Raw genomic sequence first — 72089 nt, forward strand, 5'->3', positions numbered from 1 at the left:
TACCTGTCTGTCCAGGCCAGCTCAGCACGCTTCACTTCACTTTGCTTGCCTTGCTAAATTCATGAAAGCTTTGTTAGACCTTGTGAAATGCCTGCTTCTTGTATGTGTGTGTAGTATTTCTCTTTCACATACAGACACACACTGTTCACCTGAATTAAATGATTCTCATGAGAAATCATAATCCAGACCCATCAGGGACAATATAGACTGCTGTTCACGTTTATGACAATAGCCTGTAAGATTTTGCACACACACACACACACACACACACACACACACACACACACACATGCGCATTCAGGCTCTCTCTTTCTGATGTTAATCAAGTTTGGCCATGATTAACAAGATGCTGATAGCGAAATAAAAGAAAAGGCATCTGAAACAGAGGACGATGATGAAATCAATTCAGAGCATGAGGAATTATCCTTAGATGAGGAAACTAATGTGCAGCAAAATGCTGAAAGAGAGGCATTCATGTCATACAATGCTAAAACAGCATGACCTTCATCCCCCTGTGAAACTCAGAATGGCACCTTTGGTTTTTGGATTCAATTGTAACATAAGGGTCGATTTTGACCCATAACAGGTGTGAATTTACTGATAATGTGAGGTCATCAACACAAAATATCTGTGACATCCATAGTGCTAGAAAGAGAACACATGGCTCCTACATCCAAAATGCCAATTTAAAATGTAATTATGAACAATAAAATGCAATAAAATAAGTTCATCTCTAAGTTGTTGATGACAACCTGCAAACATAATAGGACAGTTAAATTCATTCATAATGGACAGGTACATGTAGGGTCTTGTGAGGCAAAATTGTACCCAAATATTATCCAAATTTACCACTATTTTACCATTTTCAACATTACACATAAGAACTCAGAATACACATGTAGTTTCACTAGTCATTTTGGAAAATAAATAAAGTGGCTATATTTGTGCTGTAAACATCTTGACCCCTGGTTCCTACCACCATCCGCTAAAGAAATTTGATTGGTAAGTCAATACGTTTCTCCACAATGAGGAACTTCACATGAAAACATTCTGAATGACTGTTTACATCTTGATGACAAAAATACACAGAAATTTTATGAGGTTATGAGGTTGCTGTGGAGCTTTCTTTTTAAAAAAGGCAGTAACATACAATATGATAAGATAAAATACACCAATGTTCAATAAATAAATATTTGTATTAATAATTGTAATCACAACCACTCTTCTGCTAAGCCATTTTATTTGCAGGGTACGGTTGCCAAGCACAAAATAATAAAAGATTTCTACTTGAACATGACTCAGCCAATCTGGTTCAGTTCCTGTTCTAAATGTTTTATGTTATATAAACATTGTTTAAGAATGTGCCTCAGTGACAAGTGGAATGTGCAAGGCTCTATTAGTGAGTGCCTGATTGTATTTCTGATTCTCACTTTTATTGGTCCATGGCTGTCCTTTCCTCTTTTTTGTTTCTTGTACGATGGGGAGTGAATTGGTGTTTCCTGTGGGTCCTAGACTTGTTCTGTAAATTTACTTTAAAAATCAAAGAAAGAAACGTTTAATCACAATGAAATCACATTTGCTATTACCACCTCAAAAAGAATCTTATCCGATCTAATTAGATCTCTAAGGTAGAACAGTGTGCATGTCCATCTCATCTACCATAGTGAGTCTTTCCCTCCACCACTGCTGCACGCTGTGGAATATCTTGGTGTGCTTGTTTTCCTTTTCCACATTTGGAGTTGAGTGGAGACGATGCTGCTCTAATAAAGACATGGAAAGCCACAAACAGGCATGCAGAGTTTTATACACTCTTATATAAGGCGAGACAGAAAAACTAAGCCACTGCTGCTACTGGACATGTGAGCCGAAGCTGATAGATATGTGATGTCTGTCTGTCTGTGCTGTTTCTGAGCATGGGGAACAGGAGCATGTCCTGTGGTGATGCTGGCACACCCCTGTTTTTGCCTGTGTATGTATGTGAATCACTTTTCATATTAATTTGTTTACACACATTTACATTACTTACATAGTATAGCTCATACCATGGAAAACTGATTTTTTCTTAAGATAGTATGTAACTCCCAAACAATCAGACAGAGAGAGGAAGAGAGAGAGACAGAGGAAGAGAGAAAGGAAGGGAGAGAGAGACAGACAGAGAAAGAGGAAGAGAGAGAGGGGGAGAGGAAGAGAGAGACAGAGAGAGGAAGAGAGAGAGAGAGAGAGAGGAACAGAGAGAGAGAGAGAGAGAGAGAGAGGAACAGAGAGAGGAAGACAGAGAAAGAGACAGAGACACAAATAGACAGAGAGGGGGAGGGATCAGATCAGGCCAGTCAGCTTAAACAATGACAGCACGACAGAATCACTGTCCAGAGTTTATGAAGAACCTATATTAGATTAGATTTCTTGTATCACAGCCGTTCACGACCATTTATCTCCTGAACAGCAACTAAACTAGGCTGTATTTTAAACAGGTAAACTGTAGCCTGTGGGTGACACCTGTTAACTAAAGTAACTAATAGACACTTGTAATAAAATATACGCAACAGATTTCAAGTTTAATAAACAGAAGCATTATAAAAGAAAGAAGAAAACCGTAAACACGGTACCTGTTTAGCTCGGATCAGCTAGCTTGGCTCATATGAAAATTAATTCAGATGACCGTTTGGATGCTGTCTGCTCCTCGTGTGTGCTGGTTAAGTTCTCCTCTTTCCTTCTACACTAAACTGGACATCTCTGTAGTGTTTTTCCTGCCAGAGCTGCTGTTTTTTGATTGGTGAATCTTTTAAATTTAACCTTTGTTCTTGTTGGTTAATGAGCTGATATGCTCATAATTTATTTTTACTCTGTAACGTTATGAAAATTAAAGTAGCGAAGTAAAAGTATTTCATTAAAAATGAACTCAAGTAAGAGTAAAAGTACTATGATTTAGTTCTACTCCAAAAAGTACCATTACAGGGAAAACTGTACTCAAGTACAGTAACGAGAGTAAATGTAATTTGTTACTTACACCTCTGGTAATGCATTATGTTATACACTGACTGAGCACCTTATTAGGTACGCCTACTTTGTATCTACACTCACTGTCCATTTTATCAGCTCCACTTACCATATAGATGGACTTTGTAGTTTTACAATTATAATCTGTCCGTCTGTTTTCTGTAGTCCAATTTGTTATCACACCTTTACCCAGAGTAGTTATTATTTGGGAGGTGGATCATTCTCAGCACTGCAGTAACACTCATGTGGTGGTAGTGTTTTATTGTGTCTTAGTTAGTATGGTATAAGTGGATCGGACACAGCAGTGCTGCTAAAGTTTTTAAGCACCTCAGTGTCACTGCTGGACTGAGAATAGTCCACCAACCAACAGCATCCTGTGGGCAGCGTCCTGTGACCACTGATAAAGTACTAGAGGATGACCAACACAAACTGTACTGCAACAGATGAGCTATCGTCTCTGACTTTACATCTACAATGTGGACCAACAAGGTAGGTGTGTCTAATAGAGTGGACAGTGAGTGGACAAACTGTTTAAAAACACTGAGAATGATCCACCACCCAAATAATGCCTGCACTGTGGTGGTCCTGTGAAGGGGTCCTGAACATTGAAGCACAGGGTAAAAGGGGGCTAACAAAGTATGCAAAGAAAGAGATGGACAACGGTCTGTAAATGTAGAACTACAAAGTGCACCTATGGTAAGTAGAGCTGATATATTGGACAATAGGTGTAAATACAAAGTAGGTGTGCCTAATAAAGTACTCAGTGAGCGTTAATTTGTGTAATTGAATTACGGTTACTGACTTAATACAAATGTATAGCTTGCGTTACTCATATGTCTCTAAGAGAAATAATAAATGTCCTCTATGTAAATTGTCCATGCTTATCACTGTATGTAATTTGTGCACACATGTGCTTCCTTCAATAGCTGACAGCATGACATTGATGGAGACTATGAGCAGCACAACGCAAGTGTGGGAAGTGCCGGAACTTGGCAAAGAATCTGTCAAAGCATGTTATCAGACTAATATGAAACTGATGGATAAAGATTCCTGTGCTGAGGATGAGAGGCCAAACTCATTCAGATTTTCATTCAGCAACAGCTCTGTAAGCTATATATATTTTATACATAAAAGGTAGCTGTTTTTGAACAGCCATAGTTGTAATCAAATATAACTGGCTGTGTCTCGGTCAAAAACAGGGGCACATAAATGCCTTTTAAATTATGTTTACTGATATTTTTAACCCATATGTCTATCTGCTGCCATTTCCATCCAGAACAATTCACTCTCACACTTTGGAATGCAAGCAGACAACTTCTTCCTCAATAGCTATTGTACTCTTTGTCTAAACACTTTATATCATTGCCTTACATCATGAGTTTCCTTTTTTTTTGTTTTGGCTGCGCTATAAAAAGAGCAAGGAGCGTAATTCAATTAAATTCAGACCAGTTAAACTTTATTTATTTTATTTATATACCAGAACAACATAAAGAAAGTCTTTGTTATTGTTCTTATGGGTGTAGGACAGTGAGTTTAATTCCAATCTGCGTGTAACATAGACCAAGTCTACACTGAAGGCAGTTCACACTGTAAAGTCAGTGCTGTTCAAAGCCACTTTCAGTAGAACAGTTTTTATTCCCCCGAAAGCTGTCTGCGTTCGAGAGAGCAAGTCATTCACTGGAGCTACAGTGGCGCTACAGACCATGACCGCGTGCACACAGGATTGAGCAGAATACTTTGAAAAAGTAGTGATGGCTGAATACTGAATACACTGTCCTAAATGTATTCAGCAATATATTCCATTACAATACAAAAAAAGTAACATACTTCACACTTTTCCTTGCTGTTACTGCATGTAACTTGTCACAAAACGTCCAGTACAACACCAATGCTAAGCTTATTACTCATGAATTTCTATCATCTCTCAAAAAAAGGTTAGTAATGCTGAGATGCATAACTGATCATCATCACACTATTTTATCAGTCTACTCAGGCTTTAGCAGGAACTTCATTTGCTGTACGCTGATTTGAAGTAGTCAATAAACAAGCATTGCTTGTGTTTCTTTTAAAATGGTATATATTTTTAAATTAACTTGCATTTATGGATGCAGCAACGAACTGTGTTCACAGACAATGGTTTTTGGAAGTGTTCCCGAGCCCTTGCAGTGATTTCCACTACACTGTTTTTAATGCAGTGTTTCCTGAGGGCATGAAGACCACAGCCAGCCTATGTTGGTTTTCGAGCTTGTCCCTTGTGTAAATTTCTTTGGATTCTCCAAATCTTTTAATGATATTATGTATCATAGATGATGAAATCCCCAAGTTCTTTGCTGTTTTACATTGAGAAACATAATTTTTGCACTATTTACCTGCACAGTCTTTCACAGAGTGGTGAACCCTTCCCCATCTTTACTTCTTAAAGACTCGCTGGGATGCTCTTTTATACCCAATCAAGTTACTGACTTGTTGCCAGTTAAACTAATTAATTGTAAGTTGTTCCACCAGGTGTTTTTTTAGCATTACAAACTTGACCAGTCTTTTGTTGCCCATATTCCAGCTTTTTTGAAACGTGATGCTGGCATCAAATTCAAAATGGGCATATATTTTTCAAAAAACAATTTAATATAGTGTTTAAATGCGACCAAAAACAGAAAACCAGCAAATGGAAATAGTGAACAGTCATAGTAGTCCCTATTGGGCTTTCAGAAAAATCATGTATACAACAACCAATTGCTAGTGTTGTTCTTGTTATACAAAGGATGGTGACATTATTCATTTCTTTACACTGGCTTTACATCAGTGTTTACAAGGAGGAAGCTATTTAGAATAATTAGCCTCTTGTATTAGTTTTCATGATCATGGACGGTATGCGTTAACACCTATTGTATTGTTGCAACACAGTAAATAACAATGAGGCGAAGTACAGATTAACCAACTGACACTTTATTTTAACTAGCACTGCTGGAGGCTCCTGAATCAAACTCAGAAGAGAAACTTGTGTAAAAAGAGCTAAACTGAAGCAGCTGCAACTACTCTGTTTAGTCTTGGTGGTCCAGTAGTTTTTTTTTTCCCTTATGCAGAACAGCAGGGGCAGGAATCACAGTATTGAGAAGGGTTTTGGTTGTCGAATGTGGCCTAGAGATGTATTTACACTGGTGTAGCATGTGAATAAAATGCATCTCAAATGAGCTCCTAAAGTGGTTTGGGCGATTTAAACTTGATCTGTTTTAAACAAGTCTTAGGTTCTTTTTACCTGCAATGTTATGTGGATAATCTCTTTCCGTATATAATCCTCAAGTTGCTTGTAACATCCATGTGTAAACGGGGTCATAGCAGAGAATGTGTAGTGTGGAGAACTGCCACTCAATAATGTCTTCCCACTTTGTCAAACAAAGGGCGCTCTTGAGCACATCCAAAATAAATAGGCTCATATTCCCCTCACTTTTGCCTAACAGTAACGCATGTTCCAGCCATTTAGGAGCTTCTAAAAAAGTTATACTATATACTAAAGTACATGACAATGACATACAGTTAAACAGTACACATAGAGCAGGACCAGACAGTATAAGTCAGTGAATTGTGTTGGATGGTGTAAAGTAGTATGTAGCACAGTACTGGACAGACAGTAATATAAGAACAGCTGTACAAAGACTATTATATCAAATGCTCTTCAGTATAAAAGTATTTGGTATAAGTGACACACACAGCACCTCAGCATGCCAGAAGCACAAACGTCTCTTCTTTGGAGGCCTTTACGACCATGTCTCATTTGAACAGCCAATGAAAAGCGAGCATATGGTTGTGTTACTGTTTGGAAGCCATAAACACCAAATGTTGGATCCACTGCACCATTACAGAAAGTAATTTGTCCATGAATCAGCCTACACCATTCAACTCATTCAGTGTGGTCCCTTAGTAGCCTATTAAAGATTTACAGCAGCTCAGCATTTGCTATTCATTATTCACTTTTGTTTAATGTATTAAAGTTTTATATTAATACTAAATGATGGGGAGATTTCTAATTGCCACTGAATAAACACATTCACAAAGTTCTCCAAATATGTGTGCTTCAGAATTCCCAAGGACACTATACTGAGCAGAACTTCATCTGAGAAAGATGCAGGTCCACAGATTAGCTATGCTCTTTCAAGATGCTTCAGCTTGATAAACTGTCCCCTGCTACAAGTGGCACGTCCGATGTAGCAGCAGCAGAAGGGATCCCTGTAGCCTGTTCAAATGTGTCATTGTGAATTATGAATGTCAGACAGATGTACAAGAGCTTAGTGGTAACGCAGCTGCAAACAAACTAGCAGCCCTCCTCTTCCTGACTGCAGAAGAAACACAGAGAAAAAAGAAAACCACTGGCCCCAGTCATCTGGCCCTAGTTCTGTTAATATTAGGAATCTAGTTAATTAGCCTTTACCCTATGTGGTTTTCTATCAGCATTTGCAGTAACAAAGCAGTTGAATATGAGGTGAGCAATGATGCGTTGTGTTTAAAATAAATTTTTTTTTGCGTTTCAGGACATGGTAGCTACAATGATGTAGGCTAGTTTGCTAATTGGTAGTTGTCAACCATACTACAGTGTTCTGGAGCGTGTGGGACATACAGTAATGCTTACTAAGTGCCTCCCCAGCCTGTAACTGGGTCCCTCATAATATTAAATTCTGGCTACACTACTGGGGTATCAGAATTGTTTTTAAAGTTCCTTGCTCCTTCTACAAATTAATCCTTTCTTTGTTGCTGCTGGAGAAGCTTTACAAAATGTAATGAGAAACTGCAGCACATAATAAAGTCAAAAACAGTTTTTTGGCAAAATAAACACAGAATGCATTATTCATTTCAGATAAAAATTTATTTTGTATGAAAATGAATGTAAAAGATCATACTGTTTTTATTTTTTGTGTGTGTGTGTGTAATCAAGATGATGTTCCCAAAATGTCCCAACATAGTCCAGCCCAGTGGCCTAGCATTTTAACTAAGAACTTGACAAGGTTTAGAGCAATCTAATGAAATAATATATGCATTTTTCAAAAACCGCATGCCACAATTTCTTAGGTGAGGTTAGGTCAAATGGGGTTGAACCTTGCTTGTCCGACCTTGCACCAAAAGACAGTTGCAGAGCATGAATAGGTCAATTACAACTTGACGGGACGTTCTAATGGAACTTTTGCATTGGAAACTCATTATTACACTAATTCCGATAGCACATGAAGGCAGAATCACGCTCCATCCAGTTTTCCATAAGACGGAGGAAAAACACACACATGCTCAAGGGCCGTCATGCAGAGCGCAGGGGTAATTATAGGAGGCCGTTTCATGAATAGGTGATACTGAACTGAGAGCAGGAGACGAATTTGTTGCTTAGCAGGGCTAATGTTTGCTGTATGATGGCTCTGGGCGGTGTATGTGTCGGTCATACCCTCTCTCTGGAGAATGCCAGCTGGCTGTGGGACAGCTTATGTAAAGTAGCATTTTTCTCTCTCTGAAAAAGAGAAGGAATCACACGGGTCTCAGGCGCTCTGGCCTTTTTGTTGCCTGCCTCCAGGCCACTGGTTCGGCCGTGACAGTAGCAACACAGCAAGCAAAGGGTACAGAGATACTGGAGTGACATACAAGCAGCGAAAGGGGGAATTTTATATTACATTCTAATGCCCTCTTTTCTCTTTTGTTCTCAAAAAAAGAAGTGAATCTGACTTTCTGTGAGGCAATCCCTACTTAAAATACACATGGGACTGTGTGTGAGAGAGAGAAAGAAATAGAGAGAAAGACAGACAGACAGAGAGAGAGAAAGAGAGAGAGAGAGCAATAATTATTCTTTTTCAGTGGTAATGCAAACCAGGTTTGGCTTTGTGTGTGTGTGTGCATGTTTCTGCACGACTTGTGTGGATTTCATGTGTGTGATTTACAGCGTATAAACAAACTGACAAAATAACAATCATTACGATAATTCTGCTGAGCAGGGCCTCAAATAAGAAATCATAGACTGCCAGCGAAATTCCCATTTCTTTCTCACAAACAATCTTGTGCAAGTAAAATGCTCTCCAAAGCTCAAGGCTGTCATTACCATCTGCCGTTTGGACAAATGATACATTCATTTTCGATGAACTTCAAAAATAAGCTTGCCTGTGATGTGGTGCCTCAGTGCGCATTCTGAACCATGAACAACATCATTGTTCATTCGTCTGGCACTGGCAAAACCTCATAGTTTTTAATCTATTGGAACACATATTCTAAACACTCTCATTCATTTCTTTTTGTGTGTGAGAAACAATGTATTGAGAAGTACAATGAGAAGAAACAAGTGTTCAGACCCTTTGTTTTTGCTAATTAATAGATTTTCAGTGCATATATCTACAACACACTTACACACACAAGGTCTATTGACACTGTACTTAACATATGAACAAAAAGTATGCGTTCATAAGCATTAACAAATAAATTAAAGGGGAAAAAAGTATTCAGATACCACATATTCATAACATCAATATTTTGTTGCAAAGCTGTTGTTGGCAATTACAGCCTCACAACCTCTACAGTACGATGTAATTAGCTTTCTGCAGCATTGCGGTTAAATTTTTGCCCATTTCTTTGGACAAACCACATTTAATTCCCCAAGGCTACCATGTTCCCATGGTTGGATTCTCAATGTCATAATAAATTTTCCATAATTTTTCAATAGGATTCATATCAGGAGATTGGCTGAGCTAAGTAAAACACTATTACCTTACTTTTGCTGTATGTTTGGAGTTGGCGTCTTTTTGAAACATCCATCTTCTCCTCTTTCTTGGCCTATGAGATTGAATTCTTTTCTAATATATCCCCATACATCCCCTCCATTCATGTTTCCTTTGATGATGTGTAATACCCCAGTACCATTTGGAGAGAAGCAGCTCCATATCATGATACTCCCACCATCATGCTTCACTGAGAATATGATGCTCTTAGGATCATATGTGCAACCTTTCTTTCTCCAAACATGACACAATGAATTATTGCCAAAGAGTTCTATTTTTGTTTTGTTTGACCAAAGCACATTGTTCCAAAACAGTTTAGATTTATCTAAATGCATGTGATCAAATTTTAGATGTGCATCTCTGTGTTTCTCTTTTAGCAAAGGAGTTTTGCGTGAGGTGTAGAAATAGAGAAGATGGCAGGGCACTTTATTGTTTATTGCTCTCTGTGCAACTTTTTCCTTTCTTACCTTTCTTGTTATTCTGAAAATTCTGAAATTCTGAAACAATGAAAGATTCTACTTTTCACTCAAATTGTTGCTGATAACATCATTTTGTCAAAAATGTTGTATTAAATTTAAAAAGAAATGCAAAATAGAGACATTTTTTACCAGTGGTCTCATTTGGACCCCATTGTATTTGATTTCATGTTTTTTTTGGGTTTTTTTTTATGTTAATCTTTGTTTATGCTTATGAACACATACTTTTTATCCATACTTAACTTATCCATATTTCAAGTAGAAAAACACATTATTTGTGTAAATGTGAAGTGGATATATGCACATGGAGTATACTAAATAACAAAACCAAGTGTGTGGACTCTTGTAAGATCCTTTTCTGTGGAAACACGACTCACACCGGACTGAAACTTTTCTCCCACTCATGTACTCCCTCCATAAACCCCCTCCACAGCCCAATCCAGTGCAGCTCCAGGGTTATTATTGTCTGTTCTGAGTCAGCAAACATAGTGTGAAGCAAAAGAAGCAAAAGTGATGCTAAACCCTGCTCCATACAGACATGAGCTTTTCTTTTATTGATTGTTAATTAATTGTCAATATCTTTCTTATTGGACTTTTTGCTAGAACTCTAATCAAACCTCAATTGCATCCAGTATTCATAAAGGGGAAGCAGCAGAGATGTTTCAGCTTGTTTCATATGACTGGAAAAGCTATCTCTGAATGTGCCTTGCTGAAAATGGATGGCACATTGATTTTATTGCATATTTATTTGTGCTTATTGGTATGCTTGACATGGCATAATTTCAAAATGAATAAAGTTTCAAAACAGCAGATTTTTCTGTCTTACTCCACATCTCAGATGTCTAGTTCTGGTGTTTTACTGCAAATCCTCTTTTTTTCGTCTATTTCCTTTCCAGTAACAGCTTCTGGACAGCTACACATTCTTTCACACCCAAAGTGTAGAGTTGTCGTCTCACAGTGGAAGGATGGATGGAAACACCTGTGGATTTTTAATCTGTAGTTGCTTGATTTTCTTCAATTTAGAACTAGTACTGTGTGTGATTAAATGTACATAATTAGTAATGTGTTATATAAGTGTACCATACGAACAAACATTTAAATAAATAAATAAATATAGGTGTAGGCAAAACCATATTCATTTACAGTTCTATGGAAATTCAACCATATTATTATTATTATTATTATTATTATTATTATTATTATGTTGTTGTTGTTGTTGTTGTTGTTGTTGTTGCACATTTTGTTTTCCATGCAGTGACAAAGCATACAAATCGTCTTTCATAGTCTATTATGCTCGCTCCAATTTTGTACGGACTTTGTCTCTTTGTCTTGCACTCTCTCCGTTCCCTCAAGAAACAAAGCCACTCTATACGAAAACACCTGGATGAAAGTCATGTTCATACCAATATGTTACACAGATATAAATACAGTTGTATCTAAGCAGCCCTGAAGTATTTAAAGCTCTGTAAGAGTGTATGTTTGTGTGTCTTTGAATGGCTTTGGCAAAAGTGCTGATTTGTGCTTGAGTGTTAGGTAAGGCTCATAAGGAGTCGTTCTCTTCACAAAGAGTAGCAGCCAAGAGATCAGATTACTGCTCCTCTCCCCCAAAATGAGTGAAGAAAGAAAAAGAGGACTGTGGGAGGAGACCCACACCCCTGCTCTTGGCTCCATTCCCCCCATCTGGCCCGCACCGCTTGACAAGCTGCTTTGCAAGCGGTCCCCAAAAAAACACAAAGCATACATCTCACGCCCATGAGTCCAGATGCTCTCCAGCCTGAGGCTCACCCACAGCTACGTGTGAAAGATCACTGCCCACTGTTGGGTCCAGAAACAAACGGAGGGGTTTATTCAGCCTGATTGGGATATATTTTGTATGTGTGCATCTGTGTTTGTGTAATGTATAATAAACGTTAACCCATACAGGGCCAACACTTTGTTTCCTCACTTTCTGTATAATCTGTATATTAGTTACAGTACTGGTACTTACCTGAATAGCACTGCATAATAAATCAAAAATTAAAAACTGAATAATACACTTTGGATTCAAGAGGTAAATAACTAAAATGTAAGTAGATTAAGGGGTTAAAAAAATGAATGATTTTGAAACCAAAGCCAAAGCATGGCACTATGTTTTTCTACTCAGCTATGCATGCAACATGAGGGAGACTCGGGAGAGCTTTTTCTGTTGACCAGGTGCATATGACCCATAGCTATCCCTCATGTCACTGTCTCAAAGAGCAGATCTGAACTTATGCAGAACATTTTAAAAGACAATGAATGGGTATGAATGAATGATGCTTTGATGCTGCAAGAATTTCATTTGATTTAACTGTACCCTGGTGTGAGTGCTCTCTTAATGCAGTCAGCAGTTGGTGTAAAATTGTTATCGAATATATGTAATAAAATCTGCTCAGTCAGTTGTGATGCTTTTATCCGTATGACCTTTGTTTACATATTTTGGTTTGATATCAAAAACTCTACTACTAACCAGAACACAAATGCAACAATGTGTTATTTTCTGCTTTTGATCTGGACCTGTGGAACCAAACTACAAATGTAAACGCATCTTCAAATTCATTTAGATTGGGACACTACTGAGAAGGCTGCAGGCCTGGCTCTAAAACCATGGCGTCTTAAAACCATTGTGGGGCCAGAGGTTGGGGTATTTCTGTCCATGTGACAGGACAAAAAAATTTATTAATTAAAACAACATAGAAAAAACAACATAGAAAAATAGAGTTGCCACACATTTACAGGAAACCCTCAACATACACAACATACAGCACATCCGTTAAATACAGCAAATACAAAGTTATGCATGCAAACCCTCCTATGATAATCAATGTTGGCCTTTACACCGAGGCACGGTAAGCAGTACAGCAAAGAGGATAAAGACTAGTTTCACTTTGTTTTTTTTTGAGTTTAGTATGGCACAACGGTTGGTTGGTGGGGCATTGCCCCATTAAATGACCCCCAGATGCTGGGCTTGGATGGGCATATAATAAAACTGATCCATTTTATTTTAAAGATATGAATGAGTGATGCAATGAAGATGAGCGTGCAAATGTTCTCATTTCAAATTTCCCTCAGTCCTTGTGGGACTAAGTTTGAGATATGTTTAGGTTCAAATCTATTGAGAATGTGTTAAAATAATTTCACTGAAAAAGTGCAGTACACATTCACACCAAATATACAACACAGTTTCGCAGCCAATATACTCTTATAAGTATACACATGTGCCTCCTCATCTCTTTCTCCCTCTACTCAGGCCCAGCTTGTTTTGCAGAAAGGGGAGAGGTTAGACAAGCCAGTGAGAAAGGGGGTGTGGAGACAGTGAGAGAGGAAAGAGAGAGAGAGAGAGAGAGAGAGAGAGAGAGAGAGAGAGAGAGAGAGGGGTAGTGGTGGGGCTGTATAAAACCACAGGAGCACAAACCACGCTTTATCCTGCCAGTGTGTCCCGCGCAGTACACGTTAGTCACAGGAAACCCCTTAACTCACCCAGCACTCTGTACACGCTCACACACACTGCTGCAGCCTGCTCACAAAGGAGGATGGCCATGAGGAAAATGAATGAGATGTGGAGAAGGATGGCTTTGGCTTTGGCGCTGTGTGTTCTGCTCTTCCATAGTAAGTACAGACTAAGTTCTTTAGTAAACAAAGTCCACGCAGGTATTTTATTTTCTTTGTGTCCCATGTGCTGTGCTTTGGAGTCATTTCTTCTCAATTCAAAGCAATTTTCTTTTGTCCTTTTAGCTTCTTAATTGAGGTTTACTGAGTTAATGCTTACTGTTTATTAGAAGGGCAGCTAATTTCAAAAAAGTGAAGAGGCAAAACTGTGAGTAGAAGGGCAATCCCAAAGAAGCAAAAAGATGAATAGAGGAAAAAAAACAATTTCCACAGTGCTGTCAAAGATCTTTGTTGGCCTGATTGATGAGATGGTCAGAAGCTTGTAGTACTTGCCCAGAACAGACTAGTAAAAAGTTAGCGGGAATCTGAGACAAAGAGGGCTGGCATGGAGTGGAAACTTGCCGTTGAGCGTAATTATGGAGTATATCCTCCTTTTCGACTGGGTGGAGCAGGGCAGGCATATGAGTAGACACAGGGGCGTGAGTAGGAGCGAATGAAGGGTGGAGGACAGTAAGCAGTAAAACATCCTTTTTTCCTCTTCCTCTTTTTCATCTTTCCTTTCTTTTTCTTATGTCTTCCTCCCTTGCTGACAATGCTTCTGAATGGATCCCTCTTTTTTATTGTATTTCATGCTGCCTCACAAAGGATGTGGTTCATCTTGTGTTTGCTTCATGCTCATTTAAGGAGAAATGGGTGTTTACATTAGCATTCAATGGGTTGAGGGAGGTTGTGTGTATGTTTTGTAGCAAGAGAAGTGACCGCATGTCTGTTGATTCAGCAAGGAGTTTAAAAAAAGGTCCAAAGGTGACGCCCATGTTAGGATGATTCCCGTTTGGTGGTGCAAAAGGGTGATCCTCCGCCTCTCTCCCTCCAAATTGCCTCTGTCCAGTTCTGTTGAAGGTGAGAGTAGGGCATCTAGCAGTGCCACTGGTAATTACGGGGTGAGCTCTGGCTTGGACACTGCTCTACATGTGAGGGCCTGGTATAACAATTTCTGCCCAAATTGGTGGCTAGACTGGGTAGTCTTGAAAGTAGACCTGGCACTATTATGTCCATGGAAACACCCCACCACATGTCGTTAGCAAAGGGAAAAATCAGCAGTGAGCTCCAAATTTATACAGTGCAAACGGTCTTATTGCTAAGAGACGATCAGCACAAATAGACACTTACAAAGCATATACACAGTGTGCAAATCTGACTACTAATTCGATTTTCAAGATAAAAAGGAAATTGAATTATGCAGCCAACCCCTTCGTTAGCCCTTGCAACCCTGCTCACAGTATGGCTGAGCTTGTGTATGACAAGTAATTTAACATTAATGTGCCCTAGATTCTTCAAAGTGCCCTCAGAAATGTTAAACACTTTAGGCACTCAGAAGTCTTACTTGGTTATAGACAGTAGGGGTGGCTATTTTTACCATTTTTATCTTTATAGTGATAAATTACTTTATGGTTTTTGGACCATTTTGATATTGATGGAAATTTTTGATAGTATTTTTACTACTGGTTCCCTGGTTTTACTACTGTCTTCTCTGCCCAACTTATCAAACCTCAGAAATTTTTCTTCCTCAACATATCATGATATTATATTCTTTGCTATATCACCCACCCATTATACAGTAGTATAAACCTTCTGAAATTTTTAGATTGGAAAGTCTAACAACTGCTTAACCACTGGAAATTGAAAAGAGAGGGTGCTGCAGTCAGGAGCCGTGGCCCCGCCCTAGTCTGAAAGCGCAGACTTCCACATATGACCATTCTCACCATTCTGTTACATTGTTGCTACTCATGTGCAATTGGCACTAATGCGAGAGATTTTGCTTGGTGGTGATCAGTATAGAATCACCTTCCAATAAGGCTTGGAAAAATCATTGCATTAGGGATGGTCCCACCTGTAGAGAAGTTCTACTCTCATCTTTTCAGCTGATTATGGACCTTTTTACATCTCCTGACTTGCACTCTTAGAGAGTCCAACAATTGTCCAGTGTATAATAAGAAAACGCAATAGTATCGGATAGTATCGATCATCACAATTGACATTACATAACCATGATGTAAAGCAGAGGACTAGACAGCATAGACAGATGCAATCATATACAAATTTTGGGTACCAGTAACTACATTTCAGGTTTTGTTCATTTTCTAAGTGAAAATAAGTTAACACATTTACACTTCATATTTTGATGTACAATTGCTATTTATTAGCTTAAATCAACATGTTGGAAAAATAAGACATAAAATGTGTCTTGTGTGAAAGTTTTATATTTTATATTTATATTATTATTTTTTCAGATGTTCCTTTTTTGGAATACGTTAAACTCAGAAGCCTGTATGTTAAACATAGAAATTGTGCAGAAGTTTGCTTTCTGTAAAGGATGTGCACTTCAAACTTAGTATATGACTGTATGCTAGCAGCACTGTTGAATTTGCTTGTAGAGTCTCACAAGCAAACAGGCAAGAGTCTCCCAAAGCAAAGATCTGCTACTGTTTGGCCACATAAGGTCCAGAAGTGACAGTGCACCACCAATGCAAACATCTCCATTTCAGAGACATTAGCTCTCAACTGTGAGAAAAGCAGGAAGGAGGAGGAGGTGCATGGCATGACACAGGCTGATGGCAGATGTGTTTAACTCAGCTAGGCTCATACTTGCATCAATACAATTTCAACTAAAGGGAAATTCAACCAATTTTTCAAAACTTCTACATAAGTAAGCCATTAAGAAAGTCATTCAGAGAGGTTTGATGTGAAATGTGGCACTATTTACGTAGAATTGTTTACAGTGGTGGTGATTGGTGGTTTATTGTCTAAAAAGTTTCACTCTTAGAAAATTCTTACATGAACTACTTACAAACCTGTAGCCTGATAGATTATTTGATCATAGTTTTGCAAAGGTCTTGGCCTAAAACATATTTTTGTAAAAGCATTCATGGTGGAAAGCATTCATGGTGGAATAATCTGAGAGAAGAGTCAGGCTGTAATTGGACTTGAGTGGGAAAACACTGTCACACTTCTTTAACTCTATGACACACCTAATTTTCCATTGTGAAACATGATATCATAGCATGTGGCTCTAAAGGAGCTGGAAGTGTCCAGAGCATCAGTTAAATAGAACAATCTTACCAATAGTAGTGCAGATTCGGAAGAACCTTGAGCACCCACCACTCAGCCTTGAACCAGGAAACTTCATCCAACACTCACACAGCCTGACTGAAAAGAACATCAGCCAGCTTAGCATTGTTCCGATATAGCCCAGACTTGACTGACATTTTTATTGGTCTGATTAACACAGCAAAGTCATTCAGTGTAGAGCAGATGCTAACTTTCATAAGCATTCTGCCACACAAAGGCACCCAGTCTTAACACAAAAGGGGTGGAAGTCTGTGGCTGTGAGTGTCCATCTTCTACATGCCATTATTGTGAGGGAGACACTTCTCGGTGGCAAGGATCATTAGAAGAGGCATGTCATAGAGGAGAGAGGCAGCTCTTCTATCTCTCTGTCTTGGATCTAGAACATCCTCCTTGACAATCAAGTCTCCAGCCAACATAAACGTGAGCTGAAGATTGCCATTCATTTTCTCATGCCCTTCAGTTATGCATTCCAGCAGACCAAAGCCATGCTAGCAAACTCTGTTAACTGTTAACGTCAAGTACCCAAGGGTGTGGGACTTTTAGTAGGATGATTTAACCTATCAGCGTTTGGCGTGCTTTATCTCAAGGGAATCAACAAATCAGGATGTAGAGTAATGAGTGATGTGAACTTATGGCTTGAGGCTGGGCTTGTGAGGTCACACAAGCAGACGTAAATGGCTAGATTAGATAAACTCTGGACGACATAGAGATCTCTAGTGATGAATAAAGTTTGCAGCTTGATTTGCTTCTTGTATAAGCAAAGGTCATTCAGACAAACAGGCCCACGCCTTATAGTCAGTAAAGTTACATAATTGGCAATGCTGATACATGCCTACAACACAACACAACTTAATTAAGTGCACATGTGAGAGAACTTGTAGTTCTCTGTAGATGTCAAGGGCATGAACACAACAAAGAGTCCATGCCAGCTTTTAGTTTGCAAGAAACATTTAATGAACAACAGAAGGCCATTTGTATTCGCGTCTCCTCTCTTGGTTATTGCTGTTCTCATAACTCTTTGGTTCCCTGCTTCGCTGGCATACTGAGGCAATTTTACAGTTGTTAGGCGTTTATCAGAACGCAGGTTTTTCTCCCAAAGCTGCACATTCATTTTGAATGAGAAACTCTGGCAACAAGTGTGTCCAAAGACCTGAGTCAAAACATTAGAGTGTAATTATCCCATGGGTACATACAACTCCGCTACGAGTGGAAACTCTTAAGACATCAGACTGGTTGTGTCTAGTACTTGCTTCATCAAAAACAACACCAAAGCAATGGAAGTTATTAAGTCACTGTGGCGAAACTTCATAACATAACCTGTTTATGGAGCGAAGAACATTCTGAGGAGCATGAAAGCCTCAATAAGTACTATTCAGGGGCAAATCTGTTTCCCTTTGTATCAGCTCATCATCATGCTTATCAAAGAGATTTGAATTTGATACCAGTAGTGTTACTGAATTATGCTTGTTAGTGAACACAATTTGTGGCATCAAACATGATTTTCCTGGGAAATAAGCAAGAAAAAGCCTTCTAAGTGCTGTAACAATTGCCCCGGGTAATTAATGCTCTGCAAGCGATACAGCACAGAGGCAATTCTGTCTAATGTTCCCTAATTGAAAACACAAGACTGCATCCCTTCCTGCCTTTGCGAGCATGGGGACTTTCTCATGGCTGCCTTTCCCCCCTTAACCACAATGTTAAAGAACCCAGGGGATTTGTTACGGTTAGTCAAAAGGAGGGAAAGCACAAACCCCAATCTCAGCTTTCTTTTGTATGTGTGGAATAGTAAGGGGGAAAAAAAAAACTTTTCCTGATGTCCCATGATGCCCTCTCTTTTTCTCTCTTCTGCTGTGGCTTTCTCCAAAAGCGTTTGTGTATGTTAAGCTCGCAATAGATCAAACATTTAGATATCCAGTTACGCAATGCCTGGATGCTTATGTCAAGGAACAAGAGCTTGGGTCTGTTCCATGGACATCTGCAGTCATACAGTGTTAGGGTGCTGACAGCATGTTTCGGAGTATAGTTGGGGGGAAGGGTGGCAGCTGGTATTTTAAGGAGGTAAAAGCCCATCCTTGTATTGTAGAAAGGGGGGGTGCTAGTTAGGAAACAAGGGTTTGTGTTACAACTTCAAACTATTTCTATGAGGGCATGGGCTCACACACAGAAAAAAAAGTCATGGCCATTCATCAAATTCATAGCAAAGAGTCCATTCCTATCTGGCTGCATGTAGCAAGCTTGGCATTTTCCCTAACATAAATCAAAGCTAATAGGGAATCTGGATATGCTAAACACTGCTTACAGGTAATTGAATGAATCTGTTCTGGTGGTTCTAGGATAATCCACTGGGAAGTCATGTGCAAAATATTCTCCAGAAAGTTGTTTTTAGACCACTCTTGGGGTATAGGTGGTTACATGGTGCAGGCACTGCATACCAGACGCTAACAGCTAATAGCGAATAGCTTCCTGTTGGAGGGTTTGAGGGCGTGGACAACATTCTTTGACTGATGGTAATTTGATTAATTCCTTCACCCTCTTCACCCTGGTTTTATTTTGCTAAAAAAAGAAAATAAACAGTCGGGGGATAGGCTGATCTGTTAAGCAAATGTTTGCGATTAGCTTGGCCTGCTTGGTCTGAAACAAAGTTTTCACTCTGCTGAGTGATCATAGAGTAGCTAATATTTTAGTCGAAGAAGTTAATTAAAAAACATGTCCTATCTTTTTGTAAATTTTCACCTAATCGTTGACACAGTACAGTTTTTTCATCAGCTTTAGCAGGACTATCTACATACGTGAAGATTACGTGAAGATTTATTGTTCGGCAAAACATACTAAAAAGACAGAGAATGCAGCGTAGGAAGGCATGACACAAAGCGACTTGTATTACAAAGAAGCGTTCTCTGTCTCCATTAACCTCTGCCCGGCTAGGATATTCGGGATTAAGATGTGTTTTGTGGACTACGTATCTCCACCCTGGAGGCATCCAACCCATTAGGCCTTCCAGAACATTCCTCAGCCCTGCATACCCATGAGCATGGGTGGAATTTGAGACTTCGTGTCCCCCTGCCGGGCACTTACAGGACGATTCACAGGCCTGCTGCAAGAACATCTGGAGTTACGGTCGGGAGTGGGGCTGCAGCCAGGATGATATAAGACGAGGTGCTCTCTTGGGCGGCTTGGGTGGAGCTGCTTGAACCCAACGGTCCGCAGACGTCAGGCTTAGGGGACCGGCTTGTAGCACAGAGCACATTGGCTCCCTGGAGACTTCCACATCTGCAGCTGTGGAGGGACCCCTCCCTTGTCGTTGATGCCACATCTTTAGGCCTTCTCTGAATAAAACACAGAGCTGATTACAAGGCATCCTAACGATTGCCTCACTGTGCCCTTTTAATTCCTTATGCTCTCTGGGTTGTTTGTTTGTTTTGGTTTCACCAGTACATTCCTCAAGATAGAACCCAGAGAGCACAGCAGGATTACAGGATTCTGATTAGATGGTTATCTCCATGGTAAAGATACCCGTCATATAGTAAGTTAGACAGCAAATACGATTAAGAAAGGCCTTTCTCAGCAGTGTGGAAGACGAGGAGCGCAGAAGGTGTTTCATGCTTAAATGGTTCTGTGACTGAGGACCGTGAATACATGGCATACAGGGATATACCCACATGACTTGAGCCAGTGTAGTGTGAATATTGTTTGTCTTCTACTGTAAAGCACTGTAGGATGTATGCATACTTCTTAGCTAGTTCTCCATAGTGAAAAAGCTGACAGCTGTTCTTTAACTGTTTAAACATTACTATAAGCTTACCTACAAAAGATGCTGCAGCTCATACTTTCACTGATTTATTTGAGCAGTTTTTTTCTCATTTTATGAGCAGGGAGGCTACAGTGCCCCCATACAGAATTTGGACACTTTAATCATTGGTAAACTTAATAAAGTTCTTCTGTCCTAAAATGTTGAACAAAATAAAACACTTTATAAGCAAAAAAGTCACAACTATTTGAGTGGAAAAAGCCTGGAGAGGATTCCAACCAGACTGCACTAAAGCAGAGAGGTGGAAACCTCAGAGTCTGGGGCTGTTTGTCTTACGTTTGTGTCAGTACACTTGTGTTCATTGATAGGATCATGAATTAAGAAGTGTACAAAGGCATTTAAAAGAAATTGCTCAAATGATAGCAATCTGAAACACATAAGTCTGTATTTGAAAGGTCTCAAAATGTTCTGTTTAAAATAAATGCCACTTAATTTGACATTTTGTTTCATAATACAATGAAACTAATACATTTTTAAGTATGGCACGAATGCTCAAATACTTTTTGGGGCCACTGTGTGCTTATCACTAAGTTAACATTTACCCTTCCCTCTGCTGAATACTCTCAAACATCCCTTCAATCTTGCTGAAATAGTTTGAAAACAGCTATTTGGAGGGTTGTGTGCATGAGTACAGTCTGGATGCATGAGGGACCACTTCATTTCATCAAGCCACATGATATAATAGCAGGGATACTCCATGCTCAGTTTCCTACATAACAGTGGCTTCCCCTGTGTGCTGTTTCAGATCTGGAGTGCATTTAGGCTTTGAATGGAGGCTGTATCTCTAGGACTTGGAGAAGAATGATACTGTGCTGGTTGCGCTATTCCGTCATATATTAGAGACGAAGCTACACACAAAAAAGGAACTGCAGTAGTCCCTGGACTTGAATGCACTCTTTAGCCTGGTGGTCACCAACTCTGCTCCTGGTGATCTATCTTAATACAGACTTTAGCTCCTATCCTCACTGACCCCACCTAAATCTATCCAATTACTGCCCATAGAAGTGCTTGATTAACTGAATGAGGTGTGTTAAATGTGGGTTGGAGGTGAAACCTGCAGGAAGGTAGATCTCCAGCAAAAGGGCTGGTGACCATTGTTTTAGCCCATTAAATGGCAAGAAATCTACTGAAACAGAAACATCAATCTTTTTTCAGTTTTTCATTCAGTTTTTCAGTTCAGATTTATTTACACAAGGTGAGTTCAGCAAATGACAGGAGCCAATATAAATTATGAATTTGAAAATTGGTACAGAGTGCTTGTCGATCAGCATTACCTTTCATTGGCCTGTCTTAACAGTTCCAGGCATGGGCATAATTTGAACTCCATGTCCCAAAAAGTTTCCCGCTTTTGCAACAGATGTTGTCACAAAAAAGCGTTACACTTTCTGTGTCAATGATACAAGTAGTACAAAGGCACTTCCAACCTTGAAGCATGAACAATCTCACAGTCCTCACTTGATATGTCTGTATCCCCATTCATGAGGGTCAGTGCTGAGTGTGGACCTCAGCTATGGCTGCTCAGTTATGGTCAGCTGATAAGCTTATTTGCTCGCTAAATTTGCTAGCTAACATTAGGCTCTATTTACAATAATAAAATATACCGCACTGTTCCTCACAAAATTGTTTGTATGGTTAGGTAAACATACTATTTTCTCTTGAGAGTTAGCAAAGCACACATTACTTAATTTAGCATACGTTACTAGCTAACGTTACTTTAGCAAACTATTAACAGTGAATTCTAAAAATAACAATCATCAACTCACCTAAGTTACATACTGGTACATTTAATTATCTTGTGATAATACTTGGTCCTAAAAGCATCCTAACCTGGAAGAGTTTGGAAGTAGCTAAATTCTGCAAGACACAGAACTTCAATGCGAATTAATCAGTACTTTCATTTATTACTCATGTATACAAATCCCTCAAGATGACATCCCATGCTGACCAAGATAAGAATCTCACTCACCATGCAACTCTTTTTTTCTAGTTTTTCCATCCAGGTTTTATGTGCACATTTAAAAAAAGGTGGATGTGACAAGATTTTGTTGTCACACTGTATCATCATTTCACTAAATCAACATGTTTATACTCTATGATTAATACTCTGTTAATGTGGTAGACTAATAAGGAAAATCAGTTTTCTCGTACTGGTGCTTATAAATCACTGATCAGCATGTTAGACGAAAGGTTCAATATAAGGAAGTATCAGGCATATGGCCATAACACATAAAGTCTATGCTGATAGATTAATTCAAGATCTCTAGCGGAATGAGGATTAATACAGACAGCACTGACATGTCTTCTTTACTCTGAAGTAATCAACTGGTGACTTGCTTTTCGTATTTGTGTGTTAGAAAGAGAAGGTGTATGTTTTGGCTCTGTGTACACAGATCCCTCTCTGCTCAGCCCACACTCTCAGGAGGAGGCCACTGGCTGAAGGGAAGCAGGACCAAACACTAAGATATGGCTTAGTCTCGCTTGCACATTGTTGAATAATAACTGACACCCGGCCCTTATCGTCTTATTGTGGCCTCCCACAGCTCCAGCTCTGGCTTCCTGCCTCACAGCCCTGACAGGTCCACTGCAACCACTCTACAACCACAGTTTTGTTCTGGAAACCACGTTTTTTAATGGATATTTGAAAAAAAATCTTACCGCTTGTTCCATCTTTGGTGTCCAATCAGCACTGCCATAGAAACTATATGAACAATCATGTATGGGAGTCGGTGGGTGAATTGAGTGCTGAGACCTAAATTTCTAAGCTAGCAACTGTAGATTGCATTAAGCTTTCTTGACACAATCTGATAAGCTCGCACAAAACATCTTTAAGTAATACGTGGGCCAACAATCTAATTTACGCAAATTTCCACTTACCCTGGATGTAGTCAATCAGCCAAGCCATATTTGGTTTCCAAATTTTGCTTCTTTAGTTTTAAACTGGAGCTACAAGGCTGATGTTGCTAACAAATACTAGAATTTAATAGTCACCCAAATCTTTTCTGTAAATAAATCCACGAAACTTCTCTCAACTGCATCCAAGTTTTCTACAGACAGCCAGATGTGGTGCCGAATTTCGACTCCCTTACAGAATATGACTTCCCTTTACATGTATGCACATAATGCAGGCATATAAATCTAGGTTACATTTGTGATTTCTATTTTTTTTCTATTCTTAAACGTATATGTTCAGTTTGAAAGTTCAGGAATAATATTTATAAAAAGAAACAACAGAAATCGAAAACATATTCTGTGGCATCCATATGCCTGTGACATGTGTTTGCAAAGGTGAGTGGAAAACTGTGAAAATGAAAATTACAGAAATGCATGAAATCACTCCAGGGAAATACTTAACCCCTTAAATGTCCAGAGCACACTGGCTGACCCAAAGCTCATTACACACTTCTATAACTTAAGAATAGCTCAACCAGTTTGCACTGAAGTCCCTGTACTTACTGTATAATAAACCTTAATATAATAACCCTGAGATTTAAGAGGTCAAATAGAAAGTGAGGAAATGGCTGATATCGTGGAAACATCCCACTCTAGAATCTCTAAACTACAAAACAGCCTGTTTTGAATTCATTGTTTTTGTGATGTCATATAAATTTGCAATGTCGCATATATTTGTGATGGATGTCTGCTTACTGAGCCCACATCTGTCAAGCCCCATTCATTCATGCTGAAGTTATAAGGAGTGTTTTAGACCAGACTGCTTTTTGAATGAGGTACATGTCAGCCAATCAACAGAAGTCATTTACATATTTATGGCTGTTCTAAGTTACGAAGAGAGGTTGGAAAATGGTCACAGATAAAATCAATTATGTTTTTGGTATATAAAACCATATAAGTGGATCTCAGGGTAAAAAAAAAACTAAATGCATGAACAATGTAAGGAATTGACCCTTTTTTGATTGTTGCAATCATACTTCTTAGTTAAATTGTTGTTGAGATAAATATTTAACATATTTTATATAACGAACCACAGGACATTAACAGGGAATAGAGGTATTACATGTGTCCTGTCGATGCAGGAATAAAAGTTCATATACACAAAACAGGCAAATAAGTGACAATATTGTTCTGTATTGTATGTATTTGAATCACTGAGCTGCAAGCTTACTGTAACAGGGAGTGAGAGTGAATCACAGCTAGCTTTGAAGCCACTTGCTAATTTGCGTCATGTTCACGCTGAAACCGTAGGTTTAGTTAGAGACCAACTCTCAGATGATTTCATTCACCACAGAACATGACGATCCCAGCTGTGGAAACCTCAACACAGCCTCAGTAGTCTTGGGTAATATAAAGGCCTGTCAACCATTCCTCAGTACTCAAACAGCAGAGGAGGTGATGCATTTGTTTTTTGTTAAAAAAAAATTGCAACTGAATCATGTCATGATGCAACACACTGATGGGGTTGGGATGCAACGGAATACAAATATTCAGAAAATTTATTCAGAATATAGAAATAAAATATTTATATGTAAGATTTTTTGTTAGAACTTAAAGAAATAGCATTACTGAAAACTATACTGATATATATGGTGTGCGTGCGCTGCTGTGAGTCACCCTCTTAAACTTTAAAGAATAATTTAAAACTCAAATGTGTTGGGTTGGATCTCATCGGAATTTTTTGTACCACATTGTCCAGCATCATGTATTCATATGTCATAGGCTCAAAAAAAGGTCCGGCTCGATGTTTAGGTCTGAAATGCAAAATTATTGCATTGTGTGATACTGATGAAGATGACAATAGTAGGTCATTCACTTACATGCTCAAAGACACGTCCTTCAGTTTGCAATCATCAGATTCATCCACTTGGGGAAGGGGGTCCAATGGATAACCAGTATTCTAATGCACGTTGCATGCAATTGCACATTTCCACCAAAGATTTCACCAAATCCCTGAAAATGCAGCTTTAATGACATGTATTACATTCTGTCCACATTACATTTCTGCAAGTTTTTATATTTTTAGTGGAATACTTTTAGAATAATTATCCATTACATTTAAAACAAAAAGTAACGATCATTAAAGGAATCACTAACAATTCTTGTTTATCATTTTTTTTAAATCAGTGCACAGCATTTAGAGAGCGTGTTTGCTGGGTGGACTCAACAAATGACTTCTTTATAAACACCAAAGTTCATGCTAAAGCCTGTGTAAGCTGATAAATCAATGTGAAAAGCCAGTTATCTTAGTGTTAGTGAGATCCTGTGAGGGATGATTGAATTTATAATCTCCTGAATAGTGGACATGTTCACAAGTGACAAGCTTGGCATCAATGTTGTATTTGACTTTGAGGCATGATGTTTTACACATGTCGTTAACTGAAAATTATTCATAAAAAATATTAGCCGAAGAATTATATGAAAGAAGCTGACAAATAAAAGCGAACAGTGTGAATTAAGTAAAAAGCACATCGGCAGAGTTTTTCCCATGTGGCACATTGAGATGTAAGATTGAAATGTATTCTGAATATATTACTTTTTACATTTAGGACAGTGTGTTCAGTATTTAGCCATCACTACTTTTAAATTATTTTAACTCTGTATATTGATAATAACTTTGGACACATTACATATTATGTGTATTAGGCACTTTCAGTAAGCGTGAATGAATATACAGTAGTCTTGTACATATGAGCTAATGGATGCAGTGCCTTGTTTGCGTGAGACTGTGCATTCTTCTCAAATGTTATAGCATCAATAAACATGTCAGCTTTTGGCCTCCGTGAGTCAGTGTGCTGTTTTATTAACACTGTTAGGAGCTGTAGGATTTATGCCCAGTCCAGCCAATTAAAGTATACAACCTGTTCTGCACAGTGTCTAATACAATAGCTCTGCCTGCAAGAGGGCTTCTGAAATGAGGAACCTTTAACAGCAGAGCAGATTTGGAAACACAAGTGGTAGAAAGGAGGATGGACTTCTTGAAAATGTGCACTATTCGTTGAAAATAGAGGCCAGCAGCAGTGAGGTAAACATCTAATTAGGACTGCCACGATTACTTGACTGAACACAGTTAATGGTATCAATTATCTTTTGTATGGGGGCGGCATGGTGGCGCAGTGGGTAGCGTTGTCGCCTCACAGCAAAAAGGGCCTGGGTTCGATTCCCGGCCGGGTGACCAGGGTTGTTTCTGTGTGGAGTTTGCATGTTCTCCCCGTGTCTGCGTGGGTTTCCTCCGGGTACTCCGGTTTCCTCCCACAGTCCAAAAACTAAATTGCTAAATTTCCCCTAGGTGTGAATGTGTATGTCTGTCTGTCTGCCCTGTGATGGACTGGCGACCTGTCCAGGGTGTATCCTGCCTTCTGCCCAATGACAGCTGGGATAGGCTCCAGCGACCCAGAAGGATAAGTGGTTTAGATGATGGATGGATCTTTTTGTATGTTTGCAACAGTTGTGGTTGGCGTAGTGGGTAACACTGCTGCTCTACTCAGCAAACTGGGGTTTGATTGCTTACTTGGGCGAGCACCCCACACTACACCAATAAAAGTGCTTGGGCAAGACTCCATGTTACATTTGCCTCATCTTTTACAGAATTAAACTGAAAGTTGCTCTGGAGTGTCTGCGAAGTGTGTTAACATACAGTAGTGTTTTTTGCATTGTCTTTTTAAAGGCTTCCTAGCCTTTTTCCAATTAAGTATCGCAGCAAGGTTTAATGTTCAGTTAAGTCCATTTTGTTAATTTATTTCCAGCAAGTCCCTGCAGGATAATCAGTAAGCTGATTTGTTCTTCTTCTTAAAGGGCAGGAATTTCTATGCAAACAGATGCTTTGTTAAGCGTTAAACGCTTTTCCATTCTTATTTCAACCAGTGACTGGTTTTCACCTTTGTAACATCTCTGGTAGAACATGTTAACTTGCTAAATTATTAACTGCACTTTTTTTTGTAACTTTATATTCCATTTTCCTATTTTGTCCCTTAAAACAACCTGTAGTTCCACAAAGCTGCAGTTAGCTTCTATTCAAATTCGGCATCCCACCTTAAATGCTGCAACAGCTGTCAGGCATCAGAATGTTATTGCTGCACCATTTAAGGTGGGGCTGCAAATGCAGCCAATAAGAAAGAAGCTAACATAAGAAGTTGTCTTCTGCCTTGTCAAGATGAATGCCACCATAGTTGCTCTCTCTGAATGCTGAGGAAATGTGGAAACTGCTTTGATTTTATTTTCATGTTCACCTTGCGTTCATGTGATTTTCTGTTCAGGTTCAAGTTAACTCTGTGTTCACACAATGAAAATAGTGTCATTAAATTACTGAAAGTAATAAATTGCTTATTTTGTTGACATTTGTAGCTATAAGAAAATAAACTAGTTTGAACAAATAATACAAATGCGATAAATCAAGACTAACTACACAAAGCAATGTGATTAATCATGATTAATTATTTTAATCGCTCAACAGCTCTAGAATTGACCTTATAGTATTTCCTATGGATTATGCCTGTTTCAGGGTTGTCAAACTCAACCACTAAAAGAGCTGTATTAAAAATCTCAACAAATCCATGGGCCAACTGTGTTTTTATTTTATTTTTACTTAACATTTTGCCATGACCCCAACAGGCCATTGTTTGTTCAAAATATACCAAAACTACAAAGGCAAAAAATAAGCACTAAATATTTGAACGATTCAAAAATAATAATTTTAAATAAAAACAAACTGTTTCAAATAAAATAATAGACTACATTAGCTGCAGTTAACTGTTAAACCACTTTAAATGTACCCAATGTGCAGTAGGTTTTTTAAAACTGCCCATTCTGCACACCTGCCACCTTTGGTAATGCAGTTTCATAGATCTTTTTGGAGAGGGGGTGGGAGCACACTATGTTGAAGTGCATGCTGGGACCTGTAGTGCAGTTCATGGTGAAATGGGCTAATATTAACAGACAATTAAAATAGAACTGTGTCACAGGCCTGACTTGTGTTTGACACATGGGTCCTATATCCTAATTGTGGACAGACACCTGTTGAACCTGAAGGATCCGCTCAGCTGCTGCTGCCGATTCTGAAAGTTGGGCGGCATCAGTCCTCAGGGTGTGGTGGTGCTCTCTCTGGTGTTAACGAGGGAGAGGCAGGCCACCCAGCATGTGTCCCGGTCAGCATTCTGAAGCATGGGTGACAATGAGTTTGATGGTAAGGCACACCAGACTCTGGAATTTCACCAGGAATGCCTTCAGTGAGCCTGTTTCTCAAGAGTCTGACCGAGTCCCTGACTCAGCTCAGACTGAGAGTTTAGAAGGAATGCACTGCACACAAGTTACACTGAACCTGAATATGTAAACTTTTAGCAATAATAAGTGTACTGAACTAATAGACAAGTGTAAGTGTCAGGGCGCTATAAACCGACCTGCAGCACTTATTTTAACCCTTTGAACTATAAGGCCTCATTTGTGGAACTGCACTTCAATCTCATTCTAACTGGCATATTATCTTGCATATTAACAAGCACTGTATTGCTAGCCAGCACAGATGTCTGTTAGTTGATGTAACAGAACTGGCCGTTAGCGTTCTCCTCCAAGCGCGTTCAGCTGTCCAATGTCGTTACGTTAGCAGCAGTTCTAAAAGATGCGGTGTCTGTCTTCACAAGAAGCTTGTGTTTGCCTTCACCCTCCTATTGTGTGACAATTTTCATAACATAGGCCCTCTAAGGGGTTACTAATCTTATTAATTTGAAAGCTCTAACACATTAAAACACAATAATATTTAAAAAGCAACAGTACCACCCCATTCCAGTATTAAAACGTTATAGTACGTTAAGCTCAGGAGACACTTTCTGGTGTTGCTCATTGCAAACAAACAAATAGGACTATCCTAAAGCTGTTTCACTACATTCAAGTCATGTGATTATGCATGGTGTGAATGAGACCATGCAGTTAGGGCTGAGAATCACCTTATTTTAGCAGGAAAATTTCACCCAAGAGAGCACTGCCAGGCGTGGCAAAGCCAAAGGTCATGACTTTTTCAGGGTGATGTTTGTTTGTACAGGCTGTGGTGGGAGCATTACCCCACACTTAGGCTATTAATTACTCAGTGTGCCTGTGCAAACATGCCACATTGTTTTGGGGATGAGAGTTAATGGATTTTGGTGGTGGGTGGGACAGGGCTGGCTTTTTTAACCTTGCTCTCCACCTCAGCCTCCTCAGAGTACACGTCACCCTTGCACTGGGAACACTATAGGGATTTGTGAAGAATGCCTCATTTGCAGGAGCTTTACATATAGTGCAAATTCCTTCCCGCTGCTTCTATCAGTACGGGTTGTGTTAAAGAATAGTCTAAAAGTCTAAACTTATGTCTTTGAAGACTGACTTTTGGTTCCCTAAGGACACTTTCAATAGATTCTGCTTTAAAGAACTGTTTTGAGATCTGCAAGCATGAAGAACCTTTTTAAAGAACCTCTTTAAAGCACATAATGTGAAGGTTTTTCCTAGAATGTTATGTAAAGGTTCTATACCTATAAAAGGTTTTGACTAGAACCACGTCCAAGTCAAGTATAAATTAAGTTAAATGATTGAGGAATGTGGTAAATGGAAGGATTTACTGCGCCTTTGTGGGTTGGGGATAAAGAAGGAAATTTGAGATGGTTTTATCCTTGGAACCATCATGGGAAGGTCACTTGAGGTCATTGCTCAAAATTGTTTAAAACGGTTTAACACAGTATACAACAAAAGTGCTGTGACATTTATTTTGTTCAGGAAGAAATTGCTAAATGGATCACTGAAATTAGGCCATATACCCTATGATATCTTTGAATGCAGTTCTGAGATGTTGAAAACCATCAGTTTCACATTCTTATCTCCCACTTAGGAAAAGTTGGGGAGTTTAGTTTTTTAAGGAAATCTTTGGAACAAAAGCATGCCGTGGAATTTTAAAATATTTGGGAAAACTCCAATGGGATTGACATTTTGCATAAACATAGTCTTAGCAGGCAAAAATCTGCTGTCGGATATATAACATTAAATTTATTTAAAAAGAAAAGAGAGCCAGTGAAAAAAGAAAACAATGAATTAAATATAATTAAAAAATGATAATAATAATAATTATAATAATAATCTCAAAGCTCAGGGTTTACAAAGCATCCAAATCAGAGCCTAAAAATCACAGTAATATCACAAAAGTAAAACAAATTTAAACAATGAAAAAATATGAAATATAGAAAATCAACAAAACAGAATGCAGTATAGAATAGAACCCAATAATAGAGCCTAGCATTTAACAACAAAAAGAAATCAATAAAAGAAAAAACAAGAAAAACAATACAAACCATAATAAATGAATAAACAAATAAAATACTGTCAGATGTCATCTCAGCAACTATATAAAAGATTTTCATTAGCTGTGTCCACCCATTGCTTTTGTTACAGCTTCCATTCTTTTCTAGGAGACTAGCTTTAAGTTTTTAAGAGGAATCTGCAGGGACGTTTATCCACACCTCCAAAGTTATGGCTTAGAAGCTGATTGCATTTTCTGCTTCTCATGATCTTAATAACCCCAAGCATAGTGGTGAAGTCTGGACTCTTTGTTGACGAGTTCATTGGTTTTGAGAACACCAGCACTTTTTTTTTCGATTTGCAAATTTTCTTCTTTTTGCCTGTTTCTTTTTCTCTGTAATGGCTTCTGACTGCTACACACTCTTTCAGACCCATAGTGCTGAGTTGTTTTCTCACAGTGGAAGGATGAACAGAAACACGTGATTTTACTACTTTACTACTTTCAGCAGTATTGACATATTTGATGAAGTTTTATTTGCAATTTTTATTTATTTTATATATATAATATATACATAATGATCATTCCACGTCCAATGTACGCTGTAGTGCCTAACTGAAAAAGGCAAACTTATTCTTAATGATCTTTACTGCTTTTTTGTGTAGGTTGCCTGGGACAGGATACATCTCCAGCAAGCCCTGTTGCTCTTACTGTTACAAGAATAGTGATGCTCACAAACCCAACGACCGCCCCAGCTACTGGTGGTAAGTACTCTTTCATTAGTTATGAGCCTACAGAATTAATTCACACTGCTTCAGTTGGACGTTGACTACTGACTGACTATTGCTTACTGACTATCTTCCATCATACAATGTGGAATTTATAGGGAATTACTGTTAGATGTTGCATGCTAACATCCTTATTTATACACCTGCATCCCTAGATATTTTAACACTTTGAGGCACATACGTTACACTTTATACTTGGCTGCAGTGGTTGCAATGGCTGCAGTCCTATTAAAATCTCATAAATTGTTTTATACTTTAACATCATTTGAAAATGCCAGATGCCCTTTACAATGTTTGAGCATTTTGTAATAAATTGGCTAAAATTGGTTCAAACTTACTTGGAATAAAATTTACATTCTCTTCATAGAACACACTTTTGTATGTTGTAATGCATAATTACTGTTTATTTGCTGTGTGTCTGTGTATATAGTATCTGTATTCAGTCCAAATTACATTTTTAGAGAATACTGTTAGAGCACTCACCTACTAAACAAAGATAAATCTTCAAAAGAACCACCAATGCTTGTTTATTAACTCTTTTAAAATCAGCACGTCATGCAGTAAACATGCTCATTAGATGAACCTCATTTAACAGCTTCTTTACAAACAATGAAGTTCCTGAGTAGACTGAGTAGACTGATAAGCCAGTGTGATGAGTCAGTTTTCAATCTCAGTGTTTTGAGGGCTGATCAAACTAATAATTCCCTCAGATAGCAGACATGTTTGTGAGTGATAAGTTTAGCATCTGTGTTGTAGCAGCAGTGGGCTGAAGCAGGTAATGACAGAGAGAAGAAAAAATATTTTTATTATTATTATTATTATTATTATAAATTTAAATGATAAGCAAATTTTCCATGCAACATATTAACAGAAGAATTACATGAAGAAAACTGCAAACCAGCAACAGCAAGGAACAGTGCAAATTAAGTAAAAAATGACAGCAGAGATTTTTTTGTTTTATCAATATGTATTCTAAATGTATGTTTGTGTGTATGTGGTGTGTATATATTTACAATTTAAACCTCCAGGTATCAAATATTGTTAGGGCCCTAAAGCAAAGGAAAATTCCAAACAACCAAAGCAAATGTGTGTAAAATGTTGATATTTTTATGTTTTATACAGCTGAAAGAGCCTGAGTTCAAAATGTGCCCAAAGAACACTGATGCTTACAAAATGTGTACAGGGCACTGAAAACATACCATTATGTAAACTTTATGTTTATCCAGTTGTCCCCATTAAATCAGGAAGAGTCATTAACTTTGAAGAAAAAAACTGACCTATTTATTTAGAGATGTTAGATATTGAATGGTACCAAACTGACCCCAAAGATAACAGGAGTGTGTATTTATTGATCTGTATGTTTATTGTGAGGTGTGTTTATTGTATGTTCTGCACTCGTTTCACCCTGTTGTCACAGGGCCTGTTTCATTTCAGTGTATACAAGTTATATTGAGGAATGACAAGTTATGAAAAGTTATGGCACATTATATGTATTTTTTTATTTATTTTTTCCTGTATGTTAAACTCAGCAAATACATAGAAATTGTACAGTACAATTAGCAGAAAAATGCCATATTTAGGTTCCAGAGTTGCTGAGGATATGCGTGTTCAAAACTTTTGATACAACTGTATAAGTTACAGCCTGAATTTTCATCTTTATTGATTTGTGCTTTGATTTTCTCTCTTCACAGCTGCTAATGCCCCAACTGACACTGCTATCTCTAATGCGCCCGAGGACACCAAAGCATCTCAAACAATTGCACCTGTAACTGTCAAGGACGCTGTAAGCAGTCTAGCTACAGACCAGGCCACCACGGCAGCACCCTCTGGAGGCAATCTTAATTCTTTCACTGTCATGCAGGAAATAGACATTCTGAAATTCTTTGACAAAGATGATTCTGCAGGCCCTGAAAAAACTAGCATTGTGGTGAAGACCTCTCAGCCTTTTGAAATGGTGAGTGATTCTGTCCTGCACTGAAATTATTATGTCTCTTAATTTCAGTGCAATATGAAAGTATATTTCAGTCTTAGTAATTCAAAATGAATACACAAACTTGTGATAAACAGAGGAATAAGAGGAAAAAAATCTCTGAAATTCTGTTGCCTGCTCTTTGATGTGGTCCACACTTGAATGGGCAGGTTTTTCCAATTATTTTTGCCTAATTTCTCAGAGAGTGAGGTGTGTGGAAAAGGAGGCAGTACAGGACAGGGTCGCTGTGAAGGTTGAGTTGGAGACCGCTTCCAACTGTGTGAGTAGAGCAACACTTCACACTGGAATGCTGAACACTGGTCACATAAATATTAAATAAATAATAAATAATACACTTCAACCTCACCAGTGCGTTTTAGATTCATTCTCTATAAGTGTTCAGTCTCCAGTCTCTACTGGCCATACATAGAAACTAAGCTGCAAAAACAGCCCAGTCCACTTATTCACCTATTCAGCCTACAGCAATATATCTCGACCCATTCATGCTGAAGCTATAAGGAGTGTTTCAGCCCAGAGTGCTTTTTGAATGAAGCACAATACAAGTCAGCCAATCAGAACAGAGGTTATTTTTATATATCTTTCTTAAAGGCACAGTCACAAAAACAGCCTGTTTAAAGTGATAAAGGTTGGAAATGGTCTTGTAAACATGAATCATGACTGTTTTTGGTACATAAAAACACTTCCCTACTATCACCACTGTAATAATAGAAAATAAAATACAAGACAAATGAAGGATATGAGCCCTCTAAATGTAAAATCGAAATCAACATTTAAAAGTAACAGATAAGAATAAGAGATTTTGTACTATATGTGTTCTTATTGGTAATGTACTATAAGTTTTGGCACCCCTTGTCAGATTGGGTGCCCCTGGTGAAATTACACGTTTTGTTCATTTTTGCTCTACAGAGAACACACTTCTGCCCATTTTGGTGCACAGTTACTGCAAAAAAGCCATATGTTTGCTCCCTGCAGAGGATGTGTTAACTTATTTTCACTTAGATAATCAAAAAACATGTAATTTGACTTGGGGTATTCAAATTTTTGCATATGATTGACCTTAATGGAATTTGCCAACTTATTATTGCCAGGTTATGTAACTGACAGATTTTTTTTAATCTAGTAATTTATTAAATTGTAAATCTTTTTTCTTGTCTTTCCATGTTTAATATTTTAAGGACAACACAAGATGTATATCTTAAAAAAAAACAAAAACACTTGAGAATTACTTTATAAGGGATGACAGTTTATTACTGAACATGCTCATTGGTCCTTGCTATATTTTCATAGAAGTCATGCTAAGAAGCACTTAACACTAAAACATTAGTGCCTAGATCAAGTATATGTATAAATATAGGTGTCTTAGTGTTTAGCCTTATCTTACCTAATGTCTTGGTGATGATGCATTCAGACAATTTGGTGATCACCCCTTTAACTCATTAACCCCTTACAATCCCAGACTTATTGCATACTAAGGCTTATTATTCAGTAGCTACAGGGACTTCAGTGCAAAATGTAATGAATCTTTGGGTGAGCCAGTGAGCCCTGACCATTTTAAGCGTTAATATCTGTCCCAAAAGTAATTGGGATACAAGCATGTCACTTAAATCTATCAGTATATGAAGTATAAACTGTCTGCATGCTACTATGTTTTCTGTCACTAAATCAAAAATATTAAAGAAACACAATGCTGCCTATAATTGGATTCATCGTTTCTGAGTGAGCATGCGCACATGTTCAGAACAGTATTCACTAAGAGCTTATCATTATGTGAGTAATGATAAAAGAGAGTAACGAAGAAGTGTGAAGTTTATTGTTATTAATATACCACACAAAAAATATGAATTCTGGGTTTGTTCTTCACATACCAAAATAAAGAAAAAAAAACATCTAATTACCAGAGTGAATCTTGTAAGAAATCACATTAATAAAAGGTAGACTATTAAAAAAATGGTTCTTCAAGGGTTCTTTAGTAAAGAAAATGTATATAGCCATGAACATTCAAAGAACCATTTGCATGATTAAAGGGTACTTTGCATAGTGAAAGCATTCTTCTTTTTGAAAAGAGCCTGTTGTGATCTTGTGCATGGTGGAAAGCACTGTTTTTAGTGGTAGTAATCTCTATCTAGCTCGGTACACATGCCTGAGGAAGGAAGCTTCAGTTGGGCGAAGATAACTTTGTAAGCCAAGGCGGTTGGAGTGTTCTAGTCTATGCAACCAGACTGTGGAGATCCTGCTGCACTTGTCACTTTACAACAGTACTAAATCATCCTTTCACACAGCAGTTGTGAGCAGGCGGACAAAAGGCACCATTTATAGTGGACTTGGCCACAAAGAAGTCAGTCAGACGACTTGGAGGGACACTGTAGAGGATGTACTAGTGTTGTAGTCATGACCAAGACTTTTAGTGGTCAAGTCTGAGGTGAGACTGAGACAAGAATGAGACCTGAATAATACAATCTAAATGGTTAAATCTTGTGGACTGCAAAAGCTTTTGTGTGGTTTTTTCAGTAGGGAAGTGGGGTCTTGGATCGCCCCACAAATTCTTTTCAGATGTCAGATGTCAACAAACTCTCCTTGGCCTCTTTGCCCCCATCATGCATTTGGTCTGAAATAACTTTAACTTTTAAGCAAGCGTGTAGTAAACAATATGTATGTAATAAACAGAGACACTAGTAGAACTAGCTGGTGAGCTAGCTTAGTTAGTCAACTAGCCTACAGCAGCACGACTGGTGTTTACAACTTGGCAAAATGGATAAGAAAAGGAGAGAAGGGTATAGCTGAGAGAAAAATATCCTCAAACTTACTACTTACTACTTACTACTTATGCAAGGAAGTAAAAGGTTGGTCCGAAAAAAACAAAAAAAATTTGCCACTTGTACTCACATCAGCACTCTGACATACAGATGGCTAGCTACCGCTGTGCTAGAACACATTGGTTGTAGTTTTATCATGTTGAGCTACAGATAGCCTAGGCAAAATGGTGTGAAAGCACAGATGGAGAGACCTTAAATTTCTGATACACAATATCCAACTATGAAAAATGTCTGTGGAAGGCAACATCTCCAACTCAAAAGAAAGAAGATCGGAAAAAGGTATCACTATTTGAGCCACTTAATTGTGTTTTTGAGTGACTTTAACAGAGCAGTTGGTGTTATCACTGGTTGGTTATTTAGTGTTATAGTCATTGTAAACTGCACTGTGGACAAGATATATAGCTACTGTATAGAGTTATGCTGTGTTTGGCTTGGAAATCAGAGCTCAGAATGAAATCATTTTTGATCTGCATGCTTTGAAGCTACAAAGGTTAAAAAAAAAAACATGGGCACCTACATGAAAACTAGTATTGTTAGCAACAAGCTAGCTCACTAAGGATAGTGATATGAGTGATAACTTGTGCGCAAGATGCTTTGATCTCCTCAAAACAAGAAACTTTATGGCCAGTGTTATGTATACTTTGTCTGTATGTTGATTGAGCGAGTGAATACTACTATAATCTCATTTTAAAGTAGAGAAGTGGATCATTATTACTGTTGATGTAGTGAGCAGCCATACTAATATGATCTCACACGCTGAACCTGGAGTTGAGAACACCACCTCGACTTTGCAAGTAGGAATTCCTCGTTAATGGGGTGATTTGTGTGGTTTCACCTAGTCTGTGAAATTGAATGTAGTTTTAACATAGTCAACATAGCTAGCTACTGTACAGAGTTAAAGCAACATAATATACCTACTGTATAGAGTAATGCTGCATTTGACTTGGCTCGAAAGTGGGAGCTACAAAGCAGAGAAAAAACATGCATGGCTTCATGAAAGTGAGCATTGTTAGCAACAAGCTAGACAGGTAATGTTAGTGATGTGGGTGATAAAGGTCAATAATTTATTTACCTTCTTCAAAACAATGAAATTTGTGGTCAGTGTTATAGTTTAACCAACTAGTGGGTTCTATATGTTCATTAATCTAAAGCAAATGCTATGATAATATTATTTAATTCTGTTGATTTGATGTCATACACTGAGCTCAGAGTTAGGAACTCTATACAGAGTTAAGTTTTCTTCAGTTCAACACAGCATAAGTTCAGCTATGCTACAGTCGTTATTAATGTAGACTATGGCATTAAGTTAGTTAGCAACATTAAAAGCTTAAGTCTTGAATGTTCCGCTTATCCAATCAGTCAGATGTCTATGCTAAAAAGTCTCAATTTCTAAGAATAACCTCAACAGTTGTTTTAAAAGAATCAAGTTTTGGGTGGAGCATGTCTAGATTCATTGTTTACCATAAGATGGCAGATTCCAGACTTCATATCAAGTGTAACTAATTTCAGCTTCCAAACCAACAAACGTTTTGTGAAAGTGACATCTTACTTTGTTAGAGTTAAAAGCAGGAAGTAGAGAAATAGACCTTTCATCTGACCATTTCAACACCATACACTGGTGTCTGGCATGCGTCCTTGCAGATGATGAGCAGGGGCTCTTCATATGGAATGTAGAGCCTGCTTGCTGAATAGGATGAAGGGATGGAATTCAATCACTTTGTCACATGACAAATAGCCCAGATAGGGCTGCATTACAGACACAAAGGTTCAGAAACAAGCTGCTACAGAATAAAGGAGAATCTGTTCAAACAATCTAATGAAACCTTCAGCAAAACATCTGAGGGAGTGCACAGCTCAGCCAAAAGTAAAATCTCTTTGGAGATTTCAGTGTGCTACAGGAAAACAGCTAAGTCCTTCAGAAAAGGGGGTGGTCAGAAGTATCCTAATAATGGGAACATCTTGCTTGGGACATGTCTTGAGAGTTGTTCCCGTGCATAGGGAGCATGCCAAGATGGAAAAAACTCTCAGAGAGAAAAGTGCAAGAATGTGACTGCTAAAAATGGCCATCTAATAGTCCCATGTGAAAAGTTGAAGCTACAAGATAAAGCATATGCCATCTAAAAGGGGCTCAAACTAATAGCAAAGACAACAAACATTAGTCTAACTAATTTACTCATCTTTCATGTACAGTTCTGGTCAAATGATAAGTTTTGTTGATTTTAAGTAAAAAATAACAGAATACAATACACATCCTTTACAGAGGACACAGTTCTGCATGCTTTAATGAACAGTTTAACATATTAGGGAAAAAAATAAAAAATAAAACATTAAATGTGCCCTGTGCAAAGGTTATGGTGCATTTTATATCTTATGTTTTTTTTTCAATATATTAAACTCAATTAAAAATTTGTTTTAAGTGTTTAAGTTTGCTCCCTGTAGAGGATGTGTTAACATATTTTCACTTTAAAAATCAACAAAATGTCATTTCAGGGGGGTATTCAAACTTTTCCATACATATCCGTCATACAAACCTTAAAGTTATGTCAACATTTACAGATACAAAAACAGTCAGATAATAATCACTTTGATGGAAAGTTTACTTTTAGTGACAGGTTTCTTTTTTTTCTTACAATCCTGCATATAACAGAAGCAAAACAGTTGCTGATCTTGGCTTCACATGTGTATTAGGATTACATACTAATGAAATCCAGGCAATAGTCACAAAGACTGTAGTGTAGGGGATACACGTCAAGCAGAGACTAGCTGTGAGGCTCAGGAAATGTGGGCATTGTGTTTTCATGTGTTTGCATACAACCCCTCCAGCCCACATTTTCCTGATTATCAACTGAGGGAGAAAGAAAGAAAAAGGGAGGGAATGACAGACAGGGTGATAGAACGAGAGAATATGATGTCCTTTCTAAACTGCCTCAATAAACCCCAGCTCCAAAACTCTTAGCAACCCAAAATGGTTAGAAACAAGGCAGAGTGGCTCATAAAACCCTCCTGAAGTAAAGCAGCCCTGCTGCTGGCTCATGAAACAAGACTTCCACTTTCTTATACTATAGTTTTTCAGATGTGACAGAAAAAGTAGTGCTCAGTACTTCCAAAACCATTTTAATCAGGTTCAGTGGGGCTCAAAGAACATAGGTCTTGGACTTGCCTATAAATCCAAATGCAGATGTTACTTTAGTCATTGTTCCCGTTGAACACTAGCCAGTTGAGTCTTTGTTACTAGTGCTCCAATACTGAAACCTCTAAACCCCCATGGTAAAATATTGCTTAAATAAAGGTCTTATTTATATTTCTACTTGAGTTAAAATACGGAAGTACTCACTTTTAAATAAACTTAAAGAGAAATTCCCTTGTCAAAACATTGATAAAATTTCAGAATAATTAAATATTTAAAAATGAAAATAATGTAATTCAGAGCAGTTTGATGTGAAACGCTCCATTATAGAGAAAAAAGTCAGAATTGTACACAACATTGGTGAAAGGAACCAGATCTTTGAAGTGTTCAATGCCAATTAAAGTTCCCTCACAGGATAATATTAAATAAAATTGTTAAGGATACAATGCTGGGTACCTGAGACATTGTTTTACAATAGTTCAGAGATCAGGTTTTGGCCAAAAACTTTTTTTTAGATTTTACCATTATCAACATACATATAAGCTCAAATCTGAGTCAGTATGTTTCTGTACAATGCACTCTTTCAAATCAGACCACTCAGAATTACTTTGTTTACATCTCAACCACTGAATTATGAAGAAAATAAAAAAAAAATGTAATTCCCTGTAAATTATTGAAAGATTATTCTGATGAACATTGGCTGCATATTCTGTTGTCACTGCAGACATGAAAAACAGAGTTTAAATGCGTATTTCCTCTTTTTTTATGCTTAAAGTTGTACCTGTCCAGCTATAGATTTTTAGCTTCTTCATAAATACACCGATCAGGCATAACATTATGACCACCTCCTTGTTTTTACACTCATTGTCCATTTTATCAGTTCCACTTACTATATAGGTACACTTTGTAGTTCTACAATTACAGACTGTAGTCCATCTGTTTCTCTGCATACTTTGTTAGCCCACTTTTACCCTGTTAGTTGAGTGAAAAATAAGATTTTTTTCATGTGTAGTAGCGTGAAAATAAAAAATATATGATGATGACTGTTGTGAAAATGCTATACAAATATATATATATATGTATATATATATATATATATATATATATATATATATATATATATATATATATATATATGCATTACCCCATCATTACATAATTTGTTTTCTGTGTCCTGCATAGGATGCCACAAGGAGCAAAATAGAGGCCCAAATGAGGCAATTATGCCCCGAATTGAACTGCAACTTTGAAATCTTCCAGGAGGAAAACTCCAAAAATGTGATTGTAACTGGATCAAATGTTACAGGTATTTTCATTTCATTTATTTTTGGATGAGATCCAAATGAATAACTCAATCTTGTGAGCTCAAACTTGTCTCTTCCTACAGGAGATGTCAATGGAATTGCTGATAGGCTTGCTGGTATCAAAGCAGATGTGAGTACATAATATTATGATTGGAATAACATGTATTTTTATGCTCCAAATGAATACAGTGCAAAAAATGATATCACAGCAAATTTTAAATCTAGTCAATACATCTAATATTTCACATTTTAGGATTAGTGTAAGAATATTATAAGATTATTTAACCTATTTCTAGATTGCTGCATGTTTTAAGGAAATTTTTTAGTGAGTGTGTTGTTCCACTAGAAGATATTTTTTCCTTTTTTTTCAGACATGACTTGAACACAGCAGTGATAAGCAGTGATTTCTAATCAGTGTTTCATAGGCATTTAATTGAAAACAGCACAAAGAAGACATTTAATATATTCATATTTAATATATTACCTTATCAATACATTTCTTTTTTAAATAAATACTAATTCCAAATTGAATGCCTCCGACACAACTAAGTTGGGGGAGAGGCAATGTAAGACTGTGAAATTTGTGGAAGGTTCAAAAACACCTGTTTTGGGACTTTCCACAGGAAAATAGTTGCATAGGTAACAGACAATGCTATCATGATTGGGCTGAACATTTGTGAAGGCACCGTTAATGCTGAGGGGTACATCCATAGTTTAGAGCAACATATGGTGCCATCTAGATGACGTCTTTTTCAAAAAGGTCCCTGTTAGTTTCAGCAAGACAGTGCCAAGCCACATCCTGCATGAGTTACAAAAGCATGGCTTTGAAGTAAGTGAGTGCAGGTGCTAGACAGGCCATCCTGCTGTCCTGACCTGTGTCCCATCAAAAACGTGCGGCACATTATGAAGTGAAATATACGACAGCTTTCGCAACTACAATTGGTGTCCTCAATTACCAAATGAATACTGAACGTTGTTCAGTTCAGAAGGAAATATAATGTAACACAGTGGTAAACATGGCCCTGTTGCAGGCATCAAATTTCGAATAAGCATATAAAAGTTAATTAGTTGAAAGATTAAGTGTCTTGTCTTTGTACTGTATTGAAATGAATACAAGTCAAAAATGATGCAAATCATTGCTGTTTGCTTTTAATTTACATTGATTATACTGTCTCAGCTTTTTTGGAATTAAGTTTGTAGATAAAATCACTTAATAAAGTAAAAATGTCTTTGAGTAGTTTAAATAATCTTATTATGTTCTTACAATAATCCTATAAAATGAAATATTACATATATTGACTCATTCTAAGATGTTTTCACTGGCTGAGATATCCATTTTTGCAGTGTACTATTTTATTTTCCTCAGTCTTTCTTTTATATGTATTGGTCTTTCGCTTTAAATCCACAGCATAGACTCCTAAACATTTAAAAAAGATGTTTTTTCAAGGGTTCTTTGGCAAAGAAAATGGTTCTGAATTATGAACTATGAACACTCAAAGAACCCTTTGCATGATTTACAGGTTCTTTGCATCATGAAAGGGTTCTTCAGATTAATGGAGAATGTGCTTTACATGGTACTATATAGAACCTTTAATAAAAGGGTTTTGCTATTGTTACAAGCTTGACATCAAATGTTCCATTTTGATCGCAGTTCAAAGTCAAAACTACAGAAACATGAGAGAAGAAGACCAATAAGTGCTGAAACAGATAGTGTCCGAGATTATATGGCCAGTCCTGTAAACCTTGTTCCAATATAATATCAAGCAATGTTAGACAGATGAGCCCGACGCATGCAGGCACCAGGGTGAGGATTCTCAGAGACTGACCCTCCTCCACCCCAGGGCCCACTACTGACGTCAGGGCACCTGCCACAAGCCTGTTACACGCTCCCTCCCTATTTTATCCCTTTCTCTTCCTACCACTCCCTATAACGTTCTCCCTCTCCCTCTGTTGCTCTCTCAGTTGGAAGTCATCTTAGGACTCAACTTACACACACACAGACACACACACACACACACACACACACACACACACACACACCCACACACTTCCACATACATACACACGTGCGCACACACTCCAATGTTTGGATAACCGTGCTCTCTGTGTTTCTCCTCAGAATTTATTCTCCATTGCACATGTTTTAGGTGGGCCTGTGCTTGACGTTAAAAAGAGTTAAAAAGACTATGAAGAGAATATAATGTGGGTTATGTAGCCAACAGCCTACCTGCAGCTCTGTCTCTGAACAGAAGATATACTTATAAATCTGCTGACATTAAAGGAGTATGTGCTGATATATGCATTGATAACCACCTCCTGCTATTAGAACAAACGTGATCAAGCTCGGGGTGAAAAATCCTAAAATTACTGACGATATTCCAGTTTAGGCTTTTAAGCTGGGTGATCCCATATGGATAAAAATATACAAACATGTATTTTTGTGTATTTGAAATACATTTCAAATACATAGCGATCTATGCCGAAATACATTCCAAACACTACAATTTCAGAATTATATTGTCATACTAACCAAATATATTTTAAAGTACAATTGTTTTAAAATTTATGAAAACAGCCAAAAATATTTGTCTAATGCACTTTACTGCATGGAATACCAAATTATACCTGAATTTGTATTCCAGTCTCTTAATTGTAAATATTAGGAAATGAAACAAATGAAAAGTAGTGCAAACAGTGCATTATACAAGTATTTTGGCTATTTTCACACATTGTCAAATGAATTTGACAAATACATTTACATACACTTGTTTTTTATTTTACATTTATATGTGCAGTATAAAATACATTTGGTTAATATGGCAATATAATCTGAAATACATTTTAGTGTTTGGAATGTATTTCAGCATGGACTGCAATGTACGCAAAGTTTATTTCAAATATTTAAAAACACATGTCCATATATTGTTTCCATATGGGTGATTAGGCTGCCGCTCACATATACAGTCAGTGTCGTATTACATTTTCTCAAGAAATTGGTCCTGCCTACTATAAATCATATATGATTGGTATGTGGTTGATTCATTCATTACTTCATAATAATGATGATGATCTAATGCATTAGGACTTCTTCAGCTCTTGAAGTCCTAACCAAAAACACAGCTTGCTAAGATACCGCAGAGGAAGACAATTCCTGATTGGCCAAATTTCTGCTGGACATGGCAAGAATTTCACTATTTTGTTTCCATTCAAAACTTAATGATGAAACAAGGGTAGCAGTGTAATATTTGCAGAATTAAATACAAGCATGATTTTTATTTTACTGCATTATTTGAACACAGCTGCTGTCCTTTACATGATGACTACCAATAGAAATAGTCCAGAATTACTTCTCATAATATCTTTTGCATTGCATTAACAGTTAAAAACTTTTTTTGCCTTCTCTTGTAAAGTTGCCATTTTGGAGATACTTAGGTTTTTTAAAAAGTGGTGATATGGTTCTTTAAGGAAACATTTTACAGAAAGGTTATAGCACCAAAAAAAGGGTTCAGCTATTGTTACAAGTCATAAAACTTTTTTTGGTATGACATAGAACACTTTTTGTTAAGGGTGCAGGCTTTCTCTGTGTCCATGAATCCAGCATTAGATCATTCCCCTGATCTCTTTAGGATATCGTTTTTCCATATGGGATATTGTTTTTCCATAATTAAAAAAAGAAGAATTGAGTGAACTGCAAGTTTGTGAGGCAACAACCACAGAACTGTTACTAATGTTTCTTGATGTGGTGGAGTCCTCCTGATACGATGAAGTCAGATCCATAACTGAATCGTTTGTCTTGCTTGTGTGCAGCTGGGAGTGGTAACAGCCTCAGCCGAGCAACAGAGCAATCAGAAGCCAAAGATACAGTCACCTGCTGTGTTTGTGTCCGTGCTGGTGGCTGGCTTAGCATTGGGTGCTGGGCTGGTAGGAGGATACTTGTGGAAGAACCGTCACTCCAACGCAAAGGGCATGAAACTGGTGAGGGAACACACACAATGTCTTCTTCACTCTTATGAAACATACACACGCCTAACAGTGCATAAGTTCACCTGCAAAAACTTGAATGTGGAACAAAGGGAAGAGCACAACACAAACTAAGGATATACATTTTTATACTTCACAGAATTCACACCTATAATATTTTATTGCCCTCTTGGTGCCTGTAACATAGCACTGTTTTAACTCATAGTGAGAGTGAGCCAGGCTAAAGGACGACCTCCTCACGGCAGGGTTAGTTTTAACACAATGTTACAACTAAGCATCCCAAAGTAAACAATAAGTCCATATCTTCATATAAAATCAAAATAGTTCATCTTCATCAAGTTCTTATGCAGGGGTTCATCAAAACAATATAAGTAAAATATATTTCAAATCGAATGGAGTTCTGGGAAAACAGAAATTTGCCAAGAGGAAACGGCCTGCCTGGTATTTATTGTTATTTCTTGTTCTGTATATTTATTTGTCTGGTGTATTTATTGTATATTCTACACTTGTTTCATGCTGTCATCTATCTGCACTCTTTGTAGTCTTGTGTAATGTGCTACTGTTGTGAGTTGCTCCATGGGGAGTGAAGAATAGTTCATTCCAATGTTTATAAGTTATATTGAGGAATGACAATAAAGACCACTTAACTTGACTGAACTTGACTTAACTTAACTTGACCTGGCTTGACTTGACTTGAAACCCCTCCTCCTTCTAGTGTTACACCCTAAGAATTCCCATCTCCCTCTCAGGGTTTGTGTATGTCCAGCTTTCTAGTTCCATGCAGAAGCTGCCCAGAACCTCAGCCCAAGTTCTCAGAGTTCTGTATCAGTCAGTCTCCCTCATACTACCACCACATGTTGAAGGCACAGACTGAACTTTTCACTGTTCTTTTTATGCCTTTATTTTGGAAAGCTCATCTGGTCTGCTGTACACTGTGTATATATACATAGGTTGGGTCCTGCTCTCCCGTACATATTAGGGTCATACTAGTTATTCAATAGTTTATGTTGGTTACTTAAGGTTACCAAAGTAATATCTGAATAATACACCTACAGGTAAAGGGTGTATTTTTCAACATTTTAGTTAATTGAACAAAAGTACATATAACATCACTGTTGGAACAAAACCTTGTATCTTCATTTTTGTTACTTTTTAGTTTTTTTTTTCTGCGTGTGTGTATTTACAGAATTTGAAAATCCCAGCTGCCATTTACACTGTTATTACATTTCATGATGAATGGACCAACAGAAATGATCCAGAAACACTAAGACTAATATCTTCTTACATTAACTTACGCTGAAAGTTAAAAATGCTTTGTCCCTTCTCCTCCAAAAATGGGGGTTAAAACAAGAAGACAACAAGGTCCTGTTCTGACTGCAATGATAAACACATCACTTTTCCTTTTGACATTTCACTCCTCCTTCCTCCAATTGTGCAGCTGATTATTTGCCTCTTATTCACACCTTATTTTAAAGGTTCCCTATAATAGCATATCTATAAATACAGTTAAATAAAGTTGTTATTACAAATTAGATAGCAGCCCTAAAATCTAAATGTCTGAGCAGTGTTTGAAGGCATTTGTAACATTCCTGCAGTCTCCTTTTCTTTTGTTTTGTTCCCTTCCTGTTTGTTAACTTATATGTTTACCATATGCTTGTTAGTTTGGTTTTTCATTTCCTCCCCTTTGTCTCCACCCCTCTTGGCTGCTTCCATTCTGGTTTCCCTGCCATGTGTCTCTGTTTTGGTTCCTTTGCCCCTCCGTTCTCAGCCCTCATATTATGCTCCTCACCTGATGTGTTTGTTTCACCTCCCACTTGTCATTTGCTCCAGCCGTGTCTTGTTTCCTGTTTGGTATGTGTACCTTGTTATGCATTGTATGTTTGATACCTTTTTGTTTTTTGTGATTCTCATTTATTTTCCCTCGCTCCTGGATTCCTCCTTCAGTTCCTGCTTCTGGGGGATATTTCACAAAGCAGAATTCCTTGGTTAGCCTTATAAGGCCAAAAAAAAACAAGCATGTCCACTAGGAGAAGAGCTAAGGAACATTCCTATTGGACATTCCTCATCTTATGACTTAAGTTGCCCAGTTTGCACATATTTATCACTTTCTTATAACAACTGAATTCTATTTTAACGCACAGTTATGTTGCTCATATGTACACTATGTACACTAACTTTTGAGTTCATTGAGTTGCTAAAATTAACAGAACAATAACTTGTTTTACATTTACATTGTTAACGTATTATTTGAAGTTCAACAAACTCAGAAATATAAGTCAAGCAGATTATTTACTTTTTTGAGGTAAAAAGTTATGGAATTTTTTACAGTGTACCACTGAGCATGTGGATAGACAGGACCGAGCATCAGAGTGTATGATATAAATGACCTGAAGCTGTATTAAATATACCGCTAGCAAGAACCTGATTTTGTTCTTCACAGCTAGAACTAGGCTGATCAACACAGCATATAGCTAAAATGCTAGCTTTATCCTCTCATAAATTTAAGTGGTTCAAATTTAAGTATTTACTGAAGGATTCACTGCAAAATTCACTGGGAATATAAACGGTTGGCACCGTAAGCTTGATGCTAACACAACATGATATTAATGCAAATCCCATATTATTTTGAGTTATTTGAGTTGAGCTATTGCTTTAATAGTGTTAGGGCTAGCATGGACCAGGGGTAAGATGTTCAATTGAGATTATGATTAGGAGAGTGAGTGTTTTATGCTAATGGAAAAATAAGTTAAATAGTACTTAATAGGTTTTTAGTTAAATGTTGGTTGAACAGCTCTCCTGGAGATCAACCTGAAGAGTTCACTTCCAAACCTCTTATCCAGAGCATCTGTGTAGTTAGATGAGGTGTGTTAGATTGTGACTGGAGCTGGAAAGTAGATCTCCAGGAGCAGAGTTGGTGACCGCTGCTTTAGATATTTACTGTTGCTAAGTCAGCAGGTGGTCACTGCCATAAAATTTCAGTCTGCCCCACCAAGCGTCCTCAGTCAAATCCCCATTCCAAAACTGCACACTCATTCCAACTGCAAATGTTATTGCAAAGCAATACATTTGTAGTGCATTTGGTGCAGATGCGAAGGGCAGTCTGATGATGTGTTCGCTGGAGAATTGTTGCCAGGCTTGTGATGTGGGAAGCAACTGGCTCCATATCAGAAGTGGTCGCACAGCACACACCCCTATCTAATTTCCCGAACTTGAGCATTAAGAGAGTGAAATATTATTTGTTTCATCTCCATGCCAAATCAGCGCAGCTGTTTTTTCTCTCTTTGACGTCAAGCAATAAAGTTCTGATAAAAAGCTGCAAAGCCCTTAACTTTGGCTGCCAATTGTGGAGCTCCATCTGTATTGATAAATAGAGCCATGTGGCATTTAAAACAAGCACTGAAAATGAATAGCAGTGTTTGCTTCATATTAACCCTTAGAGGTCTACTACTGTCATCGTGTTGTACTACTGAAATGCAGATACATCATTTACATAATTCATTTTTACGTAACATAGTTACACAATGAATCGTACCCACAATTATGATGTTAACTTCAAATCATAATATAATAATAATACAATAATAACAGAAATTATGTAAAATTGTTATGTAATCTAGACACAAAAAAGTAACTGTATTCCAATGCAGTTACATGTAAAAGGCAGATTACAGATATGTTATAAAAATATGGCAGGACTAGCAAGACTATAATAAAAAACACCTTTTCACACTAAACACAGTTTTTCAGATCATGAAAATGTGACAACTCATTCCACCAATCTCTGTTATGGTTGGCATAGCAACAACCAAACCGACCAGCCAATTGTGTCTCAGCAAATAATAACAAACATCAAAAGGATTAGGTTGTCTTCTGCTCTGTCCTATATCTTGCTATATTTCCAAAAGCAGCTAAATCTGGACTGTGGACATCAGAACTAAATGCAAAAACACTCAAAACACAATGAGGGAGTGGAATGCTCTGTACTGCTTTGCTTTTCCAAAATGGAAAATAGTCTGCCCTTTGCCACCTTGTGCTCTTTTGCACCCTTTTATTGGCAAATGATATTCTGCTGGTTGTTAGTTTTGTTTTTTGTTTGTTTGTTTGTTTTTTTTCACTGCACAGGCAACTTGCGAAATATACACAGGTACATAATTTTGGCAGGCAGTTAAATTACCAGTATCATTTTGTGTGATACATCAGTGCAGTTTTCATTTTTCCTTTAAAAAAGAAATCTTGTACAGATTTGATTTAACTTTAATTTAAAATGCTTTTAATAGATTAATTTAATCATACTTTAAAAATACTAACTCCAAAAGATTATATTACTTTAATGGGCCCATCTCCTTTTTCTAATAAAAGAGTTTGATATAGTATATAAGCATCGCTAACATTTCCAAACATTTATTTCACTCTTCAGTCCATACAGTCCATACATACGGAAACTAAACTGCAAAAACACAATATGAAACCAAAGCAAAATACTAAGTAAAACTGAGAATAAAACTAAAAATCAATAAATAAATAAATACAGAGTTACTAAGCTGCAGCATTTACATGATTATGAAAGTAAGCTGGAAGAGATTCAGGAGTGTTCAATTATTATTGGATAGAAAACAGGCACATAGAAGAGGAACAGTGTTCCAAGTTTGGGGCCCAAACTGTTAGAATATGCACTTTTAACAGAAGTTGAAATGATTTACAGCTGAGAAATAATTAGAATAAAATTACAAAAACTTCTAAGACTTAAAAATGCTGATTTGGTTTGAAAAGTGCTCTTCCTCCAAAATGACTTGTATCACTTGTAACGGATACCTGGCAAGGAACAAATGTTATATTTACCAAGTTCTTTTTATGCCTGTTTCCCTTAGGCTGAGGAGTCCATGATGCCTGATGAAGAGAACCAGGGCAACACTTTGGTATCTGTGGCCCCTCTGAACCCCCCAGAGCCCCAGGAGAAGCCTAGCCTGAATGGAGAGTCCCCAGAAGCTGTGAAGACCCAGAATCCCCCTGCAGCTACGAACGGTCACTCCGCCACCAAGACGGCAGACACTGAGCTGTGAGAGCTGTTCAGTACTGCAGGCCCTGGGTTAAAGCCCATCATCCCAGCCCCCCTAAACCTAAACCCTGTTCTGTGGACCCTGGCCTACAAAGGACACCAGGGGACTACCACAGCCAATGCTCCATCTCCCGTATTTTCCTTTATTTTTATCAATACGATTAGCAAACACTGGGGGCCAAGCTAATTTGTAAAGAGGATGGTGATGATGGTTCTGATATGTAGTTTAAAAATAGTTTGTAAGATAAAGCCAATCAAAATTCTCAACTGTAAACATGACTCAGACTTTATGGTGTTAAGTTGTCCAGGCAACGATGATGATGATAATGATGATGATGACGATGGTAATGCTGATATTTTGGTAGGTTCATAGGATTGAATCAAGGCGACAACCAAATCTTTTTTGCATATTTCCAATTGTTAAATGCCATGTAAAGGACGTGTAAGTTTGTGGTAATATGCTGATCAAGTAATGATGGTGCTAGTAATTTTGGTATTATATAATGAAATGATGGTCCTTTATAATGTGAAGAACGTGAGAGGTGTGGCCCTCTGAGCTGATGTTAAATACTGGCCTGGGTGGAGGACCTTCCACGTGATTCATTGATGGCTCCCATGACTGCAGTCAGGGTTGGCCTGGGTTTATCCCTGCTCGTGTCTCAAAGCTTCACAGCTTCTCTCTGAAACCTTCCACATGGCTCCCTGTCCGAGAACACATCGTTCCTCTGGTCATTCTAAATTACATGATGAAGAAATGCTCAAAATGATGATATGGGCTTTACGTTTGCTTTTGTATGTGTGTGTGAGTGTTTACCTCCATATGGGTGTATCAGGGTGTGAAAATGTATCGATTTGAAAGCGATCATCGATTGTGGAATGCTATTACCAAGTGTGAGCTAATTTATTTGGCCAAAGAAAAAGTTTAGGCAATTTTCAGATGTAAAAATCCCAAAAAGTTTAGTGTAAATTTACCTGCATTATTTACCACACTGTAAAAATGTTCAGCTTGCATAAAAAGTTAGTTATTCTGTAGTCAGAACTAAAATTAATATTTAGTTGAGCTACCATAACAATCTATATTGCAGTAAGAAGTACAAGTCAAAACTTTTTGAAGGCAGTGTTAGGAGTCTTGCCCAAGGACTGTTATCTATACAGTGGGGTGGTCCTACCTACACAGGGTCTCATATGCCTTACTACCCCTGCCTTACTACAAAGCCAACAAATTACATAATTAGATAATTTAATGCAGGGCATGTAGGTTATACTATATGTGCTAAATGCAGCTATTGATGTGACAAGAAGTTGCAAGGAATTTCCTGTTGGTGTTCAAAAATTGCATGAAATCTATCTAATTTCATCTAATAATGCATTTACAGTAAAAGTACATATATACATTTGACTCAACTCAGGTGGATAGGTTTGCAGAGGAAACTGGAATAAACTCATTAGATATTGTTCATCAGACTTCTTTGTTTTAAATGCACCCCATGTAAGATTTGTGAATTTGGAGACCTTTCTGGTTGAAATGTGCAATTGCACGCAACTTGTGGAAAAGCATTATGTAGTAAACTTGCTGAAGGACGTCTTCTGAGGATGTAAGTGAATGATCTACTATTGTCATCACATCGGTATAATGCTGATTTTAATTTGAGACCTAAACCTTAAGCCTTCCTCTGCGTGTGACATTAATACCTAAAGACGCATGACGTGGTCCAAAAAACTCCTGCAAAAGCTGACCTGACGGCTCTGACTTTTCAAATATGTCAGGCTTTACAGAGTTTTTATTTCCTCCTGACTCAGTAATGCTACTTCTTTCAATTTGAACAAAAAACTTGCGTAGTGCAGCTTTAAGAAAGAAATCTTAGTGTCATTGCTCTGCATTTTTGCATTTTTTTTTTCTAGTATAAAGAATCGTGATCAAATCGAATCACTGTGCGATTTACACCCGAAGTGTGCATGTGTTTGAATGCATCCATGTTGAAAGGTTGTTGCGTGTGTATTAGTTGGAGTGATATTTTGAGTGCATTGCTGTAAGTATGCATGTGAACAATATGCTCGGGCTAGAAGATAGTCATGTACAAGTTTTTGTTTAAATGACAACGTGATGACTTGGAGTTAAGGTCTTACATGGTGCTGGACCTCGGTGAACAACAAAGAACTCCTTTTCGTCACCGCAAACCACCAGAAAACTCCAAAAACTGCCAAATCCTATACAACAACCAGTGCTGAGAGGTGACACTTAAAAGGTCTCCTTTTCAATGGACCGAGAGACAATTTGGAAACATGTATTTGCTTTATCTTTGTAAACCAGTATTATGCTCTTTTGTAATATCTGTGTAATTTGCATAGTTGTTTAGATATAGCGGTTATCTTGAAACTCGTCCTAGTCTTGTCGTTTTAATGCATTTCTTCCATTCATTCTTACATTTGTAGATCAGCCATCAGCCAAAGCAAAACTTGAATAGGATAAAAACTGCACTGAAAGAAGTGATGGGTTGAATTTGCTAGATTCAAATGTGTACATTTTACACATTTTTCATGATGTCTGAAGTACGTTCAAATGTATTACTTTTTTCAGTGCAACTGTTTATGTGTACATAGACTACCACAGCAATAGGCACAGTACTGTAAAGGTAATAGAGTCTCTTAGCTTGGCAGCCATAATCTATCATCTGGTTTTCTCTTCAAATCAGCCCATTTCTGGAAAAGAAAGTGATCACACATGCATGAGCATGTTACATACTTTCTTTTGCATTTTTTTTTTTCACATGGTTTGTTTACTCATGCCCCATCTGAACATTTCATTGTTCAGTCAGGCTGGGGAGGGGGGTCTGTGTACTAGAATTGTATTAAGCTGATGACTTTGTTTTTGATGTAAGTTTGAGATATGAATAAAGTTTTGGAAAGTACATGTATTTCATTTTCTTCCAGCTCGTAATATTTGTTTTTCTTCACCAACTGGCGGAAGAAGCTGTTTATCTGAGGGAATATTGTTTGAGATTATCCACAGGCTCTCTGTCTCTCTCTCTCTCTCTCTCTCTATCTATCTATCTATCTATGTCTATCCCTGGTTATAGCTCTCTCTCTTAATCTTTTCTCTCACAATCCATCTTTCTCTTTTTATCTTTCTATCTCTCTTTTTCTATCAACCATTCTTTCCCAATCTCCTCTTTTTATCTTTATTTATTTCTATCTTTCTTGTTCCCTACTCCCTCTTAATCCCTGTTTCTCTATTTCCCTCCCTTTTTCATTCCCTGTATGTCTCTCTCTCAAACCCTCTCTACACTTTTCATATGTATCTCTCTCTAAATCCCTTTCTCACTTTACCTCTCCCTCTGTCTATCTTTATTTCTCTCTTCCCTCTCTCACTCTCAATTGCCCTTCTTCTCAATCCCATTTCTCTCTCTCAATCTCTCTCTTTCTCTCTAACTCTCTTTCTCTCAATGCTTGTCCTCCTCTCTGTCCCTCCTTCAACAACTGCCCCCCCCCTGTCTTTCTGTCTCTCTCTGTCTCTCTTCCCTCTCTCTCTCTCGCTCTCTGGCTTTCCCTCTCCTACACACACAAACAGACACATATAAAAATACTCTGTTGCTGTGAAAGGGTCCTATAGCCCATAAGAGCAAACAGCTGGCTTGCATAAGCGATGGCGCTGACATCATGGTGGAGGGATTTGTCTGTGTCTCTTTGGGTCACGCCCCAGTCAAAAGTCTTCTCAGCTGGATCAGCCTCCCATGTGCTGGATCTGCAGTTAACCCCGCACACCCAACTCCTCTCTAAGAAACCACCGACCCTGACCTCTGGCCTTAGCATCTTCTCACCGGGCTTTCACCGGTCAGCAGCTGGGTGGGGAGAGAGGGACTTTTGCAACATTTGCATTATTAAGATGTTAAGCATTGATTTATATAACCATAGCACATTGACAAAAGTCATTACTTGAAATCTGTATGTCATTTTCATATTAACAACATGACTATTAGAGATGGGCCATCAGTTTGGACTGTAAAAACTCAGAAAAGCGTCTCCACAGTAATGCTAATCTCAGATAGCACCCCTGTGTTATTATTAAGGACTAGATTTCATGCAGATATTTGAAGCTTGTAAGCGACTTTCCATGCTTTAATTGAAGCCTGTAACAGATATATTTATATATACTTTTCTTTGTATGTAACAGTTTTACAGTGACATCTGCCTAGAGCTGCTGCTGTTTTCTGCTTCTAACAACTGACTGAAATGCATTGAGCTGTCTACCACTCATGCTCACAGTCAGTGACATATCCGCTGCCGCTGTTTTCTGCTTCTAACAACTGACTGAAATGCATTGAGCAGTCTACCACTCATACTCACAGTCAGTGACATATCTAGGACTTTCAGAAGGCCTAGAGTGATGTTTTCTTACAGAATTGGTTGATTCTACTGTCAGTTCCTGATTACGTTAGTGGTTAATCTGACATGTTAGGCTTTCACTTCATCTCCTGAATTTATAACCAATGGTTGAGCTAGCATGGCTGTATCTACTTAGGCCTTGTTCAGACTGCTAGCCCAAATCCGATTTTTGGCATATGCAGATGGTATCCAGATTGACATTTGATAGTCTGGACAGCAAAAAACACATGAAGTCTGATTTTTGCTAATCAGATTCAAAGCACATTTGGAGGTGGTTTGAAATGCGTCTCAGCCTGGATGCTCTGACCACTCAAATCTGATTTCAAAGTGTCTTTTGCGTCACTCGCAATGCAACAATGACAATGTCAAGTGGTTTCAAGAAGAGTGCCAGAGATTCATGCTTGTGCTGGAGAATTTCTACTCGTATGCTCTATGGAAAAGAACAACAGCCTGTAGACAGATGCAGAAATAAATTTTATATATTTTATATAAATTTGCTTGCACTTTGAGTGGGAGGCTTTCGTACAAGCAAATCTGGAAGAAACCTACTGGAACAAGTCAATTTTCCAAGCAATATTTTGCAGCCTGGAAGAAGGGGTGTTCCAGAGATCATGACCACTGCAACATCACAAACACATCAAGGTTGGTGATGTCTGTACACACAAATCCGATCTGATCACAAAAGATGTAATTTGAGAAACAAATCTGATTTGCAGTCTGAAGATAGCCTTATATACCCTAGAGAAAAAAATCTTCATTGGATTATTTTTTTGGTTTCTGAACAAAACATAACAATTAAATTACTATAATACTTGCTGAGTTTAAACACAACAGGCATAATGATTATGTCAAATAAAAATATACTAAAAGAGACAGTTTTAATTTCAAAGAAACCAATAAGTCTTCTCTAAAGGTACAGAAGACCCTGAGGTTTCCCCACTGTTCAGTTTAATTCAGTTTATTGGTGCCAGGTACACTTACACCTACACTTATTGGCCATTTTATTAGAAACACCTACTGTATAGGTGCACTTTGTAGGTTAACAATTTCTGACTGCAGTCCACCTGTTGCTGTACAATTTATCAGCCACTCTCTACCTTTGTCCATCAATGGAAAGGACCACCATGGGACCACCGTTGAGCAGATATTATTTGTGTGGTGGATGATTCTTAGCTGAGCAGTGATCCTAGCACTGTAGTAGCATGTTTTTGTGTGTTGTGCTAAAACGTGTGAATCAGCCTTTTTCCACTAATGGATGGCAGGGTGGCTGATAGAATGTAATTGTAACTATAACTCCCCAAAGGGCACCCCTGAGCCGACAGTATGTGACTGAGGTGAGCGAGGCACCTGACCCCCAACTGCTCCTCAGGTGCTGCGGATAGGGCTGCCCACTGCTCCAGCCAAGTGTGCTCACTGCCCCCTAGTGTGTGTGTTCACTAGTGTGTATGTGGTGTTTCCCTGTTAGGATGGGTTAGATTGCGGAAATTTCTCCAAAATATAAAATATATATATATATATATATATATATATATATATATATATATATATATATATACTGGCAAGTGTATTTCATTTAAGTGGAAATCAGAAGACACAGTAGTTTTTTCAGTGCATACAACAAATTGCAAAACATTAGGATCAGTTACAATTTGATGCTGCAAAACACAAAGTTAACAGGATTGGAACAAATTTGTTTTATGGATTAACAAATAAAGAATTGAAAAAATAGAATAATATATATGTTAATACAAAAACCCTTCCATCGCTGTCCTGATCTTACCCATTTTGTGGATCAATTATATTTACTTAATTTTTTGGGCGGCTGTCGTCTAACTGTTACAGTGTGAACAAAGCCCCCCTTCACCCCTCCCCAGCAATCACAGGACACACATATGATCTCCTTTCCCACCCTCAGGCACCTCTGCCAAGGGCTTCGTACTCTGCTGTCACCATAAATATGCCACCCATCCAATCAAGAACGCACCATAAAAATCTCTCAAGGCCTTAAAAATGAGGCACATAATCACAGACAAAACGGCAGCTATCAGTGCACTTGAGAGAACATTCCCCGAATGAACAAGGCGCAAACAAACAAGCTGCTTTTACTTCTGATTGAGCCTGAGGCAGAGATGTTGAAAAGAACTTTAACCCCTTAGGCTGCCGATATATTATTTAGTCATAGTCTTAAGGCGAGTCCGAGTCAAGATTGAGATCAGGAGTGGCTGAGATTTTTTCAGAATTGTATATTCATTTTAATTTATTAGACATATTATATATTTATACATAATGTATTTTGTATTATAAAATGGATAGTTCTGGTCCTAAAATCTTATTGGCTGAGCTGCATTTAAAGCCATTGTAAAATCCATGACATAAGCACACCGACCACCTCACATCAACTGAATTCTGTATTACTGCCCCACGGCATGAAAAATCTTTGTGCTGTTAAAGGAATTATCATTGACTCTAATTCAGCCTGCACGGACCACTGAGTGTACTGATGAAGTAACAACCTGTTTCTGTTTAAACTGAGGGGCTGATAACTTATTTTCTTAATTAGAACTGGGCTGGTCAGCTGGCTAACATTCTAAAAGATAGCAAACATGCTAAACTGCAACATTAGGCTTGAATTAAAGCACTTACAATATGATTTACTGTAAAATGGCATTATAAAAGTCTAAAAAAATGCCACTTGAATGGCTTACACACTTCAAATGCCCGTGTTTAAATTCCTACATAGTGCACTATGTAGGGAGCAGGGGGCCATTTAAGATGATGTGGAAAGAGGGGCATCGAAGGCTTGGCAGAAGAAGACTTGCGATGTTAATTTGGTGACCAAAAAGTGTTTATAATTGAAGGTTTTTGCATTAAACAGTGCTATGTTATGGTATGATGTGTTCGCTGTTACATGACAAAAAGTTAAAAAGTTCATGAAATGACCGCAGTATACAGTGATGGGCAACTGAACGTTCTTCTCCTCATTCAGTGGTCCATGGTTGCCTGGCAACGATACCACATGCTAAAGGAACTACAGGTCTTGGTGGAATACCTGTTAATGTTGATTATCATTAATAACAAATTATTTTCTGAGAAGGACGGCACTGTGGTGCAGTGGGTAGCACTGTTGCCTCTTGGCAAAAAGGGTCTGGGATTGATTCCCGGCTGGGCAGCCAGGGTCTTTTCTGTTTGGAGTTTGCATGTTCTCCCCGTGTTTGCTCCGGTTTTCTCCCGCAGTCCAAAGACATGCAGTCAGGCTAATTGGACACGGTAAATTGCCCCTAGGTGTGAATGTAGCTGTTCGTCTGTCTGCCCTGCAATGACCTGTCCAAGTTGTTTCCTGCCTTCCGCCCATTGACTGCCTGGGATAGGTTCCAGCTTCCCCTCAACGACCCAGAAGGATAAGTGACTTATAAAATGTGTGTGTGTGTGTATTTCATCATATTTTATGTTTTATAAAAGCAATAAGCCATTTAAGGCTTATTTTTAAGATCACCCTTCTGCATGATAAAATCATAGTAACGCTGGGCCTCTCGTGACTTAATGTTTTAATATATTGTGTAAATTATAACATTAAAAAATATAACTTTATAGCCTAAAATCTGATAACTATTATATTATATAGTCTTAGTCCTTTTTGCCTGTCCTTAGGGGAAGTTTGAATTTAGACACCAATAAACATCAACAAACAAAAAATAACTAATTAAGACATCATGGAACTGGCAGATTTTATTTGATCATGAAGACAAATTTATTCTGTTAGAAGGTACTGTTACTATTTAATAAAGATGGAAAAAAATCAGCACATGATGAGCTGAGGTAGAAGTATTGCACTTAGCTGGCCTCAAGAGCAATGTCCAAGTCCACCTTACCACAAGACCGAGACAAGATCGAGTGAAAATTATGTTGATGATGAGACCAAGACAAGACTGAGACTGTTAATTTACAATTTACAGTCAGGTATTTCTCTTAATTCTTCTTGTTTCATAATTAGAGTGTGGCCTGTTAAATAAAATCTGTGAATCAACACAGAAAAACAATTCTGAAAAGCTATGGAAATGCTTGGTGATCATGGTGGTCCCCCTGCCAAGCTAGTTCGTTCTGATGTCATCCAATCTAGGCTATACTAATACCTGGCCCGCACTGTCCTTCAGGAGGACTGGCAGATTTCTTGCTGTCCTGGATTGTCAGGCCAGAAGTAAATGTAAACTAAAATTGAATACAGCACAACCACATCTATTCAGATATAAACAAACTCTTCCCTGTCTCTCTGCCCCACCATTTATCATGTGGTTGGTCTAAAATAACAATTTAAAGTATGTATGTCATACACTGCATGCACATAATAAACAGTATGCATGTAGTAAATGATGGCATGCAGTAAAGCTGGCCAGCTAGCTTAGTTAGTCAGCTAGCCTACAGTAGTGCAATTTATGTTCTTATGTTTATGTTCTAACTTCATAAAAGCGATGTGTGCTTAAAACTGAGCAAGAGAGCAACAGGTGAGTCAGAAAAAAAACTTTTGCACAGGCCACATTTCATGTACGATTTTTCCACAATATGTTAAACTGGGGCTTTGTGCTTGAGCATTGAGCCAGCTATGTGAAAAAAAATAAAAATAAAAAACAAAACAAAATCTAAATGACTAGATCAAATGCCATTGTGACCAAATTAAGCTGTAGTTGTAGTACTGTAAACAAGTAATTTCAGATAGATCAGTCAGTTTTATGCAGGCTTTATCACTGACCTTGTTCTGTTGCATGGGCACTGATAATCTCACAACATTTTACATATACTACTTTTGTGCTTATAGAATAAGTGGCAGTCAGGAGAGTAACGCAGGGCAGAGGCTGCTTTACAGAAGGAACTTGGAATCAAACACACACATACACACACTCACAAATCAGCAGGGTGTTTTCTCAGAGGGTGGGGGCCTGTGTGTTGTCGCAGCTGTGAGACCTGTCATGTTTTCTTTCGCCCCTCGCAGATCGCCTGATAATCCAGAAGAATGGAAGGGGAGAAGGAGAGAGAGAGAGAAAAGAAAAGAGAAAGATATGTCAGGGTTCACACCACGCCAGCTGAAAGGGAGGAGAGAACACCCCAGGAGAGTCCACTGCCGTCAGAAAAAAAGAGAAGGGGGAGAGAGGAAGGACAGATGCTGAGAAAGAGAGAGAGTGAGTGAGTGTTGACCGTGTCTGGGAGAAGACCATTGTCTTCAATGGTGTTTTGACTTGGATGCTCTGGACAAACACAAACGTTACGCCAGGGATCAGGGGCTAATATTACATCAGCATCCTATTGCCTCCAACAGCTGAGTTGGTGTCAGCTGTCATCATAACTCTCAACAGTGGAATGTACACAAGTGCTTTATCACACCTGACATTAACGCCCAGTGCAAGACCACACGAGTTTTTTTTCTATACTGCTACAGGATCTACAAAACCACACCTAAAACAAATCTCACATACAGTGTGCAAAAGTCTTCCGCACCTAAACACATTATTTAAAGCCATTTATCTTGGCAATAAGGATGTGTTTGGTTGTAAACCATATGCCATTAGAAGAAAAGCAAATTAAACAATAATACAGCAACATGTAATAGGCATTTTGTATTTTCAAAAAAGTAGATATCTTGTGAGCCAGTTTAAAGAACAGAGTTTGGTTCCAGATTTCTCTTGAACGCCCTCAGCTGAATTTGTTCAGTTCCATCACCACCACACTGCATTTAACATAATGAAACACTGATTAAACCAGGTTTTGGTTGATAACTAAAATTATTCCTGGGCAACCATCTGGAGAGGTTTGCAAATGAATACAAACACACTGACATATATAAAATTACTATAGATTGTATTAATGTTATTTGTATTTACTGTAATAGTAGTGTTTTCTGAGCTAAAAAATGCTTGCTGCTCAGATAAATACTTTTTCTAATTTTCTCTGGTGCCTAAATGTTTTGCACAGTACTGTATATCACTCTCCAAAGGTCTGGAAGTTCAACATGATCTTATTGCGAATTTACAGGATTTTGCACAAGCTCTAAAAACTTACCAGCATTAAAATAACAGGGCTTCAGTGGTGAAAGCTTTTGTTTCAATGTAACATAAAATCCAACAAAATCAGTCTTGCTTATATTCTACATATTCTTCTTGAGTTTAGTTTGGTTTATTCCTGTTTGAGTTTTTGTCAGCACCAAAGAAGACAATGCACATACAACTGAGGACAGTCATCTTTGATGTAATGACAAATTGTCAAGCGATTATCAAATATATTTTTATTAACGTCTTTTTTCAGTAAGCTGAGACCTGCATCTTTAGATCTACACTACGTAAGATTTGGGGATTTGGGGACCTCTCTGGTGGAAACGTGTAATTGTTATAATGTGAAGAAGGACACTTTGTAGCGTTAGATGTTCTGGGGACCCTCTTGCCTGAGCAAATTAATCTGATGCGTGTTGATGTGTGTGAAAGAGTGAAGGACATGTCTTCTGAGGATGTAAGTAAATAATTTACTATAGTTAATGTCATATCTTCAACAATATAATGTTGGTTTTGCATTTGAGACCTAAACATTGAGCCAGACCTTCTTTTAGGGTCTGTGTGTTAATACTCAAAGACATATAATGTGGTCCAAAAAACGCCAAATCCAACCTGATACCTGAATTTTAAATTATTATTTCAGGACAACATATTTTAGTGTTTTTTTGTCCTCCTGACTCAGTGACGCTACTATTTTCAATTTAAAAAAATTTGAAAATTTAGATTTAATTTAAAAAATTAAAAAATAAAACTGCAGTTAAGTATCAAGCTTTAATAGCACTTAAGTATTTTTAAGTGCTAATATTTTAATCTGGACATTTGGAAAGAGTAATAAGGAATAGATTTTTACCTTCACATATAATAAATTATAATATAAATTATGTCTATAAGAATTTAAGGTTTCTTCCTAGAACCCTTGTATTATATGGGGGTTCTTTCAACTTTAAAAAGGTTCTTCAGACTCAAACATGTCATTTACAAAAACACATCTCTAAAGAACCATCCATTGAAAGGTCCTTTAGGGAAACAAAAATAGTTATTTTAGGGTCACGCACAAGAAACCCTTTCAGGCTCTTTAAGAGTGTAGCATTACAAAATGTTTAATAAACAAGCATGATTTCTTTGCTGGCTTGCAACCTAAAATCAAAACTGACATTTTTTTACTTTGTCAGTTCATGGTCTTGGTCATATTAAGCAGAATCCATCATATTATTTAAAAGACAAAATTCTTGTTTTCCATAATCTTTGAACTGTGTATGTATGCAGACATGTATTGTCTAATGTCCTTTGCTTACCTCAAAAATGTCTGGATTTTTGGCAGTGCAAGACCTACATTTTATACCAGAAACAGTCATTTAAATGACTATTAGGCTAAGCAGTGCAAAAATCTACTTAAAGTACTAGCAAACACCTTTTTTATATTAACAGAACCTTTGCACATGTTGTTGCTGTCCAAAGAAAACAAGCATCTCCAAAATAGTAAATTTACAAGAGGGGGCAAAAATGTACTTTCTGTGTAGTTAATGTAAATAGATTTTATTCCAAGTGGTTTTTGAGCATTTCTTTGGATTCATTCATCATAAAGGACAGCTGTCATGCTCAAATGATGTAGACAAGTAATCTAATAAAATGGAGATAAAATAAAAGATTCAATTAAAATAACAGTCAATCAAACATTATTTAAAAAAAATGCCAAAGAAGGTGAGGAGTCACCAAACATTTGCCAAACAGTGTCATTGTATGACATTGTGCTTTTGTCTCTTTAAAAAGAGACACTATGAACAGAACTGAACAGTCAACGTTCTGTATGCTTCAGTCTCATATTTATAGGAAATATATGCACGATGGACGTCCTCCCACATATACATGGAAGGGCTGGACCAACAGGAGTTTCCTATTAGGATCAAATTGACCTCAGAGTGCTTACCAACTTCCTGCGTCCGTCTGGCATTCCAGTTTCATGTTGACATAATTCTTATCTCTGCACTCCGGAAAAGGCCAAACATCTGACCTTATTCGGCAAAGCAGGAAAGCGTCTTGGGGGAGTTTCCGCTACTAAAGGTCAAATGCCACCTCGGGGTGAATAATCGCGGTCAGCATGACTGCAGGCTGGACAGCACCATGAGTCTCTCCTGAAGCCCCAGTTCAATTTGGCACTGACACATAAGTAAGAATATTGCTACTGTAGCGACATTTTGTTTTACTGAAAAACTACTTGAGTAAGTTACTTTAAGATAATGTTCTTCACACACAAAAAAAGTTCAGTGCTCAAAGTTTCCGTAGATTTATCAGCTACATAAGCTAATCCACTACCTTACCTTGAAGCTTAGCTATCTAAATTAGACACTCAATAGAACAAACAACAGTTTTAGGTTTAATGAAGTGCTTTTGTTTTGTTATTCTAAAACAACAAAACAAACAGGTTTTCTCTTTAACTTGAACACTTTATTACAAATAAACTCAGTGTAAAATAATTACTAATGCTTTTCTTTACACAGTATATAGTAGCTCATTAGCTAGGATAACTTAGCCGGTCAGCTATTTGCTTCCTGTGGTTGGAAGTTTTTTTTTTTTTTGTACCAGTTATGAAACCTTAAAATAGCAAACTTGAAAATAAACTTATATAAAAGTAAAAGTACTCCTGTGTGTAACAAGTATTTATTATTTTTTGCAATAATTTCTACCTCTAATTCAAAGGCTGCTTCCAAAAATCATTATACTGATTCTATTCATACTGCACTACTGAATGCACTAGTATTGGTGGTGTACTACTGTCACTTACTATTTAGTACAGTAGGATTTTGGACTTTGCCTCCTACCTTAGGAATGGAAATGCGGAAATGGCCACATTACTGATTAACTGGACACCAGCTACCTGCTGTCTTCCATTTGGTCGTCAAATATGCTACAGATGGAGCACATCTTTCTGCAGAGGTGCTATTTTGGTAACAAACATCTGGGACTCTCCATGGGGCGACGCTTGCAATTAATTTTACTGTAATCAGCAAAAGTGTTTAATCAATTAGAAACATTCCTCATGACTATAACAGACTAAATGGCTCCAGCAGTAATTACTGCATAAGTGCTGTGTCACGCGTTCCTCTCTAAATTATACAGCTATTTGCTAATGTGGGTTATTTCAGGAGACAAAAATAATCATCACAATTGCAGCTGCAGTAATTGCAGTTGCAATATAAATGGCAACCTGGCATAGCAAGGTTTTTTCCTCTGAAGTGGTCCAAAAATCGAAGAGTCGTGTTTCACATCATACTTCTAAGTGCAACAGGACTATTACAAGGTTGTGTAAAGTAGTAAAGGGTTGACTTGAAATCAATGCAGTGCCAGCACTCAGTGATAAAGGTGTCAGTACCACTTCAATCAAGCACTATACATATATATATATATATATATATATATATATATATACACACGTGTGTGTGTGTGTGTGTGTGTGTATGTGTGTGTGTATAGATTAAATAGGCTAGTTTCTGACATTGTCTGACATACTATTATTTATTTATATAAAAACAGACAATTTAACACACAAATTTTAGACTTCAATATTTGTTTTAAGCTGTGTATGTTATTTGATAGGATATAAGCAAATTGAGTTTTAATTACACTGAAATATATTTTGTAGTTAAAATATAAAAAAATGTATGTAAATCTTAAAAAATATGTTTGTTGTCTCACAGGATGAGGGCTTGGATTTAGGGTTAACTATCTGGTGGGCCAAATTAAGCATCTTCATGGGCCAATTTTGGGCAATGCTGCCCTAGCCACTCATAAGCAGGGGCAATTTCATGCATGGGCTTACCTGAGTAATTCAGGGTCTCTTTTTTAATGAGATTTGTTAATTTCCCCTCCACCCACTAACACACAAACACCACTGGTGGCTGTATTGCATGTATGTGTCTTGGAAATTAGAAACCAGGTACTACGTACAAGGGTAAAGCTTAAAAAATAAAATTACATTACATTAAAACTGACATTAAAAACATTTCAAACAAGAAAAGAAGTAAAAATGAATGGAGAATGGTAAGTTGCATCTACGTATTCTTCAATCATCTTTCCACGCTTACTAAAACCTGTGTTACTTGTCCACATCAGTTGAGAGGGAACTCATTTGTGTCATGTTGAGTTATACTGATAGCTACACTCATAGGGCCCATGACCACCTGTAGCACCAGGGCCCACAAGCATGTTAAAGCACCCCTGCTCATAAGGGCTAATTTTCTGAACACAGGACCATGAACGGCTGGATATTTTTGGCTAGTGAAATATTCTCAGACCAAAAGTGAGACTGAGGTGTGTAAAAATCCCAGCACCACTGCTACGCCTGATACACTCGAAGCAGCACAACACACACTAACACGCTTCTACCATGTCATGTTGTGGTTTGATGGTGGTGCCTTTCCACTGATGAGGGTGGCTGACAAATTGTGCAGTAACACACTGGCTACAGTAAGTCACTGTATGTATACAATGTGCATCTATGTGGTGTTTTTGATGAAATGGTGAGTCAGTCTAGATACAAGGTAGGTCTAACAAAGTATATACAGCGATTCCATAAATGGTCAGTGAGTGTCTTTAAAAGGAGCTTTAACAGGGACAACAAGAATAGGTGCGACATGAATGCACTTCTCTAGAGGATCCATCTGTGACATCCCACAATCTGGAAGTCAGCTCTGTGTACAAAACAACACCCATATCTCTGCACATGTGCATTCGTACACAAAAACACAAGCAAGCTTCAGACTGCCAATTGACGCATTTTGGAGAGGCATGAGCACAGTTCTGTCCTTCTTTGCCATAAGACTTTCTCCAAGGTATGTTCTCCTCCGTTGATGACCTCAGCATGCAAGGAGGGGTCAATAACGAGCCTTGGCTGCACACATGCTCTCATTCAAGCCAATCTGCAATCCGTCAATCCTCGTACACACTTCAAGGCTGCTTGTGACACCTGTTCTCCCTCCTCAGGACTTTTAATTTTACGGTGCGTAACATATGACGCGGCTTATTTTATTAGACACCTGCATACACGCATACTCATACTCAACTTATAAATGAAGGTCCTTAAAAGGGTTATTTGGCGTGATACCATAAAAAAACTACTTTTGGTTCCCTAAAGAACTTTTCAATGGGTGGTTCTTCAGGGATTTAAAATGAGATGAGCAAGTGTGAAGAATCACGTAATGTAAAGGGTTTTACCCAGAACCAAGCCAAGAACTATTTAGGAAATTTATTTGTGGGGCTTCTAAGTAATACAACCATATAAATCACAGGGGTCCAATCTTATCTGCAAAGGGCCAGTGTGGCTGCAGGTTTTTATTCCAACAAACTTAGGTGTGTGCTTGTTTGGAATGAAAACTTGTAGCCACACTGACCATTTGTGAGTAAGATTGGACACCCTAGTCTAAATATTGGCTCTGTCTTCAGGAGGCCATGAGTTTGCTTCCCATCAATCACATAGCCATCCATGGCCAGAAATCCAAGCATAATCTCTCTCACATAATTGGCTCCCCTCAGTGTGATGCTAGCCAATGTGGGTGTCTGTTAGCTGACTAATTGGCTGAATTAGCAAATAGTGTTCTCCTCCAAACGTGTTGAGCTGATGTTGCGTTAGCACTAGCAGCAACATGAAAAAAGATGCAGAGGGACTTCACATGTCTTGGAGGAAGCACTTCCTAGCTCTCAGCTTGGCAGCATGGTGTAAAGGGACTATATCAGGTAGAAAAAATTCTGTAAACACATGCTCAGGCATTTAAATTCTCAAAAGCCTCCTGCTTTTTTGGACAAATGAATATTTGGAAGTCATCGTTCATAAGGTTTTTATTTTTGTGAAATTGCAAATACTCACCTGCTTTAAAATTTCTGTATAATTCAGTCTTTAAGAATTAAACAGTCATTCTGACATGGTCCGCTGTAGAAAAACTCTGAGTTCGTTACAATGGTGGTGATAGGAACAAAGGGTTATGATGTCTACAATACAAATATAAAAAATGTTATTTATTATCCAAAACCACTAGTGAATCTAGTACATCTTCTAATGTATGTAATGTTGATAATGGCAAAATTGTGGTTCATCTGTAAAAAATATAGGTTTTATTTGGAAGACTGTGTTGCAGCATATTCGTAACAATTTTATGTAATAACTTCCTGTGAGGGAGCGTTTAGAGACATGCAACAATTCAAACGTCTGGTTTCTATCAGCGCTGCAACTGAGTTGATTCTAGGACAGAGCAACCAGTCTGAACGACTGTTCACATCTTAACTAATCATGCAGACATTTTGAAAAATCTGTGAAATTTCCCCTGAAGAGCTTTTTGAATGTGGATGCTCCCCTCATCTTCTTGAGGTTGGATGGAGCCTCTCATCTGTATGTCCATTCCAGTGGACCCATAACTCTGCACTAATAGATTACTGGTGCATCATTATGCTTTACAATGGTACAAGGGTCATGCTTGCTTTTAGTTTTCCCCACAGATGCAAAGCACCTGTTTTGTACATATTAAAATCACCAATGGGATTTTAGCATGTGTATGTATTGCATGGTTACACTCATGTCTAGGAGAATAGCAAGTTTGATATGCTTCAATTATTGTCTAATACAGTTAAGCAACTGTGAAAAACTGAAAGTAACTATAAAATACACTAAAAATTCACAGTAGAAACTGAAGTGGCCAACAGAAGTTTCCATTTCAAGTAATACAAATAATACTAAAATAGCACCTCTCTAATAACAGCATGACATAAAACACAAAAGAATGTCTAAAAAGGAACTAAACTGACATCATTAAGAAAGTTAAATGAATGTAAATAGATAGAGGGGTTTCACAGTGCTGAGCTTAAGGTGGGGGTGATATTCTCTACTACTTTTTGTCTAACTTTGTTAAGAACTATTGCCCAAAGGGCTAGTTTAAGACATTCTCAGCAAGGGAGGCTCCATTCAGATCCCCCTCTTTCAAAGCCAGAACGCCTGATGTCATTAAACTAACAGAGAGGAGAGCCAGGAGTGTGCGCATCAGCCGTGAGAGCCAGAGGAATCTGGAAAACATTGTCTCTCCCACTTTTCCACCATGATGCAATGTGCTTTCATTTCCTGTTCACTGCAGCACACTTAAGTCAAACGTCACCTTGGCTCAGCTCGGAACACCAGGCCTCCATTCCTCTTCATTCTGTTTATGTATTTCAACTCATTTATGTCTTCCAGACACTATCATCAGTTCTATCAGTTGTACATTATTATTCAGTTACAGACTCAATGTTCATGGCTCCTCAATAACGTCAGCTGTTAAGCACTCTAACATACAAATTGCTGTATATGGGTGTGTATATGAGAGTGTACTGGCTAACACCAGACAGAATAAATAGAGCATTTAATATTGTAACAGAGTGAACTGCTCACAGTCCACATGTGAGTGCCTTTGGCTCAGGTTAGTTACATGGAAGTAATACTGAAACAGGGTGAATGGCTTAAAGTGCTTTCTTTAGTAAATGTCTCTCCCTGCTGGCGAAAGAGTATAAAAACATTGTGAGCAGGGCGGTATTGGTAGGTGTGCCACCAAGGAGGATTTCTCAGTAAGCTGGATATCTTAGGCCCAAAATGAGGACTGCATAACATGAAAGTCCTTGACCTCTCCTTCTATTGGACAAACTTGGCTTTGGGCCTAAATTCTATGTATTATCTTAACTGTTTTGTGAAATAACCCTCAGGGGGGAGCTATTCAAACAATGTGCTTTCACTTTGAAAGAAGTGGAAGAACGAAATCTCATTAAAATAACGAATACACTGACGCCTACTGTGAATATGTGGAACTGTTACCTTTTACTACCCGTTTTAATAAAAAAATAAGATACTTAGAATCAAGGGACCTACTTGGTTTGTTTCATGCAGTCAGAACCTGAAAGGATACAAAGAACGTTTGGTCTAAATGTGGCTACGTCGCTGGAAATGGTTACCATAAATGCGAGTTAGAAGTAACAGTTAAACAGTAAGGTCTAATACTTATAGTTAAAACATATACGTCTAATATTTATAGTTAAATGCGTCTATAAGTTTATAGACGCAGACATATGCGTGCGTAAGTCCTAACGCAGCTCTGCTCATGGGAAATGAGTCAAAATGGCTCTGCGACACGTGATTGGGCAGAGTGTTTGTAAACACGCGTCGAAAGCATGTGATCGCGATGACGACAAAGGGCGACGGCCAATCAGAAAGCGGGGGTGTGTAAGGGGCGGGGTTCAAATGTGGCGCTGTGGAAATTTCTCTGCGCTCGGACAAGGTGGCTTTTTTTGTGGCGTTTCCAAATTGATAATTGAAGATCAAACCAGGTGCAGTCCGCAGAGTGACATCGCCACAGAATAAAAAGAGGCTCCGGAAGGGACAGCGAAAGCGGTGAGTCAGGTCAGTGAAGTCCTCTTCTGCGTGATGAAGTGAAGCCCTTGAAAAGGGTGTGTTTTTTTTCTCCACACCGTTTAGGAGGGAAACTGTCCACTACTAATGTCACAGGTTGGCGAAGTTTCGTCACACAGTGTAACCTGTATGTGTCTGTACTATTGCACAGAACTGTCCACGGGGCTTCTGTGAAACACATTAAGGCCTCTGTGCGCTGTTGGCCATTAGCAGGTCTGTCCTCAAGCAAATTTGCCGCATCCTAAGCAACAACGGCTCTGAGCCTTTTAAAGTGATGTTAGCTTTCAGCATCACGTGCTCGAGGACGAATGAGTGAAGCTCTGAGGTGATTTTTTTGGCTGCGTTAATGTTCTTGTTGGCGAGAAAAACAAACCAAGGTGGGCAATGCGGGGAGGGGGTTGTTGCTGCGACATAGGTAGGTGTGTGTGTGTGTGTGTGTGTGTAAGCGTGCGCGCGCGCCCGCGGTTACTAGCCTAGCCCTGATGTTACGCAGTTCATATTTACAACCCGCGCGCCGTCCTGAACCCATTTAATACTCTTGTTGCCTCGTATCTTCGTCAAAACTTAGACTAACCTCCCCTAAACGGGTTTACGAAGAGACAGACATGTGTAATCACTCACATTTCGTAGTTGCTATCTTTTCCTCGAATGAATTACTCAATACAGTAAACGCGGTTCGGTTGGAGATACTGCTCACCAGGCTGCCTCATGTTTCCTGTCTATGATGCTGTAGATTATAGTTTATGTAACCTATTTGTGCTGCTTTGTTTCTTTTTTCCCATGTATGATAGTTTACTCTTTAGTGATCTCTTCACAAAGCACTGCCTCCAGCGGCGCGCTAAATCCTTCTATTAGGGTCGTATTAGCAAAGTGCGCACCTTTTATTTCCCATGTAAACAAAACGCTCGTATATTTTGCTGCGGCGCTTGATGGCGCTGTTGGGCGCTGTTTAACCTCTGACACACATTCAGTGACGTCAGCTCTCATGTAATACTCTGGAAGAGAGCGGACTGTGCGCCAGCCTCAACTTGATGGAGCTGATTTTGTGTAGAGAGCTGGGAGTTGTACAAATGATTGGTATTGTAGACATTTACAATGGCCACACAGGCTAGTCTAATCAGTGTTGGAACAAATGCCTACAGGAGTCTGAAGTCTCATGTTTCAAAGTACTGGAACATCCTTTAGTTGTGTTTAGGAAAGTATCCATAGAGGAGAACTGTGTTGCCCACAGACTACCCCTAAATTCCAAATCTGAGCCCGAGGTATGTCAGTACGTGTTAGAGCAATGCTAGAATTAAAAAAATATATATGTAGATAAAATGCAGAACAACATGAATGGAAGAGTTAAAAAATGAAAGAGCATACAAATTGTTTCAGAGATTAAGGAAATAGTCCTGGAAAATGAAAAAATGCACAACCTTACTAATTTTGAAAATAAACAGAAACATGGACAGAAGTTGGATTGCTCCTCTGTTGTTTTTTGATGTAATAACAGTTTTGTATTTCTTGTTTTACAGTCAATCAAGAGTGGACAGTGCTCACAATCATATAGGGTAAGTCTAAATAAATAAAAGAAAAATGACCAGCAAAAGGCACATTTCCTATTGAATAAGGTAATGTGCTCATTTAAATATTAAAATGGCTGTAAACTATGAGCTTTTCATACCTACTCCTTCTGGGTGTGGCATTTTTCATGTCGCCTTTTTGGTCATCTTTGAGTTATCCAAAGTAAGGTAGAAAAATCACATAGTTCAGAATTAACCCACTTTAGTATACACTTTTGTGTAACTCAGCATTTCACACAGGTTTAACTACACATGCCCTAATGAAAGCTTTAAAAATTTCTGTATGGATTATTTTACAGAAATACGCTAGTATTTTTCAGTCTAACCTCTATGTTCCATCTGTAGCATATGGTAAGGTTATCACAGCCAATAATTTTAAATATTATCCCTGTACTTATTCCTGTATGTATGTCTGAAAAATGCTGGAGTATTCCTTTAAAGATATCAGGCTATGCTGTCAGTCCTGTTGCGCTCCCTTGGCCAAGAACGCCATTTCAAAGAATTTAATGTTCCATTGCTTTTCTGAATGACCAAGTCAGGGGCAGTTAAAGTGCGTCATTTGGGGCCTGTTCAGCGCAGTTCAGGCTTTGCTAGGCAGCTGAGGCCTGCCCGTCTGCGTAGCCAGGCCGCCAGGCTCCTCTGCAGCTTCAGGAAGTGGAGCTCACAGGAGAGATGACACAGCTAAAATTAACCAGCCCGTCGCCTGCTGCTGAATGACAGGGCATATAAATAGCAGACAGGAAGGACCTGTGTTAGCATGTATCATTAGATACTGTGCGCAGTACCAAAAACAGTACAGAGTGGAAAATGGCCCTGTTAGCAAACAGTGGAGAGAAGAAAAGAATTTAACATGCTGGTAGTGAGCATTTCGATAGCGGGCACTTAATAAAGGAAATAATGTTCTAAATGTGGAAGACATTCAGACCTTCGACCCGAGCACTGTAGATGTTTGTCATTTCAGAAGGAGGGTAAATTTCCTGCTTCCGAATAGCTTTGTTGGATTAAAGCTCTTTGAAGGCAGCCTCCATTGTTTAAACAAACAACTTAGTGTCTAAGGTATGTGTGTGGCTATGAATGTGAGACTTGGCTTCTTATGGAGATGTAAGCGCATGTAGATACCCAGCACATCTCCTTTTCTTCTACGCATTATTTTTCTGCTTGAACTTCTCCAGATCATTGGAACCATGCAATGCAGTCAGTACTCCATACATTGGACTTCCTTTGGTCTTCCTTTTGAGCTTTTTTTGGTCTCAGCTGAGCAAAGGGACGGACTGTATTGAAAACTGATACATGTCAATTATCCCTTCTCTTGATACATGTGCTGTAAGAGACAAGAATTACTACATTCAGCAGTTCTGAAGTTTTTGATCAGCGCATGCTAATTGGATTTTCAACTGTAATGGGGCCTTCATCCAGCACATTACTTCTCAGTAACATAATACAATATTTGGTGTGTCTCCGAATCCACCATACATCTGTTCTCAGCATTTATAGAATGGTGCTTGGACTCACTTTGGGAATTAATCCCATAACCTACTATGTTAAGCTTGTTCGAGCTTGCACTGTGGCATGCAGTATTCACTAAAACACTTCTTTTATGCTTGTTTGGATCCTGTTGGAATTTCCATGTAAGAAAGAGGAGCTGAGATGCTT

General features: G+C 38.1%; 1 protein-coding gene and 1 long non-coding RNA gene across 2 annotated transcripts in view; both read left to right on the forward strand.

Moving 5' to 3' along the window:
- Positions 1-13623: 13623 nt before the first annotated feature.
- On the forward strand, positions 13624-52952 carry si:dkey-261h17.1. Its single transcript, XM_036591298.1, has 8 exons — positions 13624-13837; positions 31644-31742; positions 33458-33720; positions 33938-34015; positions 40879-41002; positions 41084-41130; positions 44808-44975; positions 49850-52952. Exons 1-8 carry the CDS (start codon positions 13762-13764, stop codon positions 50039-50041), a joined length of 1047 nt encoding a protein of 348 aa, XP_036447191.1. The 5' UTR covers positions 13624-13761; the 3' UTR covers positions 50042-52952.
- Positions 52953-68691: 15739 nt separating this feature from the next.
- The window catches only part of LOC118822048, a 4054-nt gene continuing 656 nt past the window's right edge, over positions 68692-72089 (forward strand). The window contains exons 1-2 of the long non-coding RNA XR_005008397.1: positions 68692-68862; positions 70389-72089. The exon at positions 70389-72089 is cut by the window's right edge and continues 656 nt beyond it. This is a non-coding gene — a long non-coding RNA (uncharacterized LOC118822048). The remainder of the gene's footprint in view (positions 68863-70388) is intronic.

The sequence above is a fragment of the Colossoma macropomum genome, unplaced genomic scaffold (genome assembly GCF_904425465.1).
Source record: "Colossoma macropomum unplaced genomic scaffold, Colossoma_macropomum, whole genome shotgun sequence".
Lineage (NCBI taxonomy): Eukaryota > Metazoa > Chordata > Actinopteri > Characiformes > Serrasalmidae > Colossoma > Colossoma macropomum.

Bases quoted from the DNA above. Each gene is read 5' to 3' on its own strand.
- si:dkey-261h17.1 (XM_036591298.1), top strand. From the start codon at position 13,762: ATGGCCATGAGGAAAATGAATGAGATGTGGAGAAGGATGGCTTTGGCT. The intron at 34,016-40,878 runs GTGAGTAGAGCA...TGTCCTGCATAG, and splicing joins TGGAGACCGCTTCCAACTGT to GATGCCACAAGGAGCAAAAT. The intron at 41,003-41,083 runs GTATTTTCATTT...CTCTTCCTACAG, and splicing joins AACTGGATCAAATGTTACAG to GAGATGTCAATGGAATTGCT.